Source organism: Dromiciops gliroides, chromosome 2, assembly GCF_019393635.1.
Source record: "Dromiciops gliroides isolate mDroGli1 chromosome 2, mDroGli1.pri, whole genome shotgun sequence".
In the NCBI taxonomy this organism is placed as follows: Eukaryota; Metazoa; Chordata; class Mammalia; order Microbiotheria; family Microbiotheriidae; genus Dromiciops; species Dromiciops gliroides.
In genome coordinates, this window is record NC_057862.1 from 7,608,732 (window position 1) to 7,680,820 (window position 72,089).

At 39.1% G+C, this 72,089-nt stretch overlaps 1 protein-coding gene across 3 annotated transcripts; it reads left to right on the forward strand.

The window, feature by feature from the left end:
- Positions 1–25,492: 25,492 nt before the first annotated feature.
- On the forward strand, positions 25,493–48,185 carry MKI67 (marker of proliferation Ki-67). Of its 3 annotated transcripts, none has more exons than XM_043989538.1 (15): positions 25,493–25,608; positions 26,792–26,906; positions 29,129–29,210; positions 29,289–29,404; positions 30,459–30,528; positions 31,161–31,206; positions 31,888–32,907; positions 33,850–34,034; positions 38,680–38,950; positions 39,643–39,764; positions 39,950–40,121; positions 40,694–40,846; positions 41,649–43,693; positions 44,439–44,499; positions 44,890–48,185. In XM_043989538.1, exons 2-15 carry the CDS (start codon positions 26,806–26,808, stop codon positions 47,331–47,333), a joined length of 6,888 nt encoding a protein of 2,295 aa, XP_043845473.1. In that variant the 5' UTR covers positions 25,493–25,608; positions 26,792–26,805; the 3' UTR covers positions 47,334–48,185. The 3 variants fall into 3 exon arrangements, with proteins under 3 accessions (XP_043845473.1, XP_043845475.1, XP_043845474.1); XM_043989540.1 differs by having other exon boundaries at positions 31,888–32,697; XM_043989539.1 differs by having other exon boundaries at positions 25,530–25,600.
- Positions 48,186–72,089: the final 23,904 nt, after the last annotated feature.

The following is a 72,089-nucleotide window of genomic DNA, read 5'->3' on the forward strand; positions in this document are numbered from 1 at the left end:
AGCACAGTGCCTGACACTCAGATTGGATAAATGCTTCACTGAGAATTGGGAGGAAGAAAACCCAACACTTTCTGTGCAGTGTCTCTTCAGTCATCAGGGTCTTCCTAAACTGAGTAGAATTTTTCCCAGACCAATTTCCCAAGATAATCGGCTCCCTTGCCCGCCACTCCCTCCTGCTACATGCCAACCCCTTCCCATGTGCTCACTCTGCCAACTTGACAGTTAATAAAAAATTGGCACCTGGGGGCCGGGGAGGACTTGTAAGGAAATGCTCATCAATACTTTCAGGGTGGACGAAGCCAAGGCCATGTCCTGTTGGTCAGAATGTGGGGAGACCTTGGGCTGCAGCCTCTGTCAAATGCATCCCTCGCTAAATCCCTGGCCAGGAGCTCCTCCCATTGAGTCCTTGCCCCCTCAGCTCCAGAGTTCAATCATCCGCCCGCTGTGGGCAGGGCTCCCAAAGTCAGGCTCTCACCCTGGAGAATAGGAGGGAGAGGAAGTCTGGGGAGCAGAGATGGGAATGGAGGCGGGGTTACAGAAGCCCTGGCCTTGTAACCCCCCAGAGGAAGCGAGGATGCTGATCCTGCAGAAGTCCCCACCAAGGCTCCTCAGGGGCTCATCCTGGTGACCAGAATCTGCCAGGTGGGTGAGAGGACCCCCATACTTTAGACCTTCAGCTCACTGCTTCCTGGTGAGAGACTGAGGTATACATGAATCATGGGATGTCAGACTCAAGTGGCCTCAGAGCCCATCCAAGCAGACCTCCCTCCCTTGCCACCTAATGACTTCCTCCTGTCTGACCAATCCTTCTCGGGCCCTTTGAGGGATCTTCGCCCAGGTCATGTCCAATAATCATGGTTGTACCACCAGGCACTGTCTGGGGCCTTTTCTCCTCTCCCTCTGTGACGTCTCCCTCGGGGATCGAATCAGCTCCACCCAATGAAGCTACTACAGGTGATTCCCAACCCTAACCTCTCTGGCCCCTTGAATCTCAAATTCAGCCCATCAAAAACGATTCATTATCTTTAGCCCAAACCCTCCCTTCTTCTGAACTTTCCCATCACTGCTGAGACCTCCCAGTCATTCACAGTCTCACCTAAGGCATTTTTCTCAGTGCCTCACTCACTAGCGCTACCTGCCCCACAGCCAATCTGTCGTCCAGTCTTCTCATTTTCACCTCCATAACACGTCTTGTACACGCCTCCTTCTCTCCCCTGACACCGCCCCCCTGGAGGAGGCTTCTGCCCCCTCATTCCTGGATTATTGCAATAGCTTCGGGGCGAGGGCGGGGGGGGGGGGCCTGGGGCATCTACCTACCTCATCTCCCCCCACTCAGTCTATTCTCTACTCAGTTGCCAAAATGATCTCCGTAAAGGGCAAGTCCAATCACATGTCGATCTCTCCCCAACAGAGAGAAGGGGAGGGAGACAGAGAGGGTGGGGGAAGGAGGGAGAGAGAGGGAGAAAGAGGGAGGAAGGGAGGGAGACAGAGAGAGGTGGGGAAGGAGGGAGAGAGAGGGAGAATATTTTAGGGCCCCAGAAAGAGAAAAGTACTCTGTCTACATCTTCCTCATGGAGACCATGAGAGTAGGAGAGACCCAACAAGGCCAGACCCAGTAGACCAGAATGGGTGGGTGTGCTATGGAAAGAGAAGCCTCCACAATGTTCCTAGGGGAGGGCAGCCCAGCAAAGGAAGGAGATGGGAGCTATCTGTATCTTCGGCTGGGCATTCTCGATGGGGAGCTGACGTCGGGCCCCCACTGCCCAGGCCATGGACAGTCACAGGCCTCTAAAGAAAATGTTGGCTTACCCGGAGAAAGCCTCTGAGGAGAGCTTTCCCTCACAAATACAGTGCTTCAACCAGTATTACTTTTTCTAGGAACTACAGTGGATGTTTTCACTGACCATTCACATTCTAATGAACTACAGAAGTTAATTTCAAAATCACTCTTTTAGTTTCTCAATGTTTCAGCACTAGTGAGATCTCCTTTAACCTCCAAATATTTCTGAAAATCCACACAGGCTCATGCCTGCAAACATCCCTTACAATCCAAGTCATCTGTGGACTGACTTCTCTGGTATTCTATTCTAGCTTTCCTTCATCACTGAAAACAGCTAGTGCATAGAGTGTTGGCCTTAGACTCAGGAAGACCTGAGTGTGAATCCTGCCTCAAAAGCTTGATAGCTGTGGGATCCTGTCAGCCTCAGCTTTCTCATCTGTAAAATGAACCAGAAAAGGACTTTCAGAAGCACTCCAGCATCTTTGCCAAGAAAAACCCACATGGGCTACAAAGAGTTGGAAATGACGGAACAGCCACAAAGTTGTTGATAAAGAGTATTAAAGAGAGTGCAGAGTAGATCTCTGGGGATCTGAGCCGATTGCTAAGCCTCAAGCGATTTATTCCTGTGGCAATCACTAGACCTCTCTCCTACTCAGTTTCTAATCAGTCACAGGAGGGGATTCAGCCAGATGGCCCAACGCTAAATCTGCAATTCTGTGGTCCATCAGATTGTAAAACCCTTCAGTCAATCGAGAATCATTGATCAAGCACCTCCTATGTGTTGGGCACCACGCTAGTCACTAGCCTGTAATATAATGAAGGAGACAACATGCAAGCAAACTATACAATGAAAGCTACAGACTGGAAAAATAGGAAAGAATTAGCAGAAGGAGGCCCTGGAATGAAGGGGGGCTGGGGAAGGTTTCCTGTAGGTGGAATTTAAAGAAAGCCCAGGAGGTCAGTGGTCAAAGTGAAGGAGAGAGAGCCTTCCAGGCGTGGGGGATCAGCCAGAGTGCCCGGAGCTGAGAAATGGAGGGTCTTGCTATGGACCACCCAGGCCAGTGTGCCTGAATCCAAAATAGTGTACTGTGGAGTCAGGTGCAAGAAGCCTGGGCTGGTAATGAATCGACTGTTTGTATTTGATCCTGGAGGTCCTAGGAGGCCACTGGAGTTTATCGAGTTGGGGGATGAGGAGTGAGGGAAGATCTGAGGCAGATATCCCAGATATTGCAATCATCCAGGGATGAGGGGATGAGGATCTGCACCGAGGAGGGGGCAGCAGCAGAGGAAAGGGGGGGGGTATTGGAAATTTGGTGCCGAGGCGACGTCGAAAGGCCTTGGCACCATATTGGCTAGGGGGTGGGGGAGGAGTCTGGGCTAACTCCGAGATCATGAGCCTGAGGGACTGAGAGGATGATGGTGCCCTCTACAGTGATGGCAAGGTAGGGGGAGTGAGGATTAGGAGGGAAGATAATGAGTTCTGGTTTGAACACATTGAGTCTGAGGTCTGGGAGTGATAAAAACCATAGCATGTATTTAGCATCGGTGTGTGGCTAGGTAGCCGGCACTGTGTGAAGCACTTTACAGTTATTATCTAACTGAATCCTCACAACACACCTGCTAGGTAGGGCATTGGCCCCATTTGAGAGATAAGAAAACTGAGGCAAACAGGTTAAGGAGCTTGCCTAGGGTCACACAGCTACTAAGTCTTTTTCCTTTCTTTATCTACTCGGCAACTTGTTTTTGCTGCTGCTGGTGGTCTTTGTCCTTCGTTCTCCAAGAAGACCATGACACCAAAACCCGATGTGATGTCATCACTTGAATTGAATTGAACTGAGGGAGGACTGTGCAAGGTCACCAACTTTACTGTCTCCCCCAGAGTCATCTGGGTCCAACGGCAAGATATACATCAGGATAACTGCAGATAGCTCTGAAAGTTTAAGACAATTAGGGTCAAGTGATTTGCCCAGGGTCTCACAGCTAGCAAGTATCTGAGGTGAGATTTGAACTCAGGTCCTCCCAACTTTGGGGCCAGTGCTCTATCCACTGTGCCACCTAGCTGCTAGCACTTAAAATCCGGTTCACTGTAAGTCATGACTACCAATGTCATGGTCCTCTTTGAGAACGAAGGACAAACAACAATTCTAGCCCTGTGTAGGTGTATAATAAATGTTTGTGGACTAACTGATCCCTGGGACCTAGCACAGGTTTTTGGCACTTGGCAAGGACTTAATGATTTTTTTTCCTCCCTCCCTCCCTTTCCCCTCCCTTCCATCTTTCCTTCTCTTTCCTCCCTCCTCCTCTCCCCTCCTTCCCCCTCCTCTTCCCTGTCTTTTCCTGTCCTTCCTTCATTAGAAAGACATCAGGTGTAGACCCAGGGAAGGACTATGCCTGGCTAAATTGAGACAGACTCACCACCAAGTTGGCTGCAGAACCAAGGGGGTTTTTTGGTCCTGGAAGCTCTCCAAGAACCCTAGGGACAGCGGAATGTGTGGCTAAGCCATAGGAAACCACGGACCCCTCAGGAATCGGAAGAAGGGCAGCGATGATAGCCCGAGCCTCTGTGCTGGTGCCCCAAGCCTCCCGAGGCTGAGGGAGGAGATCGGGGGCAGAGCTGACGGAGCGGGGGGGGGGGGGTCGGGGCTGTGATGGGGAGAGCCTGGCAGAGCTGACGGAGCGGGCAGGGGGAGGCGGGGAGTGGAGATCCTGGACAGAGCTGACGGAGCGGGCGTGGGGGGGGGGCCGTGGGGGGAGAGCCTGAGCAGAGCTGACGGGGAGGGAGGGGCTTAGCCTCCAGTTCCAGAGTCCCGCCTTTACGGTTCAGCGGAACCCCTTCCTGCTTTGCTTGGCAGTTGCTCACTTCTTAACCTCTCTCCTCTCCCAGGCACCCAAACAACAGACCTCCTCCTCCGGCCCATATTTGTCCGAGTTTCCTGCCTCCCACAGGGTTCCCTCCTAAATCCTCCTCCCTTCCCCCAGCGCATTAGCAACCGCTTTCCCCCCTCGGGCCAGTGTCCCCAAGATGGGCTCTTTTTCCCCCTGAGGTTTACCCTCCTGGTCTTCCTTCCCTCTTTGGAAGGACTTATTCCGGATATTGAAGGAAAAGAGCTGTGCTCATTCACCCCTGCCCTTCTCTCTCTCTCTCTCTCTCTCTCTCTCTCTCTCTCTCTCTCTCTCTCTCTCTCTCTCTCTCACACACACACACACACACATCTCCCTATGCTGGGTCTTAAAAATGGATGGATACCAAAAATGTCAACTGGTCAAGGCAATAAGCATTTATTAAGCACCTACTGCATACCAGGCCTTGTTCTGAGCTCTGGGGATGTCGAGTCAGAAGGCACTCCCTGCCCTCTAGGAGCTCCCAGTCTAACTGAGGAGACAACACGTAAACAACTATGTGCAAAGAGGAGCTAATGCAGGATAAATTGAACAGTAATTGTAGGAGGGAGGCCCGTTCCCTGCTCTCAAGGAACTAGGAATCTTAGTAGAAATAGTTAGACACGAACCTAAATAAGGTGATGTTAGAGGACAGGAGATAGATCAGGATACAGCCAAAGAGACAGAGAGTGGTCGGACAGGTAGGAGGCATGCCGGGTGAGGGCAGGATCCCAAAGGTCAGACTGGGGGAGAGTTGCCCGGAGAAGGAGTTGACCCACAGTGTCTGAACAGCCAGGGAGCTTGAGGATGGTCAGACGACCCCCATGGTTAGAAGCTGCTTCCTGGAGGGTCAGCAACCAGATCAGGAGGGTCTGGGAATCGAGAGGCCCACACAGCAGCAGCCAGAGTGAACAAGGAAGGGAGAGACACAGGACATCAGGTAAAGTTCTGAGGATGTCAGGGTCAGGCCCAGGGTCTCAGAGGCGAGGGCGGTGATCCGGTGTGTCTGGGGGAAAGGAGGGAAGAACGAGGCTCTTTAAGAGAGGCTGGACAGGAGAGAAAAGGTGGCTTCCTGGGCCAAGTTCCTGAAGAAGGTGGGAGGAGAAGGGTCACTTCCTCTTCTGACACTAGAAGGAAGCACAGAGTATGGCAGCTGGAGTAGAGATCAGGCTTGAGAAAGCAGGCCTTGAACAGAGGTAGGCATGAAGGCACGGGATAATGTGAAATGAAAAATTTGGCCCAGGCAGATATGCTGAATGGAGAGAGTCACTGACGTGTAAGAGAGATGGCCTAGTGAGTCTCCAGGGGCCTGACTGTAGAGGGCCTTGAGTGACCAGCTGAAGAGATGAGGCTCCTTCTGTGGGCAGTGGGGAGCCTTGGAAGATGTTAGAGCAGAGGAATGACAAGATCAGGACAAGGGCCATGCAGCTCTGTCTCTTTGGGGTGAAACTGGGGCCAGTGCTTTGACTTTCTTTGTTGACTGAGTGACTGAGGGCTGGATCTGGAGGGGGCCAATTATAAAGCTACTGCCCATCAGTCTTAGCTCTGGACTCACCCTTTGCATGGGTCAGAAGGGTATCAGCACGTGGAGGATACTGCAGCAAGAGCACGGAAACTGGAAATTTGGAATGTGGCTACATAGATGTATATATATATATATGTGAAAATTACTTCGATGGGCTTTTTCTTTTTTGTTTGTTTTTGTTTTTGGTGAGGCAATTGGGGTTAAGTGACTTGCCCAGGGTCACACAGCTAGTAAGTGTTAAGTGTCTGAGGCAGGATTTGAACTCAGGTCTTCCTGAATCCAAGGCTGGTGCTCTATCCACTGCGCCATCTAGCTGCCCCATACTGCCATGTTTTTAAAAAGCACTAACAAGGCTTTCTTTTAAACCTGAAGAAACAAAAAAGCTTAAAAAATGTGATTAACCCTCATTGCCCCGCCAAAGGAAAAAAAAATATCGTGAATCTACTTGCTCCAGTACCAGGAGTAAGAGGTGGCCGTAAGACCTACAGGAAAGGACAGATATGAGAAAGCTATTGATTGGCCAGGGACTGGAGCAGAGGAGAGGGGAGGAATCAAAGGAGACGGGGAATATCAGTCAGCAATGTCTAGGGTGGACGCAGGTTAAAAGGAGGACCTGGATTGGAGGTGTCAGGCCACAGGCTGAGCTGAGCTCCTGACCAAGAAAGGGCGCCCAGGTGGAGCTGCCCGGCAGGCCTTGGGGGCAAAGGTCAGGGCTGCAGGCAAGAGCAATTGGGGAGGCATCTGCACGGAGCAGGGGAGTGTGGGAGATCTGGGCCCTGGCACGTGCTGAGGCTGGGGGCAGGGAGCATGCCTGGAGAGAAGAGAACCAAGTCACAGCGGGGGGGCAATGTTCACATCTCCTGTTCCATCCTCACATGCACACCAGGTATTTGTGAGAGCCCCTTAAAAGCACAGCCGGTCTAATGCTGGGCCAAGTGCAGCCTTTCGTGGTTCCCCATCTGGCCAGCAGAGGGCCACCTCAGCATTGATTTGTTTGTTCCTCCTCAGAACTTTGAAAAGAAACAATGTTGCTTTTTAAAAGAGGGATCAGTCTTGTGGCCCAGCACCTGAGCAGGGAGTCTACCCTGGGCTGGAGGGGATGGTCGCTGCCCCTGGGCTGGCACAGGGACCTCTGGGGCTTGACTCAGACCCTTCCCGGCCCCAGAATGAAAACCTCCCGGAAGCCTCTGGTTGCCAGGCTGGAGGTCATGGCCAGTGACTGACAGTCCTCAGAAAATCTCAGCCTACAAGTGATCCCTGCCCACCCTCAGCACGGACCCCGCCCCCCCTCCCGGCAGCTTTCTGTTCCACAAGCCACCATTCGTTATCAGCCCTCACCCTCTCAGGGAATCATGAGTCACAATGGGCCACTGAGCCAGAGCTCCTGTCCTTGCCAAACTAGAGCCTTGAAGGGCTGTCCCAGGAGGCCCGTTTGGACTGACAGTGAGATGTCAAACAAGAGAGAGGGCCAAAGTCCAGGCAGTGAAACCCAAAGGTGACTGAATTCAGAGGTCGGAACCCTTGGGGGGGGGACAGGGAGGGGAGAAACTGACTGTTGTCCTCTCAAATTGGGGAGAACAGAGATGGAAAGGAAAGTAAGTCAAGATTCAGGCCTGTTAAGGAAGGTTGCCAACAAGAACGATCACTGCAAGCCTGCTGAGCCACCTCCGTTTCCCAGTCCTGTCACCCAAGGCCAAGGCCCTGCAACCATCTTGGACTCGAGTCTTTCATCAGCTACCAGTGGCGTGTGGCTCGGTTGGGAAGTCTTTGCTGCTGGAATGCATTGTCTGCACCTCCCCTGCTGAGCCTCACTGTCCACCTGAGCACTGACAGCGCCTCCCTGGGGGCCTCGAGGGTGGGCTCCCTGCTCCCTCCAGGCTCCCCCTGATGTTTTCTTTTGTGCAGACTTCTCATGGTGGCAGGTCCTGTGGCCCCTGCCCATCCTCTAGGGTCCTCCATAACCTGGTCTCCCTTCCCTAGACAGACCTTTCTGACAACTCCTCCCCTTCACATAAACTGATGCAAAATAAAGCAAAGAGGGGCAGCTAGGTGGCGCAGTGGATAGAGCACAGGCCCTGGATTCAGGAGTACCTGAGTTCAAATCTGGCCTCAGACACTTGACACTTACTAGCTGTGTGACCCTGGGCAAGTCACTTAACCCTCATTGCCCCACCAAAAAAAAAAAAAGCACAGAGAGCCAGGAAAAACTACAACAATGAAGGCCACAAGAGCTACAAAAATGCAATTGAACGTCCCCCATCCCTAACCATGCCTTGTGTGCTTCATGGGATATCCAATGTTCCTCAAACAAAAACCTCACTGCCTTCCCCTCTTCTTGTGCAATGAGGGTTAAGTGACTTGCCCAGGGTCACACAGCCAGTTAGTGTCAAGTGTCTGAGGCCAGATTTGAATGCAGGTCCTCCTGACTCCAGGGCCGGGTCTCTGTCCACTGCACCACCCAGCGGCCCGTCTTCCCCTCTTTTGAGCCTCCTTCTCCTTGCTGAGCACAGCGGCCTGTCCTTCCAGGGCCCAGGAACCCGAGCTCAGCCCTGGCCCCCAGGTAGCCCTTCCGCCTTTGCCGCATCTCCTCAGTCCTGCAGTCACCAGGCTGGCAACAGCCAGCCCTCCTTCTGTTGGCCGCCACAGTCATTATCCTAAGGCAGAGTTTTGACCATGCCCTACACAAAGCCTTCTCCCCATATTCTGGCTTCCAGCCATACCAGCTGTTCCTCACACTCAACATCCAATGGGTCATCTCTGTTCCTTTGGACACTGGCTACTCTCCCCCCACCTCTCAGCTTCCCCATCTTCCTAAAATACTTAGTTCCACATCTCCCTTCGGCATGAAGATTTTCCAGCCCTTCCAGCTGTTGGTGCCTTCTCCTGGGAGGTTCCCTTTCATCTGCTCTGGCTTTTCCTTATTTGTACCTAGCTATTTGCAGTTCCCTCCCCGATTAGAATGAGGACTCCTTGAGGGCAGGGACTGTTTTTGTCTTTCCTTCTATCCCTAGGACTTGGATGGTGCCTGGCACTTAGTAAGTAAGCACTTAATAAATGCCTGTTGACTAACTATGTGCAGTTCTGACAGGATGAAAACACAAAATATGGCAATAGTAAAACTAACAGTAGAAATACTAGCTAGAATGCATATAGCACTTGGGATTTATACTGTGCTTTGCATATGGTATTAACTCCTTGGATCTTCACAACAACCCTGGGACAAAGATGCTATTATTGGTTATTATTAGTTATAACATTGATATAATGTAATATGAACTATTATAAGTACTATAAGTACTTGCCCTTTTATAATTGGGGAAACTGAGGTCCAGGGTGAGACAGTGCCTTGGAGATAAGTAGGAGAGCCAAGATTCAAAGATAGGTCCTTGTGGTGTCAAACCCAGTGTTCATTCCAGCTGCCACCCCCCCACATACTCCCCGCAGGCTGCCTTCGGTGACTCCTGGGGAGCTCAGCAGGAGAAGCCTAGGAAATCTGCCCTCCTCCCAGAAAGCCATATTAGTAAAAGGAGATGCAGCCTCTGAGAGTCCAGAGGAGCTCTGTCTCTTGATAATTGTCTGCCTCGTAAACTCTGCATTTATCATCCAGCCCTCTATAACATAAGGAGAAAATTCCTGAGCACTTCTGGGTAACATCTGATCGCAGAATCTAGACTTTTCTCAAGAGAAGAGGAATTTCCTAGGCAGGACTCACCCTAGGCATTGTCCCTCTCAGCGGTGCCAAATTCAGGGCTCCCAAGATCTTCATTTGAGATGAAGGGAGTTTGGGGGCAGAACCAGTCTCTTGGAGGGGAAAGAGGTTCCCTCGGGCCTCCAGGCTGGAGGAGTGCCTTGTGTTACCAGGATCGTGTAGGTCCTGTGCAGCCCAGGTCTACTTTTCTTCTGGAAAAGTCCAGTAAGCCTGAAGGTCTATATCCCAGCATCTTACCTTCCTAACCCTATCTACTTTGACCAAACAAAACACAAGGTGGCGCTATGGGCCCTTGTTTAAGGGGAAAAGAGCGTTGAGGGTTGCCATTCCGCCAATACCCGTCTGGCTTTTTTCCTAAGTGACCAAACCACAAGGCAATAATTCACGGGCCCTTATGAGTCCTTTAATCTGTTTTTGCAGTTTCTAGGGTGGGATAGAGACTGCTCTACAACCATGACACAGTCACCTTGTGTACTTGTAAGTGTTCCTGAATATTTAAGAGGACTGGATGGGAGTGCTATTCAAGTCACATGGATGTTCTATTCTAAATTCTCCCAGACTAACGTAATATGGTTGTTGGGGGAAGCTCCCAAAACTGAGCTCATTTCATCCCAGAGCTTGGGGTATCAGGCTGCAGATTGCATGAATAAAGGAATACTTCTTCTAAAGTCATTTAGATTAAAAAAGCAACTTGTGGGGCAGCTAGGTGGTGCAGTGGATAGAGCACCAGCCCTGGAGTCAGGAGGACCTGCGTTCAAATCTGGCCTCAGACACTTGACACTTACTAGCTGTGTGACCCTGGGCAAGTTACTTAACCCCAATTGCCTCACCAAAAACAAAGCAAAACAAAAAAAAAACACCCAGAAGTTTGTACCATTATTTGTGCTTAATTCACCTGCTGGTTTTTTCCATCACTTTTTTGCTCTTTTTATGTCTTGTCTCTCCAACTAGACTTTTAGTTTCGTGGGGGGGAGGACCCTGTACCTCTTGGTGACCCCCATAGCAAGTAGTGCTATTCTGTACAATTAATAGGGACTAAAAGAATACATTTTCCCCTGTGTTCAGTCCCTCCAGTGTCCTCCCTGGCCCTTACAAAACCTACAGTGGGAAATCTCAGACAGTCCAGGGTCAACTTGCTCCTCTCCAATCCACCAAAGAACAGTTAAAAAATTGGAGGATGCTGTGGAGCACAACAAACCCTTCATTAATTCTTCTTCCCTTTGCAGCAGGTGCCCCCTGCAGTGCCTTTCTAATTCCATCTCCAGCCCTGGCTTCCTCTGAGATCCCAGCTGCGGTAAATGGGAGAGGCTCTCCTACTGATTCATTGGCGTGCTAGGAAGGAGCATGGGGTCTCCTTCTCAGGAAGAGAAATTGCCAAGGAGAAGGATGAGCATAATTCCTACCATGTTCACCCAACAAGTTCTCCCCCAGTTCACCGAATTCTAATGGGAATTTCTCCAGCACTCTGTCTGGAGAGAGCCAAAGACACTGCCCAGACCTCTTATTGGTTTTGTAAATTACTATTAAACTATTTATGGAGTCATTCTGTTTATGAAGCATCTAGGATGTGGGAGGCATTTGGGGCCAAGGGCTGAGATTACTGATTTACTTTGAAGGACCTGTGATTTTAGGGGGCATGGGGGTGGGGCATTTTTACTGACCTCAGCAATTCCTGGCCATGTTTTCTCATCAGCCCATTACAAAGAAGCTCTCAATGTACCAGAGGTCTCCCCTTGTTCTGTTGTTTTCTTTGGGATGCTGATATATCACAACATCTTTCTGCTCTTCTCTTTCATTCTGACTATATGCTGACCCTTTGGGGGAGGGTCACATACCCTCAATAATACTTTTTATCTCACTTATGGCATAAAAGCAAGGTGTGGCAATGTTTCTACCACATGTCTTTTTTTCCCAATAGCTCTTTGGGACATTTGCCATTTAAGTTATTAAATTCATGGGTACATGGTATCATTGTTGGTGAACGTTAGGGAGGGCAAAGGTCTAACTAACTTCCCTCCTATAAGAAGCCAGAGGCAAACTCCAATTGGCATCAGCATGACCAATTGTCCTGTATGGATCGGACCATAGAGCCACTTCATTTAATACAGAAGGAAGATAAGTGTGGAAGGGCATCAACAGGGCTCGTAGAAGCCATCCCAGGCAGGTAGAGACAGGTAGAGAAACACACAGCCTTCCAAACCCACACAACCCTGGACCAGTTCTGCTCTTCTGCCTCTACACATCACATACATACATCCTGAGGGGCAGATTCTGGAGTGCACTGAATTGTGGGACCAGATCCTGATTGGTACAGGAGCTCGCTCAGCATGGAACACACCTCTAATGTCTGTGGTCACGAAGCTAAGACATGACTTACACAGGGTTTGTGCCCAAGCCTCCCAACATCAAATTCATGTGTGTGTGTGTGTGTGTGTGTGTGTGTGTGTGTATGTGTGTGTGATAGAGAAAGATAAAGAGATGGAGACAGACAGAAAGACAGAGAGAAAGACAGAGACAGAGACAGAGTCAGAGTCAGAGTCAGACAGAGAGACACAGAGAGAGGGTTAACAAAAGGAAGTTTACTTAGATATAGCAGAGGAAGCACATTCAGAGCGGAAAAGGGAGGCGGTTGACTGCGGCTTCTCTGGGCTACCATTGGTCATTAAGCCAGAGGGATGAGCCAGTGCTTTATTCTCCAAGGCTTTCTGTGCCTGGGTCACCAAGAAGCTGAAAGCCCAAACTTTTCATCCCCTGAGCCAATCGAGTTTCCAGTGTAGTTTTAATCATGTTAAGAAATAATTAATCTTGTCCGTGTTGGAATAGGACCTTGGGCAATTGTTCCACCATCACCCTGTCCCACCCCCTCCGTGGCAGGGAGCCAAGGATCTTTGAAAGGTTCTTCCACCACTTATATGGCTTTAGAATTGTTACTGGGACCCCTGCCCTAGGGAGGGCAAGGAGCCTGCATAGGAGGCAGTGGAGGAACGTTATCTGACCCCCAACCCAAAGAAAAGACAAGAAGCAACATCAGAAGTTCTTGAAGGCTTAGGGACCAAATAGAGAAGAAAATCAAGGCCAGGAACCCGAGGCTCCTGTTCACCCCTTAAGAAAGACCAGTTTTGTGGCAGCAAAGAATTGAAAATCGAGGGGATGCCCATCCATCGAGGAATGGCTGAGCAGATTGTGGTCTATGAATATGATGGAAAACTATTGTGCTGTAAGAAATGATGAGGTGGCAGCTAGGTGGCACAGTGGATAAAGCACTGGCACTGGATTCAGGAGGACCTGAGTTCAAATCTGGCCTCAGAGACTTGACACTTAATAGCTGTGTGACCCTGGGCAAGTCACTTAACACTCATTGCCCAGCAAAAAAAAAAAAAAAAGAAAGAAAGAAAGAAAGAAAAAAAAAAGAAATGATGAGCTGTCAGATTTCAGAAAAATCTGGAAAGACATAAATGGACTGATACTGAGTGAAGTGAGCAGAACCAGGAGAACACTGTACACAGTAACAGTAATGGTGTGATGATCAGGTGTGATAGACTTAGCTCTTCTCTGTAATATAATGATCTAAGGCAATTCCAAAGGACTCATAATAGAAAATGCTCTCCATATCCAGGAAAAGAATTGTGGAATCTGAATGCAGATGGAAGCATACTATTTTCACTTTTTTGATTTTTTCTTTCTTGTGGTTTTCCCTTTTCTTCTGATTCTTCTTTTACAACAAGTCTAATGTGGAAATGTTTAACATGATTGTACTGTATAACCTATATCAGATCACTTGCTGTCTCAAGGGAAGGGAGGGAGAAGAATTTGGAACTTAAAAAATTACAAAAATGAATGTTGAAAACTATCTTTAAATATAATTGGAAAAAATAAAATACCATTAGATAAGTAAAGAAAGAATAGAAAAGAAAGAAAAAGGCGGGGAGAAAGACCAAGACACAGAGTCCAGTGATCTGGTTCATTTTAGTGGGTGATAAAAAGTCTGCAGTTCTCCTGATGTGAAGGGATGATGGTAGCTGAGAAGGGGGCCAGCAACACAAGAGCTGTGCAGCAGAAGATCACCTTTGCTGCAGTCTCTGATTCTCATCACAGGTCACGGTCATCTGTAGTAAAGTAGCTAAGAGGCCATTACCTTCTTGCATGCTGCCCATCCCAGAGCGAAGTGAAGGTAGATACCAAGACTCCAGCTAGACCCATTCAGGGTTCCTTTCTCTCCCTGGGGGTCTCAGACTTAAGGAACAGCAAATCTTTGCTGTTTGTCCCATCTCCCTTCTTCCGTAGGAGGCTGGGCGCACAATCTTGATTCAATAAGAATAAACTGCAGGGATTATTCTGGACTGTATTAGCATCAATGTGGAGGTATGGAGGGGGCCCTCATGCCCCTGACTACAGTAAGTAAGAGGCTGTGCTGGGCCTGCCTTTGACACTCCTACTGAAGTCGGCTTCCCTGCCCTCTTTGCTGGGGTCAAGGGCTACTCACCTGGAGGATTGCAGGGCTGAACTCTGCTCATCCCCCTAGTCCCAGGCCTGAGCACTACAGCCATATAGCTAGGGATCAGCATTTGTCATGCAAAGTCTGTACTTCTCACATTAGCCTCAATAGCAATCCTTGTACAGAATTCAGCAACATGGCAAAGACCAATATTTAAAGATTCAAGAAATCAACAAGGGAAAATATTTGGAAACAACATCTCCAAAGGAACTGATCGGACTTGTAAGGAAACACTTTTAGAATTAAAGTCTATAACAAAAGTGAGAAAAAGGAGTTGCCAATTTTTCTCTAATGGATCTCATCCCCAGCACTTTGCACAGTGCCTAGCAAATAGTAGGTGCTTAATAAATGCTTCCTAAATTGACTGATTGACTCAAAGTTTGGGTATCCAATAATGAAAGTCCTGGAAGGAGAATCTCTCCATGTGATCCCCATAGATGCAAAGGGCACAATTTTATTCCAAGCAAGGCCTGGATTTACTGAACTTACTCTACCCAATTGAGGCTGGCCCACATCTCCCCCCCCCCACAGAGGGGTCTTTCTCTAATGTCATCAACCCCAGCCCACATTCCAGTGTGCTCTTCCTAATGTTTGCCACTAGTAATTAGCACCCACATTTTATTTAATAGGTTAACATTAGCTTTACCAAAGAATACTTGCTAAAAAGAGGTATCAAGAAAAGAAGTTACAAGGCATTTCCCCCAACACCTGGGGGCACCTTCCCCTTCCACCACATTGGTCCCCAGAGAGAGTGCTCTCAAATTTAAAACAGCCTGGAGGGGTAGCTAGGTGGCGCAGTGGATAAAGCACCAGTCCTGGATTCAGGAGGACCTGAGTTCAAATCCAGCTTCAGACACTTGACACTTACTAGCTGTGTGACCCTGGGCAAGTCACTTCATCCCCATTGCCCTGCAAAAAAACCAAACCAAACCAAACAAACAAACAAAAAACAGCCTGGAGATTGGAGGCATCAATCAAAGCATCTGGAAGGTGCCAAGTACTGCTCCCCTTGGGCCTGTGATTTAGTCACTCTCTTTAGAGATTAGGTCATTTTCTTTTCCTGAAGTTACTTTTCATCTACTCTGTCTATCTCTTTTATGTCTATACTCGATTTTACGTGTTGTCTTTCCCATTAGAATGTGAACTTTTTGAGGGTAATGTGGGGGGCACAGAGGAAGTACCTGTTGATTGACTCAGTGCTGCCACTTTTCCCTTTCTCTATTGACCTCAGAACTCCCTCTCTTCCATCCATTGCTCTCTGGGATGCCCACTCTGTTTTTGACAAAGTCCTCTTCACCCCATGTGTCTCCATTACCCGTGCTTTTGTCACCTTTGGGATTTGGAATGTCAATATTTCTCTCTCTAATAATAGCCTATCCTTCCATATCTCTCTCTGCCTCCCTCCTTTTAAACCTATTATTTCTCCTCCAAGACTATCACCTCTATTCTGGCTGAACTTTCTTCCACTGTATTCTTTTTTAATAAACATTTTTATTTATAGTTTTGAGTTCCAGATTCTATCCTTCCTTCCCTCCCTCCCCTCCCCCCTCCCTGAGGTGATGAGCAAACAGATGTGGTTATACATGTGCAATTATGTAAAACATGACCATATTAGTCATTTTGTACAAGAAAACAAATAAAAGAAAAAAACGAAAATGAAAAATAGCATGATTTAGTCTGTTTGATTGATATCAGTTCTTTCTTTGGAGGTGGATAGTCTGCTTCATCATTAGTCCTTTGGGACTTTCTTGGATCATTGTATTGCTGAGAATAGTCAAGTCATTCACAATTCTTCATTAAACAATCTTGCTGTCTCTGTCTATAACGTTCTCTTGGTTCTGCTCACTTCACGATATATCAGTTCATACAGGTCTTTCCAGGTCTTTCTGAAATTTCTGCTTGTCATTTCTTATATCTGAATAATAATATTCCATCACCATCATATACCACAGCTTGTTTAACCATTCTCCAATGGATGGGCAGTCCTTTGATTTCCAATTCTTAGGCACCACAAAAAGAACTGCTATAAATATTTTTGTACAAATAGGTCTTTTTCTCTTTTTTGGGATGTCTCTGGGATATAAACCTAGCAGTGGTATTGCTGCATCAATGGGTATGCACAGTTCTATAGCTCTTTGGGCATAGTTCCAAATTGCTCTCCAGAATAGTTGGATCTTTTCACAACTCCACCAACAGTGGATTAGTATCCCAGTTTCCCAACATCCAATATTTTTTTGGTTATACTTACCAATCTGATAGGTGTAAGGTGGTACCTCAACATTGTTTTAATTTGCATTTCTCTGAACAATAGTAGTAGAGCATTTTTTCCTATTACTACAAATAGCTTTGATTTCTTTGTCTGAAAACTGCCTGTTCATATCCTTATCAATTGGGGAATGACTTGTATTTTTATAAATTTGACTCAGTTCTCTATATATTTGAGAAATGAAGGCTTTATAAGAAATATTTGTTACAAAAATTCTTTCCCACTTTTCTGCTTTCCTTATAATCTTGGTTGCATTGGTTTTGTTTGTGCAAAAGCTTTTTAATTCATATAATCAAAGCTAGCTTCCTTGGTGCTAAATTCTTTACCTGTCCATAAATCTGACAGATAAATGATTCCATGCTTTCTTAATTTGCTTATGGTATCACCTTTTATGTATAAATCACATACCCATTTTGACCTTTTTTTGGGGGGGTGAGGCAATTGGGGTTAAGTGACTTGCCCAGGGTCACACAGTGTCAAGCATTTGAGGCCGGATTTGAACTCAGGTCCTGAATCCAGGGCTGGTGCTTTATCCACTGCACCACCTAGCTGCCCCTTTGACCTTATTTTAGTATATAGTATGAGATGTTGATCTATATTTAGTTTCTGCCATGCTGTTTTCCAGTTTTCCCAGCAGTTTTTGTCAAATAATGAGTTTTTGTTCCAAAAGCTTGGATCTTTGAATTGATCATATACTAGATTACTATGCTCATTTGCTATTGTAATTTGTACTTATTCTATTCCACTGATCCACTTCTCTATTTCTTAGTACCAGATTTTTAAAATTATTACCACTTTATAATACAGTTTGAGACCACCTTCTTTCACATTTTTTCCATTAATTAATTCCCTTGATGTCCTTGGACTTTTGTTCTTCCAGATGAATTTTGCTATCACTTTTTTTCTAGCTCTATAAAATATTTTTGATGGTTTGACTGGTATTCTTCCATTGTCTTGACCTCATGGCTGACCAGTTCAGTTATACACTGTTGTCTTCCCTTGAATTCCTCATCTCTTCATTCTATCACCACTCTACCCTGCCAAATTCCCACTGCCAGCTACTTTCCATGGTCTGAATCCTGATGGAGAAAGTCCCGCAATTGTGCCGATTGACTCTACCACAGAGCTGCTACCTCATGGTCCTCAACAGGACAATGCTATTTGTGCTTTTGATCCCAGCACTCCATCCTTCTCTATGAGCCACCTCCTTTGACCATGGCCTCATTCTCTCATTTTAGCCTCATCCGCTAACTCCTGTTCTGCTTCCTAAGACCTGCTGAGGTCTCCCCTGCGTCCTTCTTCAGTAGCCTTCACTTATCTTTGCCACCTCCTCAAGCGATCAGCCTCTATCGCATCTCCCTTTTATAACCAAACTCCTGGATCCTCACACCTCCCACTTGCTTCACCCCCTAGTTCCAATTCAGTCCCAAACAGTCACCAGCTACATGTGACCCTAAGAAAATCACTTAATTTCCATCTGCCTCAATTTCCTCAAATGTGATTATCCCACTAGTGCCTCAAATTCAAAACTTGGGAGTCATCCCTGCAGCTGCCACATCTGGACAGTCTTTCCTCCACAACATCTGCCTCCTCTGTCCTTTTCTCCATTCTCATGACTGCTGCCTGAAATCTGGTCCTCATCACTCCTCACCTGGATCATATCCAGCTACTTGCTTCCTCTCTTTCTAGTCTCTACCCTCATCGATCCATCGTCCACACAAGCATGACATTCCTAGAGCACCAGTTTGGCCTCGCCAATATACCCCAAAGGCTGCTCTCACCCATTTTGGTCACCAGAAGGCACCTCACAGCTAGCCATCTGTTCTCTCCTCGGCACATTGACCAAAGTGTAGTCTGGTCCACTGCCAGTCAGAACAAGACCCTTCTTCTGGCTCTTCTCCCCCCATTTGGAGAGATGGGAGGAACTCTGGCACCCCACCTTTGCAGCCGTGAGGGCTGCGGTAAGGGGTAGCAGTATTACAAAGAAAGCACACCACCTCGCTCTCAGAAGTCACCCTGTCTTACAGACTCCTGCCTCATTACTGCTAACCCCATCCTGTCTGTAAAGGGCTTTGCAAACTTGAAACTCTATTTAGAGGGGTGGCTGGGTGGCGGAGTGGATAGAGCACCGGCCCTGGAGTCAGGAGGACCTGAGTGCAAATCCGGCCTCAGACACTTGACACTTACTAGCCGTGTGACCCTGGGCAAGTCACTTAACCCTCATTGCCCTGAAAACAAAACAAAAAACCAAAAGAAAACTATATTTAGAGATTCTTAACCTGGGAGATGCTATGGACTTGTGTGTTTTCTCTTTTGATGATTGTGGCTCAATATACTTGGTTTCCTTTGTAGTATAATGCTTTTTTATCTTATGTATTTAATAGCATTATTCTCATATGAGACAGAATATGAAGAAGTGAAGAAAATCTTTTCTGAATGGAAATGCTAGCCGCTATTCCTCTCTAATAAGGCATGAAGGGGCTGCCATCTGAAACAGTGAAGGGAGCCTCACACACATAAAATAGGGATGGTCCAAGTACTGAGCTAATAGGGATTCTTATCAAGTGGTTTTCCAGGTGGTGAGAGCCAAGGGCAAGGACACCAAGGGGGAAGGTGGGGGTGAATGGGGGAGAACTCCTGGATAAAGTTCCAGCAGTAGGCCTGTCCAAGTTGTGTCTAGAGAAGAATGAGAAAACCAGTGAATCCAGATCTGGTGAGAGGGGAGAAATCTGCCTTTCTTTTTCTTTTCTTTTCTTTTTTTTTTGCAGGGCAATGAGGGTTAAGTGACTTGCCCAAGGTCACACAACTTGTAAGTGCCAAGTGTAAGAGGCCAGATTTGAACTCAGGTCCTCTTGAATCCAGTACCAGTGCATTATCCATTGTACCACCTAGCTGCCCCCAAATCTGCCTTTCTTTAAGCTTTGGGAAGCACTTCCCAGATATCCTCTCAAGTGATCATTCCTTAATTCTGGGAAGCAGGCAATCCTAGTACTATTGTCCCCATTTGATGGAGAAAAAAGGCCCAGAGAGTTTATGTGACTTGCCCAAAGCTCTACACCCAGTAAGGGTCTTGAGGCAGGATTTGAACCCTGCTTACCCTGGCTCTTGGTCAGTGCTCTGTCTATTAGGTCAAGACAGGTCTGCCTCCTGGCCCCACAATTCTCAGAAATGACCTCACCTCACATTCAGAGAGAGAGGATGGCAGAAAAGCAGCAGTCACTTTGCACAGAGGAAGCCCCCTTGGGACAGAGGAGTAGCCTCAAGGACACCCAACCAGACCCTCCCTCCACCCCAGGCCAAGGTACCCACGCTGTGGCCTACACACAGCCTGACCCCCTCTGTCTGTCATCAGGGTTGCTCCAGACATATCTTCAATCTGATTTTGTGACGTCATTGGAGCTGGGATCTCAGCTCAACTTCACCTGTGTAAGGAAGAAGACAGCCCTGCTGCCCTGACCGAGCTAAAGGCTTTGGGGTTTGGGGTCCTGCTGTGAATACTGGCATGACTGCTTATTAACTCGACGCCAGTGCTATCTGCCTCCTCCCCTTGAGGAGTTCTTCTGGAAGGATCTCAGTCGCCCCTCATTCTGCCCGCTCAGTCATGATGGACCACACCGGCACCTTCTTTCCCCATCCACTGGCTCCCTTCTTTTTAGGGCCCTTTTCTATATTAGCTCTTCTCATTCAAATATAAGCTCCTGGAGGGGAGGAACTAGCTTTCTTCTTTGCCACTTAGTCAACACTTCCAAAATGCTTATTGACCAAATGATTGACTAACTCAAGGTATAGAATGAAATATCCATATTTTTGGACCTGGCTAAGGTGAATATTGGTTTTCCTTGGCTATATATTTGTTACAAGGTCTGTGTTTTTCTTCTCTCCAATGAGGACAGGAGGGAGAGAGGAAAGATGCTTGTTCATGGACAGAAAATGAAATTTACAAATAACTCCATGAATGTGGGTGAATTCCTTCATCTCTCTGCATTTGTTTCTTCATTTGAAAGTGTGTGTGGGGGGTGTTGGACTTGAGGACTTCAGATTCCTCCCACCTCTAAATCTTAGGACCTTGTTATTGGTCTCAAATCTTGAGCCACCTTGGGATGGTTCCGAGGCACACATGTCCCTAGGGACAGTCCTATTGCTAATATGCTTGATTGGTGCTTCAGTTAATGTATAGAGTGGGCCAAAAGTCATGAAGGGGTCTAATATTTGAATAACTTTTAAAAAATTATTTTCAAATAATTTACTCCATCTCCAAGATTTTATTTTTCACACATAATGTAAATTTGTTTCCTGTATATAATACTGCATATGATGTAATGGTATTATAAGTTAGAAACAGAAAATAAAGGAATTATTCTTGACTTTTGGCCCGCCCTGTATTTGCCATGTAATTGGTGGTTGCTCTTCTCCAGTGCCTCACAGTATCTTCATTTGCTGATAGTTGGAAGGTTGCTAGATTAAAGTTGTTTGAACTGTAATCATTCATGCCTCGAGTTACATTCCTAAATGTGAAAAGTTGAGGGAAATCTCCAGCTCTACTTCCAGTAAGGCTTTTACATTTCTGAATACCAGAAAGCAATCCCCACTTATAGTTAATACCTATCTTGGAGGCGACAGTTAGGTGACAAGCTCATTTGGGGATCCAAATTTATACATCAATGTTAGATGACTACTGGCAGAGTCACAAGCATCTCCCCAAATCAATCTGCGTGGTTTTCCTCTCTCTTCTTTAAAAGAGCTGGATGCTGGAGCAAGTGTGTGCAATTCCCTCCCCTGAGAGTTAATAATCAAAGACACCCATCTGCCTTTGGGCAGGGGTCGAGTTGAGATGGTCCCTGGAGGCATCCTGGAGCCTTAGCATTCTGAAAGTGTTCCTTGTGAAAGGTTGTCTTTACATTTGACAGTCAGAAGGAGCTTTTGTGTTACATCCCTAATTATTTATACATGCCAGTGATCTTTCAAACTCAGGAGTGAGCATTGAGGAACCTCATTTCCTTCCTTTCCCTCACTTTCATTTGCTTTTTGACAACAAAAATGATCTCTGCTTTTGCTGTTACAATTCCTTTTGTAAAGGACCATGAGACAGCGTGTGTGAGCAAAGTCTACGTTAGTGTCTGCTTTTTTAACTGCCTTATAACATTGACTCCTAGTGAGCTTGTGATCCACTAAAACCACCAGATCTTTTTCAGACATGCTGCTGTTTGGCCTGATCGATCTCCTGTCCTTCAGTTGGGAAACTGGTTCTTAAACCTGACCAAGTCAATATCATATCTAAGATTCAAAACCAGACTCTTAAGTCCAAAGCTTTTCGCACTAATACAATACCAGGCAAACTGCTAGAGACTCAGTTCCTAAAAATGCATTTGGATTCTAACTAATCCACACCATGATGTCATTAGCCCATGGCTAGTTACCACTTGACTTTCAATGTCAGTGACAATTAGGGATATGCAGAGTGGTGGAGGAGTCTGCCTTGCAACATGTGCTCCCCAATCTCACTCCCTCTTCTCCCTCCACCATGACTATCCTTGTTCACCTAGACCTGTGTTTGTACCTTCACAAAGACCATGCATGTGTCAAGAGAAGAAACAGCAGCAACATGTGTGGGCTCAGGTAAGTGAAGCCAGTCTATAGTCACTGTGTCAGACTGAGCATGGGGCACTCAAGTCCAATCCACTTGGACAGTCATCATCCTAAGCTATTGTTGTGCTGCTACGCCAAAGAAAAAAATCTGAGGGCCACAAAGATGTAAAAAAAAGGGGGTGCAACTCTGTTAAGTTGAATTTGTGTTTGTTTATGGAGCTATGACTTTTGGTTATTTTATCCACTCGGGTCTTGCTATAAGGCTTCATCATGGTGTGGAGATGATTCTTGATCCACACAAGCTCTAGTAGATTCTACACCAAAGAGTCCCAGTTTTATTCCCATGTTACAAATGAGAGAACTAAGACAGATTTGGGGCTGAGTGGCCAGCTCAGGGTCACACAGCTACTAGATTATTTGAAGTCAGATTTGAACTGAGGTCTTCTTGGCCACCATCTAAGCAAGCAGTTTTTAAAGGAAGAAATCGAAGCTCTGTGAGCAGTCATGTGAAAAAATGCTCTAGATAAAAGTGCCTACAAGTCAGGGCCAGAAGTTTCATGTTTGTCTTAGTGGAGGTATCGCCAGTGGTCATCCAGCGCTCTGACTTGACAGTATGCCCTGGCCAACTCTGGCTCCTCCACTGCCTATCTCTCTCCCACCAAAGGCGGCTGCTCTAGCTCGACTCAGTCCCTGGGAGCCCACCTCCCAATGCCAGCTCCTGCCTGACTCCAGGGGAGCCACGGACTGTTGGCCCTCGGAATCCTTTCTCTGCCCCGTCCCTCCATTGTGACACCCTCTCACCCTGTCCCAGCTCCCCCTAGATTGTCTCCCAGTTAAGGAATTCTTCCCTCCTCTGGCAGTGAGGGCTGGGCCCAAGGGCTGACCCCCGTAAGGGTTGACCTGGCAAGAGCTCACCCCTCAAGGGCTCATGAGTGAGGGGCTAGGGTCTGAGGGCCCATTCCTCTCTGGATGAGTGGTCCCTTGCTCTCCATGTACCTCAGGCTAAGCAGCACCTATTAACCCATTCCTCATCCTAAGGCTGAGAAGGGACTCAGCCGGCCAGACGTGCCTCAGTATCTCCTCTGAGAGAGGCACTTAGAGTGGTCATAAGTAATGCCCCTCCAGTCATGCCTATTTCCCATCTGGAAGGTGGGGGCTCAGCAATCCTGTGTAAAGCACCCCCCCTCCCCGCTTTTCTGTACCTCAGCTTCTCTCCCTGGATTACCCAGGCTCCAGAGCGACCTGCTCTGTAGAAGCACCTTTGGTCTAGCCTCAGTATCTCCACTAGAGGCAAGGGGTGGTGTCACATGTAGTTAGGCCAGCTCCTCCCACAGCTGTGCCTCAGTTTCTTCTCCAGAGGTGGGGGAAGGCACAGCATTCAAATGTAAGCCTCTCCATGGATAGGCCAAAGGGCTCAGAAAGGCCCCTGTAGGTGGTCCTCCAACTTGATGTTTTTCCTTGGAAGAGGGATGGGGGCTTAGAGATTCAGTGTAAGGTCCTCTAGCCTGCCTCAGTTTCTCCTCTGGAGTCAAAGGGGTCAGCCATAAACAGACAAGCCTCACCCCTAGAGGGGAAAGGAGAGGAGGGGAGTTGGATCAGTCTGGTGTAAAGCCCTGCAACCACAGCTAGGTTTATGCTCTTTATCAGTAGATGGGCTCAGAGCAGACACCCACCACTCACCAGCCACTCTCTATCTCAGTTCACTCCCTGGGTGGGAGGGGCTCAGAAGTTCGTGGACTACGTCCTTTCCCCCCCACCCCGGCTTACTTCAGTTTGGGGTGGGGGGTAGCTCCGATAGGCCAACTGTTAGGTCCTAGATTTACCCCCGTGGGTGGGAGAGCTCAGAGCAAGTGATATATGCAAAGTCTTTCTAGGCAGGCCTGTTTTCCCCCTAGATAGGAGAGCTCAGAGGTTCACTTGTAAGACTCTCCAATCTGCCACAGTATAGAGGGTACCCTGAGAGCCATGTATAAGGCTCTCTAGGCTCAGTTTCCCCTCTGGGGAGGAACAGGGCTCAGCATGACTCCCAGAAAGGAGGGCTGGGGAGCAGAGTCTCAGTTTACCCCTTTGGACAGAGGATGGGCTCAGGGCAGTCACAGACTGTGTAGCTCCTCCAGCTGAGCCTCAGTTTCCCCTCTGGGGAGGAAGAGGGCTCAGCATGACTCCCAGAAAGGAGGGCCGGGGAGCTGAGCCTCAGTTTACCCCTTTGGACAGAGGATGGGCTCAGGGCAGTCACAGACTGTGTAGCTCCTCCAGCTGAGCCTCAGTTTCCCCTCTGGGGAGGAAGAGGGCTCAGCATGACTCCCAGAAAGGAGGGCCGAGGGGCTGAGCCTCAGTGTACCCCTTTGGACAGAGGATGGGCTCTGGGCAGTCACAGACTGTGTAACTCCTCCAGCTGAGCCTCAGTTTCCCCTCTGGGGAGGAAGAGGGCTCAGCATGACTCCCAGAAAGGAGGGCCAGGGAGCTGAGCCTCAGTTTACCCCTTTGGACAGAGGATGGGCTCTGGGCAGTCACAGACTGTGTACAGACGGCGGGTAGCCCCTCCAGCCCATCGGACCCAGCGCTGAGTCCCCATTTTCTCCTGGGATGGGGGGTGGGGGGTGGGGGGTGGGGCGCGGGGTAGGGGGAGGGGATGGGGCCCAGGCCCCTCTGACATCAGCCTCTGTGACGTGGACCCAGGCCTCTGTGGCGTGGGCGGCCGCTGGGCCTATAAAGGTGAGTCCCCGCCGACCCTCGGCACCTTTTGCCCACGGGCAGGTGAGTCGGGCAGAAGGACTAGGGGAACCTGGAAGGAGGGTGGAGGGGGGCTCGCCCGGGAGGAGGGCGGGGCCCGCGGCTTCTGTCAATCTCCGAGTCTGGCTCCTCCTACTGGTTCCTGCGTCTCTCCTTCAACGGCTACGAGGTCCCACCCCCGCCTCCGTCCATTGGCTCCTAGCGGGAGAAGCCTCGCCCTCCCACCAATCACAGTCTTTGGCGCCAGAATTTGAAACGATGTTTTGACTTGAATTCCGGCGACAGGTCTGGGATTACTTTTCGTCGGCTCTGAGTTTGGGGGTCGGGGGCGCCCTGACGCAATCCTGACCCTCACGCTCTGATCCCGATCCTCTGGCACCGAGGGGGTCCCGGCTGCGGGACAACGCTGGGGAGCTGGGGGGCTTGGCGGGAGCCCCCCGGGAGGGGTCGCGGAGGGATCCGGCGCAGGACGCGAGCGTGGGCGGAGGGGTACGCGGGGCCGAGGTAGGGCAGCGGCGGGGTGGCAGCTCAGGCACAGGGGAGGAGGAAGGGGACGGAGGAGTCACGACAGACTGACTGGGTTCTCCGGGCGACCGACGGACCGCCGCCCCGACCACCAGGAGGAGGTGAGCAGGTAAGCGAGGCTCTAGGCCGGGCTGCTCCCTGATGGCTGCCGGCCGGGGCCACCGCAGGCTGGTCCGGGATCCCTTTGCCCGGGCAGTCAGTGTCCCTCCCCGTGTCCGTGGGGCCGGCCGGGACCCCGCGCCTGGCCAGCAGGGTCCGACAGTCGTCCGACCCATCCACGCGCCTGTCCCTCGCATTGTGACGGAGTCAGAGCCCCCCATTCTGGCGTGCCGGAGCCCCCTCCTGTGACGTCACGGCCCCTCCTGGGGCCTGGATCCCCCCGCCCGCGGTTATTTCAGCCGAACCTGCCCCAGGCGCATTTTGGTCTTTGGCGTTAAAGAGAAGTAGGGGCGCTAAAATGAGGAGGGGGGGTCAGCAGGTGGGGGGGCCGAGAAGGTGGTCGGTTTTGAATTGTGGGGAGTTTGTGTGTGTTGTGCGCTGGCCAGGAGTCGGTTTGACTCTTACTGGGGGCTGTCCTGGCCCCCCTCCCTCCCTGCCCCCCTCTGAGGGGGGGGTGTCACTCCCTGGCTCCCCTCCCCGGGGGGGAGGCAGTCCACCCAGGCTGTGTAGCGCTTAATTAGAAAGCAGCAAGGAAGGGCCGGGGTCCGAATCCCGGCCTGGGGGACGGCGCCCCCCCTCCCAGTCCCTCCTTGAAACTGACGAGGGTTCTGACCCAACTGCCTTCCCCCCCCCCCGGAGAGCGGGCTCGGGGATGGGGTGCGGGGGAGGGAGCGGGGTTCGGCAGCCTGGTCGCTTGTCAGTTGTCTTGGGGACCCGGGGCTGACCGCCTCAGCTCTGGGTCAGCCTGCTCTTTGTGAGTCAGTGGTCTCTGAGTGGAGGCTTTGTGGGGGGCATCTGTCTGTCTGGTGGTCCAGTCGTGTCAGACAGTTAACGAGCCGCGTCTGCCAATTTCCTTCTCCAGCTCATTTGACAGACGAGGAAACTGAGGCAAACGGACTAGTAGAGTATGCGTCTGAGTCTGGATTTGAACTCGGGATGGGTGTCTGACTCAGGCCCCATTGTGACGTCTGACTTGGCGGGGTGGGGCTCACTGGGGTTGGGGGAGCTTTGTGACGTTACATCTCCGTAAAAAGGCAATGTTTTTTCTCTGAATCATTTTTTTAATAAGGAAGAACAGAATTATTTGTAAATTGTTTCTTGTGAAGTGATGGGTAAAATTAATTTTTTTTCAGATCTTTTTATTGCGATGGAGAAAACGGATGTTTTCGGTTATATTACTATTATTAAAAAGACAGGGAATGATGGTTTTCGGTATCCAATAAACCGAACTACTTGTGTGTTTGGAAGGTGAGAACTAAAACAATTTCCTTATTTTTTACTTGGATGAATGAAGGGATATCATAGCAAAACTGAAATGTCGATGCCCTGGCTAACACCTGGCTTTGGTCCTTTGTTGAAACTAAAAAAAAAAATCTTGTCATCAGCTGTGGTAAAAGATTTTGACATTAAAAATCTTGACCAAAAACCAAAAAATAAGCTTAAACTAGCCCCCTTTGTTGGAAAGGTGCCAAACATACTGGATGTTGACACAGAAACATTACATTTTCCAAACCTTGGTGTTAAGCCATAAAGGGGATTATAAGAGTGTTTGTGTGTGTGTTAGAATCCTTTCTTAAATCTTGGATAGATAAATGGCCTGAGCACCCTCGCCCTTTACTCAAGTTCAAGGCCCAGAGAGAACCAATGTCTGAACTGGCTGGTTGTCTTGGAAATTCCTTGGCCATTGGGGAGAGGGTGATGCATCCCTCTTGAGTGGAATCCTAATGGGATGAAATTCCATGCAATTTCACTTACAGTGACAGACAGTTAAGGGTACTTCAGTCTGCATGCAGCCCTTGGTTCTGGCCTTGGAAAAGCCAGCCTAGGAACCCACACAAATTGGGGGGGTGGGGGTTGGTGTTTTCTAGTTGGCTGCATAATTAAATCATCAGATGCCATCACTCTCTTGCTAAGGCATCATTCATTCACACGTTACCACCAAATGAAGATAATCTCCTGATCCAATGGAGAAATTTTGTTACTCAGAAAAGTCTTTTCTTTCCCTATTTGTTTGGGTTTTGGGTTTGGTTTTGGTTTTGGGTTTTTTTTTGGTGAGGCAATTGGGGTTAAGTGACTTGCCCCAGGGTCACACAATTAGTAAAGTGTCATGTGTCTGAGGCCTCCCTGTCATTTTTACATGATCAACAGGTGTGGTGGTGGTGCTGGTGGCAATAAGTGAAGCTGAGTTTTTGTGGGTGCTTTTTTTCCCCCCCATTTTTTACTTCTTACAAAACCATATTGGACCATTGACAACATTGATGATATTACCCTGCTAATGAACTAGGTACCATGCAAAATGCTTTATAGATGTGTCATTTATGCCCATTTTACACTTGAGGAAATTCTTAGGCAGACAAGAAGAGTACATATGTGGTTTAAGTTTTTGAGTGTCTATTAAAACTTGAATCTATAAAAAAGGGTTTTCCTCACTCCAGGCCCAACACTATCACGTATCCGCCTCACTAACACTAATTCCTAAATCATCACATTTATGAGATAATTTTTTAAAGTACTTAGGAAAAGAATTGAAACAATTTCTATTTCTCTGTCACTGGTAGTTATTAAAATAGCTTGCATAGCAGTCACAAATTACTAGGGTCTTAAAAGTAAATCTTTTTTTAAAAAAATACATCTTAGTTTACTTAGGCAGTATAGCTTGAAAAAGAGAACAACACACCATCAACGGGATTTGGGGGGGAGAGGGGGGGAGCAAGGATCAAAGGAACATTAGGGAGGTGAGAGACTCCACCCCTAACTTCGAGCCTTGATTTGTTCTTGAGGTCTCACTTAACCTTCAACATGGGCCTCCAGAAAAAGCTTCCTCCTTTGGGATCTTTTGGAAGTTCTATTTTATAATGCTACTGATTGAATCCAAGCAGCAAGAAGGGAAAAGTGTGCTCCCCAATTAAGGGCCTCTGTTGGCTTAACTTTCTTTCCTAGGTAGGTTTAGGGGGTAACGCTCCTTTACTTGTGTTTACTGCACAGTGTGCCAATATTAAATGTCTCTGATCTTGATGAAGTTTAGATAATCAGTCATTTGTTAGCCAAAATTTTTTTTACAGCTTTGTTAAAAAAAAAAAGTTGTCCCACTTAAGGAACTAGCCCATTTTGAAGGAGATTACAGGGAGTTTTAAGGAGATAGAATTCTCATTTCCTGCTTGAAAGTGAAGGTTGTTTCTCTTCCAACTTACCTGCATCTGCTTGGAAAGCTTGCTTAGTGATGCCCAGTATCCCCCAGCACAGAGCCTGGCCACACAGTAGGCATATAGGCATTTAATAAAGAAATGTTTGTTGTTTAAATACTTCAAAGAAAAGAATGACTAGCTTTTCATTTTAAATATATATTTTTATTATAGAAAGGTGATAGCAATAGTAATATCAAAAATTTTGTGCCATGAAATTAGTTTTTTTTCTGAAATTCTTATAAGAAAAAAATATAAAACATTTTTTAAAATAATTTTTTAATTAAGGGATACGGAATGTGACATCCGGATCCAACTTCCAGTTGCAAATAAACAACAATGCAAGATTGAATTTAATCAGCCAAAAGAGGCAAGTATGGTTTGAAATTAGTTTTGTTTAGTTTCATATATGTGCCAGTTTTATTTACTAAAATTATCTAATTTTTAGGCTGTGTTGTTTAATTTAAATTCTTCACATCCAACTTGGTTAAATGGAGCTGAATGTTGCCATCCTGTGAAATTGAAGCATGGAGACTTAATTAACATCTTTGACCGTTCTTTCAGGTAGGTAAAATTGGCAGAATCATAGCATCTGTCTTGAGTTATGTTATTTCATAATTACCTGTTTCAGACATTTTTATTAAATTAAGAAATGGAGAATTATCACCAAGTCATCCTTGCATGCCCATTCCCAGCAACCTTATATGAGGGGCAGGGGTTGCTAGAGAAGACACGACACACACCTAAGTGGACAAAGAGGGCACATCTCAAACCCCACCAGTCTCTCTTCTTAGCTAGAGTGGCCTATGTCACTGTATAACATGTCATTCACAAGATTTTCTAAGCAGCAATTATTTCTCAAGGAATTGTGATTTGTGTTAATGACCTGACCTACAAAGAGCTCTTTTTCATTCTTACAGTGTGGTCAAAAACCCCACATTTTCTAGTTGAGGACCTCCCTGACTTCCTTTAAATTGCACCCCTACCTCCTAAGCTCCCTGCAGCACATGTGGTTGTGCACACACACGCCATCTAGTGACTCTTCTTTCTCTGCTGCTCCTTCATCAAGACAGACTTCTAATTTGTTAAACTATTCTTCCCTTCAACACCTACTGGTGCCTGGAACATGCTCCCCTTCTCCTCTTCACTTCCTCAGTTAACATCCCACTTTTGGCAAAAACCTGGTCAATTCCTTTCTTCCTTAAAGCAGGGTCATGATCATGAATGCCTTTATTAAATGGATAATCAAATACATGCCTTAGAATTCTTAGAAGGAAAGAAAAAGCCAAATCTAGTTCATTATCCTTTTAGCATGTAAAACATATGAAAAAATAAGTGACAATTTTTAAACTAATTTATATGCATGTGCAATGTATTGTGTATTATGGACATCACTAGATAATTAGCTTGGTTGCTTTTTTTTTTTTCCCCCTGGGGGCAATGAGAGTTAAGTGACTTGCCCATGGTCATACAGCTAGTATAAGTGTCAAGTGTCTGAGGCTGAATATGAACTCAGGTCCTCCTGAATCCAAGGCCAACTTAGCCACCTAGCTGCCCCTCCTGGACTTTTAATAATAATAATTTAGAATCGTTATTAAATCATCTTCCCCCTCTTCAGGTTTGAATATGCAAAAGGCTTCCCGAATGAAGAAACATCAATAAAGCCTCCAGAACCAAAAAGCAAAGAGGTAGTAGAGTATGAAAGTATCATGTTGTTTTATTTTGACATTCTTTTGAGGTCTTCCAATACTTCTGGGCTTTCATGTCTAGTTTTGCTTTGGTCAATGATGATGGACAGTTAAATTCTAATGCTAATGCTTAAAATTAATTCATGATTTTAATACTGTGACCATTTAAAAAAAGATTCAGTTATTTTCTTGGCCATCATTTTAAAGTCTGGAGTTGTTTCTTATAAGGAACCCAATTTGATTATATTTGATGCCAAAATAAGCTTAGTAAAAACATGTAGAATATGATGCATGTTTTAAGCAGTTACTAGACAGAATGTATGTACCTTGAGATTCAAAGAATTTTGTAAATTTTGTAATTTTTATGTACTCTTAAGAGTAGCATTTCCTATAAGAAATGGAAGAAAAAAGAGGGAGGGCTAACATGTAAAGGTAATTTATAAAAACTATAAAAGTGAATTTTATTGAATATATAACAGTTTAATTTATTCACCAAAAATAATGGTTGGTTTAGATCATGGGAAATAACTTGATAGAGGTTACTGGGGGCAATGGCATCTTTATAACAGTATTATTCTCCTTAGCCACAAAGTATGTGTAAACATTAATTACCACCTGTTAACAATTCATAGGCAATAATACCACCTCGATCCCGAAGTCTCTCAACTCTGCACCCTGGTCAGTTTTGTTTTCTTGTTCGTGTTTGGTGGGAGGCAGGGAAAGAAATGCAGGGGGGAGGGGGGAAGGCAGAACATTGTTCAACAATAGTACTAAAACTAAATGAAGAAAAGAAATAGATTAAATTCTAGTAGTACTTAATATGTTGGCATTGGCCCAGCTGTGAAGATATTGGGGTGGAGAGAAGGGAGGGAAAAGGGTTAAGGGCTTAGCTAATCTGGGGGGGGGGCATTTTTATACAAGTATATGAACTGAATTTTTGTTGCTTGGTTGGTTTTTTAGTGAAGCTGCTTCATCGGGTGGGGGGGGAAGGGGGGAGTAACCTAGTTGTGAAACTTTTGCTAGTTTAAAGAGCAGTTTTACTAAGAATATACATTTTACAAACATAATTATATATAAATCTTGTATGTGTGCATTGTGGCTAATAAACATAAACAAAATTATTTCTTAACTTAGGCTTATTATATATGTGTTATAATAATATATAAACCCATTTCAAGGGGAAACAGGAGTAAAATTTATTATTTAGGTTAGAAAGGAGGTTTTTGTTGTTTGTTAAAACAAAATTTGAGGAAAGTTGGCAAGTTTCCCATTTTACTTTAAAGAATACAATTACTAGTAATTAATATTCCAAGAAAATATTTTCAAGCCTTTTCATGTTTGTTTGTTTTTTTAATACAGAACGTCAAAAGAATGAGGAGGAAATCTCTTTAAGAGAAGTTTCTCTTATAAAAACTATAGAAGAAATAATAAATGAAAATAAATCTAAACAACGTGTTGATGCTTCAGATAATGTAAAAGAACCTCTCACAGAGAAAGCTCCAACTTTAACAACTAAAGAACTAAAAGAGAATGGAACCAATGTCACCCCAGAGAAAAACACTTCCCTGAAACTAGCAGATGACTCCAGTGGAGATGTGAGTCCTTGTTTAACCCTGGACCATCATGGGAAGAGTGGAAAACCCACACTTTCTCCTTTTAGGAAACTGTATGGCCTTATGAAAGAAGAATTAAACCTTACTAAACACCAGCAAACAGGCGATGTTCATCATGGCAGAAAGTCCGGGTCTAAAAACCGGGCCAGTGTGGATGGTAGAGAGTGGGAAACGGAACTCCTCCACTTGCCCCGATCTAAGCACACGGGGAAGATGAAGACCAAAGCAAACTCTGCTTCATATGATGGGATGGCAGAGGCCGAGCACGGCGTCACAGAAGAAACGTGGTCTGGGGACGTGGACAAGAAGCCATGTAGTGAAGAGGAAGTAATACTGGATGCTGAAGACCAAGATTTAAAGCAGCTCACCTCTACCCAGAAACGAAGAAAAAGTGAGGAGTTGCCCCTCGAGAATGCTGGGAAGAAAAAGGGTAAAATGGGAAGTGGAAAAGACAAAAGGAGGTCGGCCCCTGTGAGGTCCACATCAGAGGCCCAGAGTCCGTATCCTTTACTTCGATCCCAAACCAAGAACCTTGAGATGTGTTCCCTAGGAAGAGGTAAACTGCCCAAATTGGGAAGAGAGGTTGCTGAGCTCCGTGAGAACAAGGCCACAGCTGCTGAGAAGCCTGTTCTCAAAGAGAGTGACCACAATGGTGGCGGCGATTCTGTAGATTTGGCTAAGGGAAATAAGAGTAGTAACCAACCTCCTCCCAAGAAAACTTCAAATTCAGAAAAAATGAAAACTCAAGATGAAATCGGTTTCGAAGGTTTGTCAGAAATGAACACTTCCACAGTGTCTTCTTTTTCCTTTATACCTAATAACTCTTCTACAGGTTTCAAAAAGAGAAACTCTTATATTGTTGAAAATTGTACAATACTACAAAAGTATTTAAATGGTTTTACTTCAGATCGGTACCAAAAAAAGCCATCCTTTTTTCTTCCTAAGTTAGCCCAAGAGGAAGCTAAAAATGACGATACTTTTTTGCCTACCCATAACCAGTCGTTAGGTGATGAAGCAACTAAGTTAGTTTGTTGTTGTGAATCACCCGATATCAGTCAGTTTGATATAAGTGATTTTGAAGACTCCACTTCAAGTTTAGATTACCAAACTTCTAAAAAGCTAGGTAAATCTAATTTCTGAAGAGTTTTTACATGTGCTTTCTTCCATTTGTGTAGTTCTAAAGGTAAAATTTATTTCTAGGACGTAGCTGGGTTTTTATTTTGTACTCAAAGGGAATTTTTTGATGCTTGACGGCCTACTTACCGTTGCCTGTCTCTCAGTAAATTAGATAATGGGAAGTTAAATTTTTAGGGCCCACAAAGATGCCATCATGAAGAGGACATTTCAAAGGCAACACTTAATTTTTTGCTCTCAAAGCTGCCCTCTCAGCACTTTTAACAATGCTTTTTGGGGGATTCAGAGTTAGATTATAGGGAATCCTCTTCAGAAAAAGAGGCAGATTTCAAATCCGGCCTCAGACACTTGACACTTACTAGCTGTGTGACCCTGGGCAAGTCACTTAACCCTCATTGCCTTGGGAGGTTGCGGGGGGGGGGGGGGGGCAGGCCTTTGAGCTCCTTTGCATCTCAGTTGTTTTTTTTTTTAAGCTGTAAGTATGTGCGTGTGCAGATCTATCTATCATACATCCTTTTGTTTGTTATGAAACATCTCGTGTGTGCATGTACATTAAATATATGTTTCTTTTAAGATAATGTGAGTGAAAATGACGAATCATCAGCGAAGAGGAGGCGAGTTTCTTTTGGAGTTCTTCTCCGACCTGAATTATTTGATGAGAACTTACCTCCTAATTCACCTCTTAAAAGAGGAGAAACCCCCGGGATGAGAAGACCATCACTTGGTTGTCTTCGGGCTGTCCTGAAAAAAACAATTAAGGTACAAATATTTTAGATGAGAATTTAATTCATCCCTATTTTGATGATATATAATGGCCTAATTGCATTTTTTTTTTAGAATTTTATTTTCCAAATTACATGTAAAAGCAAATTTTGACATCAATTTGTTAAAAACACTTTGTGTTCCAACTTCTCTTTCTCCCTCCCTTCCCACCCCAAGAACTCAAACAATTCAATATAAATTTCAGATATCAGTTCTTTGTAGATGGACTGCAATTTTCATAAGTTCTTCAGGGTTGTATTGGTTCATTGCCATGCTTAAAATAACCAAGTGATTCTCAGCAGATCATCTTACACTAATGCTGTTATTTTGTATACAGTACATTTCTCTCTGTTTCAGTTCATGTGGATTCTTTCCAGGTTTTTCTGATAGCATCCTGTTCATTTTTAATTTAATTTTTTTTGTGTGGGGGGGGCAATGGGGGTTAAGTGACTTGCCCAGGGTCATACAGCTAGTAAGTGTCAAGTGTCTGAGGCCGGATTTGAACTCAGGTACTCCTGAATCCAGGGCTGGTGCTTTATCTACTGCACCACCTAGCCGCCCCCCATCATAATTTTTATATAATACCTTGAACTTGAAAGAGAATTTTCTTCACAATCGCCCAGCAGAGTAGGTACCATATGTTTTGACATTGCAGTCAATCATCATAACTATTTCCCTCCATCCCATTCCCTTCCAATGATATTTACTCTATTGTCTAGCTTATTTTTCCCTATTCCTCCTCAAAAGTGTTTTGCTGGGGGCAGCTAGGTGGCGCAGTAGATAAAGCACCAGCCCTGGATTCAGGAGGACCTGAGTTCAAATCCGGCCTCAGACACTTGACACTTACTAGCTGTGTGACCCTGAGCAAGTCACTTAACCCTCATTGCCCACCAAAAAAAAAATATTTTGCTACTGACTGTCCCCTCCCCCGCTCTACCCTCCCTTCATTCACCCTTCCTTCCTTATCCTCTTCCCTTCCTACTTTCCTGTAGGGTTAAATAGATTACTCTTCCCAATTGGGTGTGAATGTTATTCCCTCCTTGAGCCCATTCTGATGAGGTTAAGGCCTTTGAGCTAATTCTATTTTCTGAATTTTTCTTCCTCCCTCCTCAACTCTCCCTATGAAATCAAGCAATTCAATATATGTCATACATGTGGTGTTATGCAGAACATCTTCACCTTCCTCAAAAGTGTTTTGCTTATTACAGCTCCCTTCCCCAAACTTCACTTCCTTCCTTCCCCTCTTCTCCCGCCCCCCCATCTCCTTCTCCTCCCATTTTTCCTCAGGGCAAAAATATATTGCTATACCTGCTTGAGTATGTATGTTATTCCCTCTCCTTCCCCCTCTTCCCCTCCCCTCCATAGGCTTTTTTCTTGTTTCCTTCATGTGAGCCACCTCTCCCCTTCCCCCAGTCTACTCCTCCTATCCCTCACCACTATTTTAAAGATGTCATCATGGGTTAGCTAGGTGGCACAGTGGACAAAGCACCAGCCCTGGGCCCAGGAGGCCCAGAGCCCAAATCCGGCCCCAGACACCAGACAACCCACCCTGTTTGTTCCACAAAGAGCAAGGATACACAAAATGCTTTACAAATACCATCGCTTCATATTCAGTTCAGACCTGTGTCCTCTGTGTATTCCTTACTGCAAAAGTTCTTATGAGTTGGAAGTATTATTTTTCTCATATATGAATGTAAACAGTTTAACCTTTTAATGTCCCTTATGATTTCTTTTCCCTGTTTACCTTTTTATGATTCTCCAGGGTCTTGTATTTGAAAGTCAAATTTTCTATTCAGTTCAGGTCTTTTCATCCACAAATGCCTGAAAGTCCTCTTTTTCATTGAAGTCCCATTTTTTCCTCTAAAATATTATACTCAGGGCAGCTAGGTGGCACAGTGGATAGAGTACCAGCCCTGGAGTTGGGAGGACCTGGGTTCAAATCTGGCCTCACACTTGACACTTACTGGCGATGTGACCCTGGGCAAGTCACTTAACCCCAATTGCCTCACCAAAAGAAAAAAAAAAAGATTATACTGAGTTTTGCTGGGTATGTGATTTTTGGCTATAGTCCCAGTTCCTTTGCCCTCTGGAATATCATATTCCATGCCTTCTGGTCCTTTTGATGCAGATGCTGCTGGATCTTGCTTTATCCTTATTGGAGCTCCACAGTATTTGAATTCCTTTTTTCTAGCTGCTTGCAAAATTTTCTCCTTGACCTGGGAGTTCTGGAATTTGGCTATAATATTCCTGGAGGTTCTCCTTTTGGGATCTCTTTCAGGAGGTGATCGGTGGATTCTTTCAATTTCTATTTTAGCTTCCGCTTCTAGAATATCAGGGCAATTTTCCCTCACAATCTCTTGGAGGATGGTGTCTAAGCTCTTGTTTTGGTCATGGTTTTCAGGTAGTCCAATGATTTTCAAATTATCTCTCCTGGATTTATTTTCCAGGTCAGCTGTTTTTCCGAGGAGATATTTCACTCTGCCCTCTATTTTTTCATTCAGTTGGATTTGCTTTACTGTGTCTTGGTTTCTCATAAAGTCACTGGCTTCCATTTGTTTAATCCTAATTCTTAGGCAATTATTTTCATCAGTTTTTTTTATCTCCTTTTCCATTCTTTTCTCCCTCTCTCTACATCTTCCTTCTATCTCTCCTACTTTCTCTTCAAAGTCCCTTTTGAGAGCTTCCATGGCCTGAGACCAGTTCATATTTTTCTTGGAAGCTTTGGATGTGTAGGGGCCCTGTGGTTGATTTCCTCTTCTGAGTGTGCCCATTGATCTTCCTTGTTGCTGAAGAAACTTTCTATAGTTCTGAACTTTCTTTGCTTGCTCATCTTTTACTTGACTTTAAACTCTCCGGGGGGGGGGGGGGGGGGGGCGGCCTGCTTCTCGGCTAAGCAACTGTTCCCAGCTTCAGGGGTCCCAGGTGTTTTGGTTTGAGGGAGGACAGGTTTTGCTCTCACCTGGCCTGTTCTCTGGTCTGAAGATAACCTCAAGCCTACTTAGTAAACAACCAACCAGCAAAGCGTTCTGTGATATGGTTCTCTTAGCTTCGACAATCCTGCAAGAGCCCTCCCCAACCTGGGCCTCCTGTTGCTCAGGATTTCTTCCTGGTTCCCTGCTGGGGTGGGACAGCTGAATTCCTCCCTAGGTCCCGCTGATACCCCTGCACTTTCCGACTGTACGCTCAGTTCCAGAAGATGCTGGTGCTGTAGCTGATTCAGAGGCTCTGGGGTAAATTCCTCCCATATGGGGTGCCTGGGGTCTCTGTTGGCATGATAACGGGGTTGGTCTTTCGCCCAGAATAGCCCCCTGTAATCTATCTATAGCTGGAAAATAATCTCAGCCCATATTTTTGTGGGTTTTTCTGCTCCAGGGGTTCTTTTATTGCTGTTTTTGGGGTAATTGTATCAGGACCTCTGTGTGTTTAATGTCTTTCCTCTGCCATCTTCCACGTCCTTCCCTAATTGCATTTTTAAAACAAGTAAAAGGACTTTATTATCCTATCCTCAAATAATTTCCAGCTGGGTACCCCAACAGTAAGGGGTGTGAACAGCACTGAATTTTTCTCTATGTCTGCAGTGAAATTCTGATTGTGTTAGGTTATTTTGTAGTGTTTTTAAAAGGCTCTGAGGGGCAGCTAGGTGGCGCAGTGGATAGAGCACCGGCCTTTGGAGTCAGGAGTAGCTGAGTTCAAATCCGGTCTCAGACACTTGACACTTACTAGCTGTGTGACCCTGGGCAAGTTACTTAACCCTCATTGCCCCACCACAAAAAAAAAAAAAGGCTCTGAGACACAAAATTTCACTTACTATAAATTTTATGACTGGCCTTGAGTTTCTCTAGGTCCATTTTGGTTATTGCAGTTATAAAAAAGAAAGCTGAGACATAATTTCCCTTAATATTTGCCATCCTGCCATAGTATGATGCAATCCTAAGCCTGCCAGCCCTCTTCTGAGGGAGGCTAAATGTGTACTTTAGGAGAGCTCTTCAGACTTTAAACGTGTGTAGGTTGTCTAAAGGCCACTTGCATTGAGCCATCTGAACTCTGAGATTCTACTTTGTGCAGTGGCTATTAATACTTATGGTGGGGGTATATAGTTCCTGCTGACTAGGGTCATTGTAAAAAGAGAAATCTCTTTGCTAACCTGAGGGTGCTGCTAAGGTAAACAAATGAACCCATTACTAGCAATACTATAATTTTGTCCTTTTCTTTACTCCTGTAGTTATGACTTGCCACTGGGAAGGTGGTAGACAGTCTGAATCACTGAGCTAGTAATTTTGGGACCAATGATGGAAAACTAACTGTTCATGCTCGTGGTCCAGTATAACTAAGGCCAGCTGCCTAGCAAGTACCTCTGCAGGTTTTGTCTGAAGACCCTTATCTACCTCCAAATGCCTCAAGAGTAATCCCTTCCACCTTTGGTCATTGTTAGGAAGGCACGACCTAAACTAATTAGGTCCATCAGTCATTCGAGAGGTGTGGGACCTCCATTGTGTCTCACTGTCACCGACTGGCAATTCGCTGAAGCTCCTTGAGCCTTGGGGTGCCACTGCAGAGAATGCACTCTGTGTTGGTCAGACTCAAATGGGTGTGTTCAGTTATTTCTTGTAATTGATGTCAATTGTAAAAATGTCCATTTCAGCCGGAGCATTCTAAGCCACCAGAAAAGGACTCTTCCTCTGAAGGGATCCTGGATGTACAAGACCTGTCACTGGAGTTGCCTAAGAAAATTTCTGCAGCCTCCGGTGATGACCCTGAGAATGCAGAGGCTATTCCTACTGAAATCCAGCCCCAGAAGATGAACAGGCCATCATCATCAAGAAGATCTTCCTGTGGGAGGGGCCAAGTTGATGATGCCCTGCAGATGATCTGTTCCAGGAGGAGAAGTGGTGCATCTGAAGCTAATCTCATGGGTATTTGAGCAGAGAGTAATTTTAAAATAGCTTTTTAGCCCAAGCAATGTGAACAGGCAGTCTCCTAGCTTCAGAGAGCTTAGTCTACCCACAATCACAGAGATGAGAGATTGGAGGAACAGTCAGGGAAGGCCATTGAATGGCTGGATCAGAGAAGGTAGTGCAGAAGTACACAACAGGGCTTGGAGTGAGGTATAAATTTTAAAAAGCTGGAAAGGTTGAAGGTGAAAGTGAAAGAAGCTGCTTAGAGTTTAACAGGATGGAGTGAGACATGGTTAGACTGCTGGGTTTAGGAAAAATCACTTTGGCAACTACTATAGGAAAGAAATTAAAAGGAGGGAAGAGAGTAGATACCTATTACAGTCAGTCTGCAGTGAGAATGGAGGGCTTGAATTTACTCAAATATACATAGCTGGTGGTATTTGTGAGTCATGAGAAAAGAGGAGTTGCATGTGATAGATGTGGAGAGAGAAATAAATGACAAGATTTGGCAAGTGACTAGATGTGCCCATCAAGAAAACAGAAGAGAGAATGACCTTGAAGTTAGTTGGGTGACTAGAAAGAGGGAGGATGGAGGGTATGGTATCCTCAACCAGTATCAAGGAGGTTTTGCATTTGTCTTTGTTGATTGATTTTCATCTTCTGTTTGGATAAACTTCTTTTTATTAATTGTTTATTGCTTTTCTTAACAGTTGTACGCTCTTGGGCAGATGTGGTAAGATTAGGTACTAGAAAGCCACGAGCAGACGTTGTTGTAAAACATGGTCTTGAGAGAAGAATAATAAAAAAAAAGCAGAAGAGATTAACCCCCAAGGTACATTACAGAAATTTGGAGGGTGTTTTACATGTGTGTACATAAATATGTGTATATATATGCCAATGTTATATGTGTGTATATTGTGTGGTGGATATATTATACTTATGTACTTATGAATATCATGTGAGCAACATTAAGAAATGCTGAATTTATTTTTGGAAATGTTTCTTTTTACTTTACAGAAGCCAGCAAACCAAGCTCAGAATCACTTTAGCACAGGCCACGCAAACTCTCCCTGTACCATAGTGATTGGAAGAGCTCATACTGAAAAAGTGACCATGCCTATACGGCCCTGTAGGATGCTGAACAACTTTGTTTTAAACCCTAACATGGATATGAATGAGGATTTAACAGGTGAAAAATGAGGCCATTGGGATGTGTCATGGAGGGCAGGCATGAGCATCTGCCCCATTTTAAAAGAGCCAATCAAATGCTTCCCAGCCATTGGTTGTCATTGGATCTGGGTGCTGCCCTGATGTTGCCTTTGCTCTGGTCCCCCTTACCCCTCTAGGGGCAGGTTGTAGCTTCTTGTATGTGTGATTGGGAAGAAGGGGTATTGTGACTCAGTAGAACAAAAGAGGAGCAGACAGCCAGGGTCAGAAAAAGAACTGAAAACCAGGGGAGGGAACAGGAGAGAGTCGAGTTGGGTGCCCTGGACTTTGAGAAGAAATCTTTATGAATAGTGAGTAGGAAAAAAAAGGAGGTCCCTTGTTGCTTTGTTTGAAATAGGAATTGGGAATCAAGAGTTTGTACCCTAGGTTGGGTACCCTGGACTTTGAGATCTCTTTGTGGTCTGTTGTATTGTTTTCTCTTTTGGGAGATGATGGAATGACTGTTTACATCTTAAAAAACAAAAACAAAAACATGTATTGCTGCTTTGTTTTGTGTACATATACATTAATGTCACTCATTTTCTTCCTTAATAGGACTGACAGAAATATTTAAAACCCCAATAATGAAGAAGCGGGCACCTGGAAGTGTGTCTCCAGGGACTGATACAAGTCCACAACTTTTGTCTGGAGAAACATCTGCCACATCTTCAGAAAATGAAGATGTCATGCATCCTTCAGATGGATTTGGTTGGTTTGCCTTCTTTTTTTTTTCCTGAAATGTTTACTTGTAATTGCCAAGCTAACATCTGTAGCCCCTTCCATGCCAGCGGATAGTTTGTTTTCAAGAATTGCCATAGCTAACCTACCTAAAGAGCTGGGCCCTAACTGAATCAAAGTTACATTATCCATATAGGAGAATTTTTATTTTATAATGTATTAGTAGAACTATTATGTTAGGTGTTCATGTGATGCTACAATTTGAACTTTATAAGCCATATTCAACAACTATAGAAAGAATCTTTGACTCTTCACTCTCACCCTCCAGTGTTCTATCCTGAACAATTGCCAAGTCTTGTCAGCATGGTCAACACCTTACTTTTAGGCCCTAATTGCCTCTAGTCTTGACTGTTAAAATAGCTTTCTATCTCTTCACAATATTCCCCTTCACACAGTTTTCAAAGTAATTTCCCTAAGATTCAGGTCTAACCCCTTAGCAGTCATATGCCCAAGAATCTAATTTAGTTGACTCCCTGGATCCTCTAGGATTTGCAAACTCCTTATCTTTCCCTTTCCTGATTTACTTCACGTTGCTGTCCTTCATGGACTCTGCATTCTAGCCAAACTAGCCATAAGTGTGAATTGTGTATGTCTGTATAGTTTATTTACATATCATGGGTGAAGCACAGGTTTGCATCTTCTTACTAAGTATGTTAATATCATTGGCAATTAGGGGTAAGGGGTAGACCTTGAATTCCAGACATCTTTCCAGATTGGTGAGGGGAACATATTTTTTGTTTCATAATTATCTATATTCTGTCATTTATTACAGCAGAGAAGGTGGAACTTTCAGAAAAACATATATCTGACTTGATCATTCCATGCCGTCGTTCCCCAAGAAACAGACAGTCATCAGGAGATGATGAGATCATTAAAACTGAAAATGAGATCTCTGAAGCTAGAAGTGATGAAATAATGAAGATTTCACTTCTAGATGTCGATGTAGACCATAAAAAATTGACACTAAATTCAAAAAAGGTTCGGACTTCCACACCAAAAGAAAGTGTAACACCACTAAATCAAGAAGAAAAATTACAAAATAGAAATCCAGGAATTGTTATACCAGGGAACCAATGTGCTACTACCTATGGTGTAGAGCAAGAGCAAAGTGTAACCCCGGGAGGGAAACATCCAGTAACACCAGAGGCAATTTGTAACATCAAGAGTGCTATTGAAACACCAGGCAAAGGGCAACCAAAAGAACATTCAACAGATAATCACATCGACCTAAGAAATAAAAACCCCAAAATGTTAGAAGGTCAATCAGGAGTCACAACTTCAGTAAAAGGAAAATCAAATAAAGATGAACCTATCCCTGACCAGCCAGCCAGCAGGGATCCAAAAACATGTCATGGAGGCAATAATAAAATGACAAGTGATGTGTCTCCAGGTGTGATGGTTGCTCAGGGAACTGTAACAAGCATCAAAGATGAGCCAGACAGCATGAAGAAGTTAAGAGCCCCAAAGGAAAAGAGAGAGTCAGTTGAAGACCTAAGTGGAATCAGAGAGCTTATGAAAACCCCAACACCAGTAACAGAACTAGAAGAAGCAAGAGTGATAGATTCTGCTGGGGATGCTGCAGAAGTTCAAACAAATCTTAGGCCATCCCCAAAGCAAATAATAAATTCTGTCAGAGCTGCTGAAAAACAAACAAAAAAGACAATAAAGCTGCCAGCTAAGGAAGAAGATCTGGCCAACATTGAACAGCTTATGAAGACTCCAAAACGAAAAGGTGAGCCTGTCGAGCATCTGAGAGTAGTCAAAAGACTAACAAGAACATCTAAGGACAAGGTAGAATCAGGGGAGAACTCAGCGACAGGCACTGAAAAATTAATGAGGACTCCTCAGGAAAAAGAGCCTGTAGAAAGTCCAAAAATCACTGTAAATGTCAATGTTAAACAGGTTCCAAAACAGAAAGGTCAGTTCTCTGAAGATCCAGATCTCAAGGAGCATATTATGACTTCTACAAAACAACAACTGGTAGAATCAGTCAAAGATAAGAAAGGCAAGGCCATTGTTACGAAGGCATATGAATCATCACAAGAGTTGACCAGGAACAGGAGACTGACAGGAATTATTAAAGAAAAGGAAGAAACAACGAAAGGTGTCAAAAAGTCTACTAAAACATCAAAGCACAAATGTGATCCAGAAGATGATGATCTGACAGGTTTTAGACTTATCAGAGTTCCTAAACAAAAGGTAAAATCAGCAGAAAACCTTACAGGCCTTAAGAAACTTAGGTCACCTAAGGAAAAGGTAAAACCTATTGAAAATTTGACAGGTCTGAGAAGACTTTTGAAATCTCCCAAAGTCAAGAGAGAGCCATTAGAAGATCCAACGGGCATAAAAGGATTGATGATAACCCCAAAAGAGAAGGGGAGAGAGCCAGTAGAACATCCAACCGGCATCAGAAGATTCATAAGAATACAAAAAAGGGGAGAGTTAGATGTTACTCTATTTAGGGAGAGTCCAAATAAAATGGAAGAAAATATATCAAGTAGAAACACGGTTATGTGGAGTAACCCACAAGAAATCTCTGATAGAAATTCAGAATTTTCTGAAAAATTACAACAAATAGAGATAGGGATACTCAGACCAGGAATAAAAGATTTAAGTATTCCACAACAAGGAAATGAAGTAACAGAAAAAATACTGGAGTCCCCAGAGAGAATCCAAACTCTAAAGTTACTGAAACCACCAACAAAGAATGAATTAGGAAATGCCTTTGGATTAAAGGTTTTCGAACCAGAGCCAATATCTGAAGAAATAGGTTCCGTTGCATTTAAAGAGCTGTATGAGTCTCCAAAGGAAAACAAGGTAATTGAACAGTTTTTTTCAGTTTAATAATTTGTACATAGATATATAGGCGTGTGTACATACATGTGTAATACACAGAACAGTTCAATAAAAATAACAGTGGAAAGCAAGGTAAAAAGATTGAACATTTCTTTCAGTTTAAGTATAATTTCTACAATATGTGGGTGTGTTATATGTATGTACATACACATATAGGCTTTTTAGTGAGGCATTTGGGGTTAAGTGACTTGCCCAGGGTCACACAGCTATTAAGTGTTAAGTGTCTGAGGCCAGATTTGAAGTCAGGTACTCCTGACTTCAAATCCGGCCTCAGACACTTAACACTTACTAGCTGTGTGACCCTGGGCAAGTCACTTAACCCCAATTGCCTCACTAAAAAAATAAATAAATAAAAATAACCTAATGTCCTATGGAGTATACAACTGCTGCATGATGACAATAGGTAGATGATGAGTTAGTTCGAAAAAAAAATTCAAGGTCAAACTTCAAGACTAAATGTTAATTATCAAATATTTGAAGAATTTTCATGCAGAAGAGGAACTATATTTTAATTTTGCTCCAGAAGAAATTAGTTAGGGCTGTGATAGGGAGGAAATTACAATGGTGGGGAATTGGTTACCATTTTATAGGTGCCTTTGAATAGCAGTGAACATTATCCAAGTGTGAGCAAAGTATTAGTTGAGCATCTTTGACATGCTTTAAAATAAATCAAAATTCTTTTGAAAACATTTTCTTATCCTTTCAGGAGCAGCAATCAGGTATTGACCAATACCAACAGCAAATTTGTTCGGGGGAAGACAATGGTGGTAAGTAAAAGTGGTAAAATTGATGGAACCTTTTGAAATTAATGTAAGTTTATATAAAGATCTGGCCCAGACCTCTCCAACTATTATATTTTTTGGAGGTGGGGAATGAATTAGTGCTATGTGTAGTAGGTAGAACTTCAAAACTCAGTCAGAAGCCCATTTTGATAAAATGGAAATAGATATATGGTATTGAAACACAAAAATTAGACTGAAAATAGAATTAGTAAATAGAAGAGTGAGCAATAAATTTTCTCTTAGAAGAAAAAAGGAATCTCTTGGTTCTATGATCAGACCTCAATGAGTAAATGAGGACTGAACATTTGGTGACCATCTTTTGATAGCTTTGTGTAATTACATTCTTTTCATGCTGATCTGTATTCTTTATTTCAGAAAATAAATCTAATATTTCTAAAATCGATGGGTTGTCCCCAGTGACATTGGAAGTAAACATGGACCAAGAAATTCCACCCATGTCTACCCAGAGAAGTAAAATTAGTCAGGCTCTCCGAGAAAATGATAATTTGCCAAGTGAGACAGAAAAAATATTTCCAAAGGAAATAGAAAATAGGAGTGAGAATCAAAGAACAATGTCCTTAAAGTCTAAAAATAAAAATAAATCTGGAAAGATCCTCTTAAACGATGAAAAGATTGTGAAAACCTCCTGGGAGGAAAGTGTAAAGGAGATGGTTGAGCGTCATGCCAGATTCTATAACGCAGAAAAAAGGCGACAGGACCCCAAAACCTCAGAGATGAATGATAATCAGGAATTTGTGAATAGTCAGCCCAGCACATCTGGGGAAATGGCTGACGATACAAAGTGCATGGCACCTCTGAGACCTAGAAGAACTGAAGCCGATGATAGATTGCAACGGTCTAGTTCAGAGGAATCAATTATAGAAAAGCCTGAAAGTAAGGCAACCAAGAATGTAAAGGGGAGATTTAAAAACGTTAATATGACATTATTGACATTAAGATCTAGAAATAAAAGCAAGGAATTGCCTAGTGTATCAGATGTGTCACATATGGAAAGTGGAACAAAACTTGGTAATAGATTGCCAAGGAAACTGAATGAACGAAAATCCCCTCTAAGACTCAGCCAGAGGAATAAGACCATTGAAATGGATATATTACCCAGACAGCATAATGAAAAGAGAGAGAGAATTCTTAGAACCAAAATTAAAGCTGATGCAAAATTACAAGAATCTAGTAGTATGGTTAATGAAATAGTTTCTGAGGGAAATAAAAAAGAAAGAAAGTCAAAAAAGAGAATTGCGAATAAAGGAATGATGGGTTTGAGATCAAGAAATAAAAATAAGGAAATGTTTCCTGGCGAATCAGATAAGTCCACAGATGATGAAAAGGAATGTGTTAAGAGCCTGCCAGAGAAGCTGAAAGAACACAAAGTATATGATCATTTTTCAAGTGAAACAGATGAATCACCCACAGAAAATGAGGAAAAATTTATGAAGAGCTACCGGGGAAAGAGAGCTGTAAATGAAGATGGCATAGCACTAAGAACAAGAAGTAAAATGAAGGCAAAACAAGAATGTCATTCGACAGATAAAGCATGCATAGAGAATGATGAAAAGAGACCACCTAGGAGTTTACAGGGAAGATGGAAAACTCTTGCTATTCATGAAAAGATGTCATCTCTAAGACATAAAAATAGAATTAAGCCTGCTAAAGAAGAATCACACAAAGAAGATGCTGTTCCAAGTAAAGGGGTAACAGCTTTACGCTGTAGAAGCAAACATAAAATGGATAAGGAATATCATCAATCTTTGCCGCCTCCATCTAAAGAAACAGAGAGAGTGTACAAGAGCTTCCCAGAGAGGCTTATGTCATTAAGATTACGAAGTAAAAACAAAATTGGCACAGAAATGGGTACATATGTAGACAACAGTGAAAAGAAGCCTCTGAGAGAGAGCACAGCAAGTCCATCTAAAGTAACTTTACGCTTTAGAAGCAGAAATAGAGGCATTAGGTTGATTCATTCCTCGAGAGTTGCACCAGAGAAATTTTACCAAAAGGATGAAAAGCCAGTGAAAGTGCAGAAGAATTTAAGTGATACAACAGGAAGTGGAAATAGGACTTTAAGGTTCAGAAGTTCAAGTAAAATGGACATGATCCTGAAAGGATCTAATCCTTTATTAGCACCCAGAACGTCTGAAGGAATTTTGCCTTCATCTAGAAGCAGAAACAGAATGAATAAAGAGCCACAAGGAGTTCATCGTGTACCTAGTGCAACGAAAATCCTTTACATTGAAGGTGATGAAAAGTTTTCAAGCCTAGAAAATAAACACAGTAGTAGAGCACAAGATAAAATGGAAGGTAGAGTCATGACCAGATCCCGCCTCAGAAGCAGAAATGATCGAGAAGAACTGATAGGATCTAATCCAGAGGGCTTAAGCAGAGGAGGTGAATTGTTTCTAATAGGGACTAGTTTTAGAAATAAAAATATGGATCCACAAAGCTCCACTAATCTTAGCAGAGAGGACCTCTCCGTTTCTCCTCCGAAGATTACTATTGTAACAAAGAAAAGAGGAAAATCAAGGAGCAAACTATTAAAGCCAACAGATGTTGAGAATGATAGCAAACTGCTGGATGAAACTTATAATATAAATTTTACTTCTGTTAAAGAAACACGGTCAGAGCCGATTCTGTTAAAAACCAGTACACAAGATAAGGTTGTACCAGTCAATGAGTTTTGGTCCAAAAGATTAAGGAAAGACCAGGAGCAGCACGACTCTGAGGAAAGAGTTAATGTTGGTTCTCGAAGAAAACATACCCTAAAGGAGACCAAAGCATCCACCATAAGTTCAAAGCAGGTGTGATATAATATTTTATAAGAACTACTTTTAAGGAGCAGAATCCCAGTATTGTCTAATCTGAAAATGTAGTATGGGTGTACCAATCTCTTTACATTATTCTGTGCTAGTAATATATGGTTGACTTTTCCAGTACAGATTTTTAAATGAGATTTATATAGTATAAGGCAGTGTACAGGTCACCAAGTTTGCTTTATTTTGAAATAAAAGTTAAAACCACTTTAGGTGGAAACCTTCCTAAAATGTATTACACACTTCTCTGTTTTCTAAAGCTGAGCATTCAAAATGCAAATTTAACACTTTCTTGATGAATGAATGTCATCATGAACAAAAGTCATCAGTTACTATGTTGTAATATAATGTTTGCAGACCCTCAGTTGCCCCAGACTCTTATTGTCAGCTACATTTTCTTTACTGTCATTTGCTTTCCTTCTCCCCTTTTTCTCCCCCAATTCTAACCTGTTAGAATTCTATGTAAAGGAATAATAGACTATCTGGTCTTTATTTCTTTAGGGTCCTTTGTTGAAGGTTGTAAGAAATTAATTGTAATTTGGGGCTTCCATGACTACATCTTTGCTTCATTATGGTCAGACTGAAAAGATGTAATCTTTTCAGTTATATATATCATATATTACCCCAGCTAGGAATAATGGAATAGGACTCCAGATGGTGGTGAGATTGTGGAAGCGAGGCCAGCTCTTTGAGCTAGCTGAGATGGAAGCAAGTTTGGGTTTTGGGTCAGTCTTTGCTAGAGCAGTGAGCTTATTCATTTTCTCTTCCCCTATTCCCTTTCTCGTCCCTGGCTTTATTAATCACCTGTGTTGTAATTTTTGTTCCCTTTAATAAAACCTGGTTTGTTTGTGAAAAAGAGGCTGTTAATCTCCTTATTTGTCAGGGAGAAATAATCTTTTCTTAGGCTTTTCAAGATTACATCTTTTCAGTCTGACCATAATGATGCAAAGATGTGGTCATGGAAACCCCAAAGTACAATTAATTCCTTGGAGGATGCTAGATCAGTGAAAGTTTTTGCCACATAAATGTTCATCAAAACCTATTTGCATTTTATAAAGCACCAAATGCTGAAAGCATTAAAGTTCCCCAGATATTCAAAAGGAGCTTCCTTACTTTATTATTTAAATATCCCAAGAATTTGTTGTAAGAATAGTTAGGAGTTTTTGTACTATACCAAATATATTCTGTGTGGGTATTTCTTCTACTGATCATTATATTATACTCACATCATAATTTAATTGATAGCCTTTGGCATTCACTTGCCTATAGAGGGAGGGAGAAAGTCATGCAGCTAATCTGGACTATTCTTTGGCTGGTCCACAGGATGATTCACAGCCTTTGAAATGGGTAAGACCTGGCCTGGGTAAGATGACTTCCTGGAGCCTCTGTGGTCACTGCAGTAGATGTAAACCAAAATCTGAAATTGGCCCAATGACAGTCATATAGGGAAGTTATCAGAATTAAAACTTAGGATGAATGTTACATTGTTTTGAATTTCATGATGAAATGTAGAACTTGAGACTCCTAATATGAATTTTAACATACTGTACATATTAATAGGTTTCTATATTTTATACATTTGAGTCAGTTTAGTATTCTTAAGTTAAAAGCCAGTTTCTTTAGCATTTCCTTCAACCTGTTTAAAAAATTATGTGAAGTTAAATGTCCACACATTGATAGTTTGCCAGTGCAGCTTATAATCATGTTAAAATGTTTAGGTTAACTTCTGAATTGTCTTGTAGACAATTAAGCTGAGCATGAACGTTTTCCTATACGAAAAAGATGGCAGTAGGTTATAGGATCTAATAGAAAGTTGGGTTTTCAGGTACTGGTTTTTAGATAATATGATACTACCCAAATGATTGAAAATGACTTTGTAATTTGAAATACTATACAGGATCAAATATTCATATACATCTATCTTGTGGATTTTTTGTTCTAAATAGAATTAACAGCACTCAAAACCCAAAAAGGAAATTATTAAGGCCATAGAAGAAAAAGAAAATGAAGATGAGCATTTTGTAAATAATATGATAATACAATATAATTTTAAGGAAGTTATATGACCTATAAAGAAGATAAATTGTTATAAAAGTGAAACCACCCAAAAAAAGAAAATTACTAAAGCCCTAAAATTAAAAAAAAAAAAGAAGATGCACATTTATTAAATAAGACAACATGATTTTAAGGGAGTTACATGCCCTATGAAGAGGATAAATAATGGTTATAGAAGTAAAACACAAAGAGTCAAGAAAGAAGATTCTTAAAGCCCGAGAAGAAAAAAGATGAAGATGTGAGTTTCCTAAATAATACAATATAATTTTAAGGAAGTTATATGCCCTATGAAGAAGATAAGTAATTGTTATGGAAGTGAAACCACACAAACAAAGAAAATTAATAAAGCCCTAAAATTAAAAATATGAAGATGCACTTTTAATAAATAGGACAACATGATTTGAAGGCAGTTATATGCCCTATGAAGAGGATAAATAAATGAAGTGAAAGCACAGAGTCAAAAAAGATTCTTAAAGACTGAGAAGAAAAAAAAAATGAAGATGGGAGTTTCATAAATAATACAATATAATTTTAAGGAAGTTATATGCCCTATGAAGAAGATAAGTAATTGTTACAGAAGTGAAACCACACAAAGAAAATTAAAAAGCCCTAAAATTAAAAACATGAAGATGCACTTTTAATAAATAAGACAACATGATTTGAAGGCAGTTATATTCCCTATGAAGAGGATAAATAATGGTAATAGAAGTGAAAGCACACAGAGTCAAAAAAGAAGATTCTTAAAGACTGAGAAGAAAAAAATGAAGATGTGAGTTTTGTAAATAATACGATAAAATTTTTAAGGGTTATATGCCCTATGAAGAAGATAAGTAATTGTTATGGAAGTGAAACCACACAAACAAAGAAAATTAATAAAGCCCTAAAATTAAAAATATGAAGATGCACTTTTAATAAATAGGACAACATGATTTGAAGGCAGTTATATGCCCTATGAAGAGGATAAATAAATGAAGTGAAAGCACAGAGTCAAAAAAGATTCTTAAAGACTGAGAAGAAAAAAAAAATGAAGATGGGAGTTTCATAAATAATACAATATAATTTTAAGGAAGTTATATGCCCTATGAAGAAGATAAGTAATTGTTACAGAAGTGAAACCACACAAAGAAAATTAAAAAGCCCTAAAATTAAAAACATGAAGATGCACTTTTAATAAATAAGACAACATGATTTGAAGGCAGTTATATTCCCTACGAAGAGGATAAATAATGGTAATAGAAGTGAAAGCACACAGAGAGTCAAAAAAGAAGATTCTTAAAGACTGAGAAGAAAAAAAAAATGAAGATGTGAGTTTTGTAAATAATATGATAAAATTTTTAAGGGTTATATGCCCTATGAAGAAGATAAGTAATTGTTATGGAAGTGAAACCACACAAACAAAGAAAATTAATAAAGCCCTAAAATTAAAAATATGAAGATGCACTTTTAATAAATAGGACAACATGATTTGAAGGCAGTTATATGCCCTATGAAGAGGATAAATAAATGAAGTGAAAGCACAGAGTCAAAAAAGATTCTTAAAGACTGAGAAGAAAAAAAAAATGAAGATGGGAGTTTCATAAATAATACAATATAATTTTAAGGAAGTTATATGCCCTATGAAGAAGATAAGTAATTGTTACAGAAGTGAAACCACACAAAGAAAATTAAAAAGCCCTAAAATTAAAAACATGAAGATGCACTTTTAATAAATAGGACAACATGATTTGAAGGCAGTTATATGCCCTATGAAGAGGATAAATAAATGAAGTGAAAGCACAGAGTCAAAAAAGATTCTTAAAGACTGAGAAGAAAAAAAAAATGAAGATGGGAGTTTCATAAATAATACAATATAATTTTAAGGACGTTATATGCCCTATGAAGAAGATAAGTAATTGTTACAGAAGTGAAACCACACAAAGAAAATTAAAAAGCCCTAAAATTAAAAACATGAAGATGCACTTTTAATAAATAGGACAACATGATTTGAAGGCAGTTATATGCCCTATGAAGAGGATAAATAAATGAAGTGAAAGCACAGAGTCAAAAAAGATTCTTAAAGACTGAGAAGAAAAAAAAAATGAAGATGGGAGTTTCATAAATAATACAATATAATTTTAAGGAAGTTATATGCCCTATGAAGAAGATAAGTAATTGTTACAGAAGTGAAACCACACAAAGAAAATTAAAAAGCCCTAAAATTAAAAACATGAAGATGCACTTTTAATAAATAAGACAGCATGATTTTAAGGCAGTAAGTTATATTCCCTATGAAGAGGATAAATAATGGTTATAGAAGTGAAAGCACACAAAGAGTCAAAAAAAAGATTCTTAAAGACTGAGAAGAAAAAAAAATGAAGATGTGAGTTTTGTAAATAATATGATAAAATTTTAAGGAAGTTATATGCCCTATGAAGAGGATAAATAAATGAAGTGAAAGCACAGAGTCAAAAAAGATTCTTAAGGACTGAGAAGAAAAAAAAATGAAGATGGGAGTTTCCTAAATAATACAATATAATTTTAAAGAAGTTATATGCCCTATGAAGAAGATAAGTAATTGTTATAGAAGTGAAACCACCCAAAGAAAATTAATAAAGCCCTAAAATTAAAAATATGAAGATGCACTTTTAATAAATAAGACAACATGATTTGAAGGCAGTTATATTCCCTACGAAGAGGATAAATAATGGTAATAGAAGTGAAAGCACACAGTCAAAAAAGCAGATTCTTAAAGACTGAGAAGAAAAAAAAATGAAGATGTGAGTTTTGTAAATAATACGATAAAATTTTTAAGGGTTATATGCCCTATGAAGAAGATAAGTAATTGTTATAGAAGTGAAACCATTCAAAGAAAATTAATAAAGCCCTAAAATTAAAAATATGAAGATACACTTTTAATAAATAGGACAACATGATTTGAAGGCAGTTATATGCCCTATGAAGAGGATAAATAATGGTTATAGAAGTGAAAGCACACAGAGAGTCAAAAAAGAAGATTCTTAAAGACTGAGAAGAAAAAAAAATGAAGATGTGAGTTTCATAAATAATATGATAAAATTTTAAGGAAGTTATATGCCCTATGAAGAGGAAAAATAAATGAAGTGAAAGCACAGAGTCAAAAAAGATTCTTAAAGACTGAGAAGAAAAAAAATGAAGATGTGAGTTTCATAAATAATAGGATATAATTTTAAGAAAGTTATATGCCCTATGAAAAGGATAAGTAATTGTAATAGAAATGAAACCACACAAACAAAATAAAGCCCTAAAATTAAAAATATGAAGATGCACTTTTAAAAAATAAGACAACATGATTTGAAGGCAGTTATATGCCCTATGAAAAGGATAAATAATGGTTATAGAAGTGAAAGCACACAGAGTCGAAAAGGAAGATTCTTAAAGACAGAAGTAAAAAAAATGAAAATGTGAGTTTCATAAATAATATGATATAATTTTAAGGAAGTTATATGCCCCCTGAAGAAAAGAAATTGTTATAGAAGTGAAACCACCCAAAAGAAGAAAATTATCAAAGGCCTAAAATTAAAAAAGAAATACGAACGTGCACGTTTATTAAATAAGACAACATGATTATAAGGAAGTTACATACCCTATGAAAAGGATAAATAATGGTTATAGAAGTGAAAGCACACAGAGTCAAGAAGGAAGATTCTTACAGACTGAGAAGAAAAAAAATGAAGATGCATGTTTATTAAATAGGAAAACATTATTTTAAGGCAGTTATATGACCAATGAAGAAGATAAATAATGCTTATAGAAGTGAAAGCATACAAAGAGTCAAGAAAGAAGATTCATAAATCCATAAAAGAAAAAAATGAAGATGTAAGTTTATTATTTAATAATAATAATTTTAAAGCAGATCTACACTATGAGGAAGACAAATAATTGTTTAAAAAAAAAGTGAAAGTACCCAGCCATGAAAGAAAATTATTAAAAGCCTAAAAGAAAAGAAGAAAATGAAGATGCACATTTAGTAAAAAATGTAAAAATACAATATAATTTTAAGGCAGCTACATATGCTTTCAAGAAAATAAATCTTATAAAAATGAAAGCACACAGTAAAAAGTATTTAACTCCTAGAAAGAGAAGAAAACACATGTTTAGTAAATAATACATTACAGTTTTAAAGCAGTTATATACCCTATTAAGGATTGATTGTTTCAAAGAGTTAAAAAAGCACTCAGGGAAGAAGGAAAATTATTAAGGCCTTAGAAGAAGAAGAAAAAATATATGCGTAGTAAGTAATACAATGATAATACATTATCGTTTTAAGTCAATTAATCTGTTTTACCAATAATACGGCATAATTTCGAAGCAGGTATATATTGAAGTGAAAGCAGAATTTTAGAGTCAAAAATCACTAGAAAAAAAAGTCCATGTACAGTAAATAATATAATATAATTTTGATGTATTTATATGTGGTATTAAGAAGATAAAATAATTATTAAAGTAAAAGAACACATTCAAAAAGGAAAACATTTAAAGCCCTATAAAAAAGGAAATGCACATTTAATGAATAACAATGCAATATAATTTTAAGGCACTTATATCTACAATGGAGAAGATAAAAAATGGTTATAGAAATGAAAGCACCAAGTCAACAAAAGTATTAAAGTCCTAGAAATAGAAAAGATAACACGTATTCAGTAAATAATAAAAGATAGTTTTAAGAAAATTGAGGTGTTTAAGCAGTCCTACAAAATAATTTTGAAGCAGTTCTATATAGATGGGAAAGCACCCAAAACTTAAGGTCAAAAAAAAAATAATAAATCACTAGAAAAAGAAGAAGTCCATGTGAAATACATAATAAAATATAATTTGAAGGTATTTATATACCCTATTTAGAATATAACATAAGATGGAAAGGAAAAGTACTCAGTCCCGAAAGACAATTCCTGAAGGCACTAGAAAAAAGAGGCAGACTCATGTTCTTTAAATCATACAGTAATAATAAAATTGAAGAAAATTTTAAAAAGTTATAAAGCCAATGAAGAAGATAAATGACAGTTAAAGAAATGAAAGCAACCAGTCCATAAAAGTATTAAAGTCCTAGAAATAAAAAAGATAACACGCATTCAGTAAGTAATAAAAAATAGGTTTAAAGACCTTATATTTTCTCTTTAGGTAAAGTTTAAAGAAGTAAACAGGCGCTCATAGAGTAAAGAAATAAAATTACTCAAGCCATAGAGGAAGTAAGAATGAAAATATGTGATTAGTAAATGATAAAACGATGATAACACAAGATAGTTTTAAGGCAACTAAGGTATTGTAGCAGTACTACAAAATAATTTTGAAGCAGTTCCATATAGATGTGAAAGCGCCCAAACTTTAAGGTCAAGAAAAATAATAAATCACTAGAAAAAGAATAAGACCATGTGAAGTAAATAATAAAATATAAGTATATGGTATTTATATACTCTGTTTAGAATATAGGATAAGGTTGAAAGGAAAAATACTCAATCCCCAAAGACATTTCGTGAAGGCACTAGAAAAAAGTTGCAGACACATGTTCTTTAAATAATACAGTAATTAAAAAATGTAATAAAATTTTTAAAAAGTTTTAAACCCAATGAAGAAGATAAATCACAGTTAAAGAAAGGAACGGAGCTAGTCCACAAAAGTAGTAAAGTCCTAAAAAATAGAAAAGATAACACATGTTCTGTAAATAATACAAAATAGTTTTAACCACTTATATTTTCCCTTAAGGTAAAGTTTAAAGATGTAAAAAAGCGCTCATAAAGTAAAGAAATAAAATTACTCAAGGCATAAAGTAAGGAAGAATGAAAATGTGTGATTAGTAAAAGATAAAATGATGATAACTTAAGATAGTTTTAAGGCAATTAAGGTTTTTAAGCAGTCCTACAAAATAATTTTGAAGCACTTCCATATAGATGTGAAAGCGCCCAAACTTTAAGGTCAAGAAAAATAATAAATCACTAGAAAAAGAAGAAGTCCATGTCTAGTAAATAATGAAATACAATTTTAAGGTATTTATATACTCTGTTTAGAATATAGAATAAGGTTGAAAGGAAAAGTACTCAGTCCGGAAAGACAATTCTTGAAGGCACTAGAAAAAAGAGGCAGACTCATGTTCTTTAAATAATACAGTAATAAAAAATGTAATAAAAATTTAAAAGTTTTAAACCCAATGAAGAAGATAAATCACAGTTAAAGAAATGAAAGCAGCCAGTCAACAAAAGCATTAAAGTCCTAGAAATAGAAAAGATAACATGTGTTCAGTAAGTAATAAAAAATAGTTTTAAAGCCCTTATATTTTCTCTTTAGGTAAAGTTTAAAGAAGTAAAAAGGCGCTCATAGAGTAAAGAAATAAAATTACTTAAGGCGTAGAGGAAGGAAGAATGAAAATGTGTGATTAGTAAAAGATAAAATGATGATAACTTAAGATAGTTTTAAGGCAATTAAGGTGTTTAAGCAGTCCTACAAAATAATTTTGAAGCACTTCCATATAGATGTGAAAGCGCCCAAACTTTAAGGTCAAGAAAAATAATAAATCACTAGAAAAAGAAGAAGTCTATGTGAAGTAAATAATAAAATGTAATTTTAAGGTATTTAAATACTCTGTTTAGAATATAGGATAAGGTTGAAAGGAAAAGTACTCGGTCCCCAAAGACAATTCTTGAAGGCCCTAGAAAAAAGAGGCAGACTCATGTTCTTTAAATAATACAGTAATAAAAAAATGTAATAAAATTTTTAAAAAGTTTTAAACCCAATGAAGAAGATAAATCACAGTTAAAGAAAGGAACGGAGCTAGTCCACAAAAGTAGTAAAGTCCTAAAAAATAGAAAAGATAACACATGTTCTGTAAATAATACAAAATAGTTTTAACCACTTATATTTTCCCTTAAGGTAAAGTTTAAAGAAGTAAAAAGGCGCTCATAGAGTAAAGAAATAAAATTACTCAAGGCATAGAGGAAGGAAGAATAAAAATGTGTGATTAGTAAAAGATAAAATGATGATAACTTAAGATAGTTTTAAGGCAATTAAGGTGTTTAAGCAGTCCTACAAAATAATTTTGAAGCACTTCCATATAGATGTGAAAGCGCGCAAACGTTAAGGTCAAGAAAAATAATAAATCACTAGAAAAAGAAGTCCATGTCTAGTAAATAATGAAATATAATTTTAAGGTATTTATATACTCTGTTTAGAATATAGGATAAGGTTGAAAGGAAAAGTACTCAGTCCCCAAAGACAATTCCTGAAGGCACTAGAAAAAAGATGCAGACGCATGTTCTTTAAATCATACAGTAATAAACAAATGTAATAAAAATTTTAAAAAGTTTTAAACCCAATGAAGAAGATAAATCACAGTTAAAGAAATGAAAGCAGCCAGTCAACAAAAGCATTAAAGTCCTAGAAATAGAAAAGAAACATGTGTTCAGTAAGTAATAAAAAATAGTTTTAAAGCCCTTATATTTTCTCTTTAGGTAAAGTTTAAAGAAGTAAAAAGGCGCTCATAGAGTAAAGAAATAAAATTACTTAAGGCGTAGAGGAAGGAAGAATGAAAATGTGTGATTAGTAAAAGATAAAATGATGATAACTTAAGATAGTTTTAAGGCAATTAAGGTGTTTAAGCAGTCCTACAAAATAATTTTGAAGCACTTCCATATAGATATGAAAGCGCCCAAACTTTAAGGTCAAGAAAAATAATAAATCACTAGAAAAAGAAGAAGTCTATGTGAAGTAAATAATAAAATGTAATTTTAAGGTATTTATATACTCTGTTTAGAATATAGGATAAGGTTGAAAGGAAAAGTACTCGGTCCCCAAAGACAATTCTTGAAGGCCCTAGAAAAAAGAGGCAGACTCATGTTCTTTAAATAATACAGTAATAAAAAAATGTAATAAAATTTTTAAAAAGTTTTAAACCCAATGAAGAAGATAAATCACAGTTAAAGAAAGGAACGGAGCGAGTCCACAAAAGCATTAAAGTCCTATACATAGAAAAGATAACACATGTTCTGTAAATAATACAAAATAGTTGTAACCACTTATATTTTCCCTTAAGGTAAAGTTTAAAGAAGTAAAAAGGCGCTCATAGAGTAAAGAAATAAAATTACTCAAGGCATAGAGGAAGGAAGAATAAAAATGTGTGATTAGTAAAAGATAAAATGATGATAACTTAAGATAGTTTTAAGGCAATTAAGGTGTTTAAGCAGTCCTACAAAATAATTTTTAAGCACTTCCATATAGATGTGAAAGCGCCCAAACTTTAAGGTCAAGAAAAATAATAAATCACTAGAAAAAGAAGAAGTCCATGTCTAGTAAATAATGAAATATAATTTTAAGGTATTTATATACTCTGTTTAGAATATAGGATAAGGTTGAAAGGAAAAGTACTCAGTCCCCAAAGACAATTCTTGAAGGCACTAGAAAAAAGATGCAGACTCATGTTCTTTAAATAATACAGTAATAAAAAAATGTAATAAAAATTTAAAAGTTTTAAACCCAATGAAGAAGAGAAATCACAGTTAAAGAAATGAAAGCAGCCAGTCAACAAAAGCATTAAAGTCCTAGAAATAGAAAAGATAACATGTTTTCAGTAAGTAATAAAAAATAGTTTTAAAGCCCTTATATTTTCTCTTTAGGTAAAGTTTAAAGAAGTAAAAAGGCGCTCATAGAGCAAAGAAATAAAATTACTCAAGGCGTAGAGGGAGGAAGAATGAAAATGTGTGATTAGTAAAAGATAAAATGATGATAACTTAAGATAGTTTTAAGGCAATTAAGGTGTTGATTCATTCCTACAAAATAATTTTGAAGCAGTTCCATATAGATGTGAAAACGCCCAAACTTTAAGGTCAAGACAAATAATAAATCACTAGGAAAAGAAGAAGTCTATGTGAAGTAAATAATAAAATATAATTTTAAGGTATTTATATACTCTATTTAGAATACAGGATAAGGTTGAAAGGAAAAGTACTCAGTCCAGAAAGACAATTCTTGAAGGCACTAGAAAAAAGAGGCAGACTCATGTTCTTTAAATAATACAGTAATAAAAAAATGTAATAAAAATTTAAAAGTTTTAAACCCAATGAAGAAGATAAATCACAGTTAAAGAAATGAAAGCAGCCAGTCAACAAAAGCATTAAAGTCCTAGAAATAGAAAAGATAACATGTGTTCAGTAAGTAATAAAAAATAGTTTTAAAGCCCTTATATTTTCTCTTTAGGTAAAGTTTAAAGAAGTAAAAAGGCGCTCATAGAGTAAAGAAATAAAATTACTCAAGGCGTAGAGGGAGGAAGAATGAAAATGTGTGATTATTAAAAGATAAAATGATGATAACTTAAGATAGTTTTAAGGCAATTAAGGTGTTTAAGCAGTCCTACAAAATAATTTTGAAGCACTTCCATATAGATGTGAAAGCGCGCAAACGTTAAGGTCAAGAAAAATAATAAATCACTAGAAAAAGAAGAAGTCTATGTGAAGTAAATAATAAAATATAATTTTAAGGTATTTATATACTCTGTTTAGAATACAGGATAAGGTTGAAAGGAAAAGTACTCAGTCCCCAAAGACAATTCTTGAAGGAACTAGAAAAAAGAGGCAGACTCATGTTCTTGAAATAATACAGTAATAAAAAAATGTAATAAAATTTTTAAAAAGTTTTAAACCCTATGAAGAAGATAAATCACAGTTAAAGAAAGGAACGGAGCTAGTCCACAAAAGTAGTAAAGTCCTAAAAAATAGAAAAAATAACACATGTTCTGTAAATAATACAAAATAGTTTTAAAGCCCTTATATTTTCTCTTTAGGTAAAGTTTAAAGAAGTAAAACCGCGCTCATAGAGTAAAGAAATAAAATTACTCAAGGCGTAGAGGAAGGAAGAATGAAAATGTGTGATTAGTAAAAGATAAAATGATGATAACTAAAGATAGTTTTAAGGCAATTAAGGTGTTTAAGCAGTCCTACAAAATAATTTTGAAGCAGTTCCATATAGATGTGAAAGCGCCCAAACTTTAAGGTCAAGACAAATAATAAATCACTAGGAAAAGAAGAAGTCTATGTGATGTAAATAATAAAATATAATTTTAAGGAATTTTATACTCTGTTTAGAATACAGGATAAGGTTGAAAGGAAAAGTACTCAGTCCCCAAAGACAATTCTTGAAGGCACTAGAAAAAAGAGGCAGACTCATGTTCTTTAAATAATACAGTAATAAAAAAATGTAATAAAAATTTAAAAGTTTTAAACCCAATGAAGAAGATAAATCACAGTGAAAGAAATGAAAGCAGCCAGTCCACAAAAGCATTAAAGTCCTAGAAATAGAAAAGATAACATGTGTTCAGTAAGTAATAAAAAATAGTTTTAAAGCCCTTATATTTTCTCTTTAGGTAAAGTTTAAAGAAGTAAAACCGCGCTCATAGAGTAAAGAAATAAAATTACTCAAGGCGTAGAGGAAGGAAGAATGAAAATGTGTGATTAGTAAAAGATAAAATGATGATAACTAAAGATAGTTTTAAGGCAATTAAGGTGTTTAAGCAGTCCTACAAAATAATTTTGAAGCAGTTCCATATAGATGTGAAAGCGCCCAAACTTTAAGGTCAAGACAAATAATAAATCACTAGGAAAAGAAGAAGTCTATGTGATGTAAATAATAAAATATAATTTTAAGGAATTTTATACTCTGTTTAGAATACAGGATAAGGTTGAAAGGAAAAGTACTCAGTCCCCAAAGACAATTCTTGAAGGCACTAGAAAAAAGAGGCAGACTCATGTTCTTTAAATAATACAGTAATAAACAAATGTAATAAAAATTTAAAAGTTTTAAACCCAATGAAGAAGATAAATCACAGTGAAAGAAATGAAAGCAGCCAGTCAACAAAAGCATTAAAGTCCTAGAAATAGAAAAGATAACATGTGTTCAGTAAGTAATAAAAAATAGTTTTAAAGCCCTTATATTTTCTCTTTAGGTAAAGTTTAAAGAAGTAAAAAGGTGCTCATAGAGTAAAGAAATAAAATTACTCAAGGCGTAGAGGAAGGAAGAATGAAAATGTGTGATTAGTAAAAGATAAAATGATGATAACTTAAGATAGTTTTAAGGCAATTAAGGTGTTTAAGCAGTCCTACAAAATAATTTTGAAGCACTTCCATATAGATGTGAAAGCGCCCAAACTTTAAGGTCAAGACAAATAATAAATCACTAGGAAAAGAAGAAGTCTATGTGATGTAAATAATAAAATATAATTTTAAGGAATTTTATACTCTGTTTAGAATACAGGATAAGGTTGAAAGGAAAAATACTCAGTCCCCAAAGACAATTCTTGAAGGCACTAGAAAAGAGAGGCAGACTCATGTTCTTGAAATAATACAGTAATAAAAAAATGTAATAAAATTTTTAAAAAGTTTTAAACCCAATGAAGAAGAGAAATCACAGTTAAAGAAAGGAATGGAGCTAGTCAACAAAAGTATTAAAGTCCTAAAAAATAGAAAAAATAACACATGTTCTGTAAATAATACAAAATAGTTTTAACCACTTATATTTTCCCTTAAGGTAAAGTTTAAAGACGTAAAAAAGCGCTCATAAAGTAAAGAAATAAAATTACTCAAGGCGTAGAGGAAGGAAGAATGAAAATGTGTGATTAGTAAAAGATAAAATGATGATAACTTAAGATAGTTTTAAGGCAATTAAGGTGTTTAAGCAGTCCTACAAAATAATTTTGAAGCACTTCCATATAGATGTGAAAGCGCGCAAACGTTAAGGTCAAGAAAAATAATAAATCACTAGAAAAAGAAGAAGTCCATATCTAGTAAATAATGAAATATAATTTTAAGGTATTTATATACTCTGTTTAGAATATAGGATAAGGTTGAAAGGAAAAGTACTCAGTCCGGAAAGACAATTCTTGAAGGCACTAGAAAAAAGAGGCAGACTCATGTTCTTTAAATAATACAGTAATAAACAAATGTAATAAAAATTTTAAAAAGTTTTAAACCCAATGAAGAAGATAAATCACAGTTAAAGAAATGAAAGCAGCCAGTCAACAAAAGCATTAAAGTCCTAGAAATAGAAAAGATAACATGTGTTCAGTAAGTAATAAAAAATAGTTTTAAAGCCCTTATATTTTCTCTTTAGGTAAAGTTTGAAGAAGTAAAAAGGCGCTCATAGAGTAAAGAAATAAAATTACTCAAGGCGTAGAGGAAGGAAGAATGAAAATGTGTGATTAGTAAAAGATAAAATGATGATAACTTAAGATAGTTTTAAGGCAATTAAGGTGTTTAAGCAGTCCTACAAAATAATTTTGAAGCACTTCCATATAGATGTGAAAGCGTGCAAACGTTAAGGTCAAGAAAAATAATAAATCACTAGAAAAAGAAGAAGTCTATGTGAAGTAAATAATAAAATATAATTTTAAGGTATTTACATACTCTGTTTAGAATACAGGATAAGGTTGAAAGGAAAAATACTCAGTCCCCAAAGACAATTCTTGAAGGCACTAGAAAAAAGAGGCAGACTCATGTTCTTTAAATAATACAGTAATAAAAAAATGTAATAAAATTTTTAAAAAGTTTTAAACCCAATGAAGAAGATAAATCACAGTTAAAGAAAGGAACGGAGCTAGTCCACAAAAGTAGTAAAGTCCTAAAAAATAGAAAAGATAACACATGTTCTGTAAATAATACAAAATAGTTTTAACCACTTATATTTTCCCTAAAGGTAAAGTTTAAAGAAGTAAAAAGGCGCTCATAGACTAAAGAAATAAAATTACTCAAGGCATAGAGGAAGGAAGAATAAAAATGTGTGATTACTAAAAGATAAAATGATGATAACTTAAGATAGTTTTAAGGCAATTAAGGTGTTTAAGCAGTCCTACAAAATAATTTTGAAGCACTTCCATATAGATGTGAAAGCGCCCAAACTTTAAGGTCAAGAAAAATAATAAATCACTAGAAAAAGAAGTCCAGGTGAAGTAAATAATAAAATATAATTTTAAGGTATTTATATACTCTGTTTAGAATATAGGATAAGGTTGAAAGGAAAAGTACTCAGTCCCCAAAGACAATTCTTGAAGGCACTAGAAAAAAGATGCAGACTCATGTTCTTTAAATAATACAGTAATAAAAAAATGTAATAAAAATTTTAAAGTTTTAAACCCAATGAAGAAGATAAATCACAGTTAAAGAAATGAAAGCAGCCAGTCAACAAAAGCATTAAAGTCCTAGAAATAGAAAAGCTAACACATGTTCTGTAAATAATACAAAATAGTTTTAACCACTTATATTTTCCCTTAAGGTAAAGTTTAAAGAAGTAAAAAGGCGCTCATAGAGCAAAGAAATAAAATTATTCAAGGCGTAGAGGGAGGAAGAATGAAAATGTGTGATTAGTAAAAGATAAAATGATGATAACTAAAGATAGTTTTAAGGCAATTAAGGTGTTTAAGCAGTCCTACAAAATAATTTTGAAGCAGTTCCATATAGATGTGAAAGCGCCCAAACTTTAAGGTCAAGACAAATAATAAATCACTAGGAAAAGAAGAAGTCTATGTGAAGTAAATAATAAAATATAATTTTAAGGTATTTATATACTCTGTTTAGAATATAGGATAAGGTTGAAAGGAAAAGTACTCAGTCCCCAAAGACAATTCGTGAAGGCACTAGAAAAAAGAGGCAGACTCATGTTCTTTAAATAATACAGTAATAAAAAAATGTAATAAAATTTTTAAAAAGTTTTAAACCCAATGAAGAAGATAAATCACAGTTAAAGAAATGGAAGCAGCCAGTCAACAAAAGCATTAAAGTCCTATACATAGAAAAGATAACACATGTTCTGTAAATAATACAAAATAGTTTTAACCACTTATATTTTCCCTTAAGGTAAAGTTTAAAGACATAAAAAAGCGCTCATAAAGTAAAGAAATAAAATTACTCAAGGCGTAGAGGAAGGAAGAATGAAAATGTGTGATTAGTAAAAGATAAAATGATGATAACTTAAGATAGTTTTAAGGCAATTAAGGTGTTTAAGCAGTCCTACAAAATAATTTTGAAGCACTTCCATATAGATGTGAAAGTGCGCAAACGTTAAGGTCAAGAAAAATAATAAATCACTAGAAAAAGAAGAAGTCCATATCTAGTAAATAATGAAATATAATTTTAAGGTATTTATATACTCTGTTTAGAATATAGGATAAGGTTGAAAGGAAAAGTACTCAGTCCGGAAAGACAATTCTTGAAGGCACTAGAAAAAAGAGGCAGACTCATGTTCTTTAAATAATACAGTAATAAACAAATGTAATAAAAATTTAAAAAAGTTTTAAACCCAATGAAGAAGATAAATCACAGTTAAAGAAATGAAAGCAGCCAGTCAACAAAAGCATTAAAGTCCTAGAAATAGAAAAGATAACATGTGTTCAGTAAGTAATAAAAAATAGTTTTAAAGCCCTTATATTTTCTCTTTAGGTAAAGTTTAAAGAAGTAAAAAGGCGCTCATAGAGTAAAGAAATAAAATTACTCAAGGTGTAGAGGAAGGAAGAATGAAAATGTGTGATTAGTAAAAGATAAAATGATGATAACTAAAGAAAGTTTTAAGGCAATTAAGGTGTTTAAGCAGTCCTACAAAATAATTTTGAAGCAGTTCCATATAGATGTGAAAGCGCCCAAACTTTAAGGTCAAGACAAATAATAAATCACTAGGAAAAGAAGAAGTCTATGTGATGTAAATAATAAAATATAATTTTAAGGAATTTTATACTCTGTTTAGAATACAGGATAAGGTTGAAAGGAAAAGTACTCAGTCCCCAAAGACAATTCTTGAAGGCACTAGAAAAAAGAGGCAGACTCATGTTCTTTAAATAATACAGTAATAAAAAAATGTAATAAAAATTTAAAAGTTTTAAACCCAATGAAGAAGATAAATCACAGTGAAATAAATGAAAGCAGCCAGTCAACAAAAGCATTAAAGTCCTAGAAATAGAAAAGATAACATGTGTTCAGTAACTAATAAAAAGTAGTTTTAAAGCCCTTATATTTTCTCTTTAGGTAAAGTTTAAAGAAGTAAAAAGGTGCTCATAGAGTAAAGAAATAAAATTACTCAAGGCGTAGAGGAAGGAAGAATGAAAATGTGTGATTAGTAAAAGATAAAATGATGATAACTGAAGATAGTTTTAAGGCAATTAAGGTGTTTAAGCAGTCCTACAAAATAATTTTGAAGCACTTCCATATAGATGTGAAAGCGCGCAAACGTTAAGGTCAAGAAAAATAATAAATCACTAGAAAAAGAAGAAGTCCATGTCTAGTAAATAATGAAATATAATTTTAAGGTATTTATATACTCTGTTTAGAATATAGGATAAGGTTGAAAGGAAAAGTACTCAGTCCAGAAAGACAATTCTTGAAGGCAATAGAAAAAAGATGCAGACTCATGTTCTTTAAATAATACAGTAATAAAAAAATGTAATAAAATTTTTAAAAAGTTTTAAACCCAATGAAGAAGATAAATCACAGTTAAAGAAATGGAAGCAGCCAGTCAACAAAAGCATTAAAGTCCTATACATAGAAAAGATAACACGTGTTCAGTAAATAATAAAAAATCATTTTAAAGCACTTATATTTTCTCTTAAGGTAAAGTTTAAAGAAGTAAAAAGGTGCTCATAGAGTAAAGAAATAAAATTACTCAAGGAGTAGAGGAAGTAAGAATGAAAATGTGTGATTAGTAAATGATAAAATGATGATAACACAATATAGTTTTAAGGCAATTAAGGTGTTGATTCAGTCCTACAAAATAATTTTGAAGGAGTTCCATAGATATGTGAAAACACCCAAACGTTAAGGTCAAGAAAAAATTATAAATCACTAGAAAAACAAGAAGTCCATGTGTACTAAATAATAAAATATAATTTTAAGGTGTATATATATACTCTATTTAGAATATAAAATAAGATTGAAAGGAAAAGTACTCATTCCGGAAATACAATTCCTGAAGGCACTAGAAAAAAGATGCAGACGCATTATCTTTAAATAATAGAGTAATAATAAAAATGTAATAAAAAATTTTAAAAGTTTTAAACCCAAAGAAGAAGATAAATCACAGTGAAAGAAATGAAAGCAGCCAGTCCACAAAAGTATTAAAGTCCTAGCAACAGAAAAGATAACACATATTCAGTAAATAATAAAAAATAGTTTTAAAGCACTTATATTTTCTCTTAAAGTAAAGTTAAAAGAAATAAAAAGGCGCTCATGGAGTAAAGAAATAAAATTACTCAAGGCGTAGAGGAAGGAAAAATGAAAGTGTGTGATTAGTAAACGATAAAATGATGATAACACAAGATAGATTTAAGGCAATTAAGTTGTTTTAGCAGTGCTACAAAATAATTTTGAAGCACTTCCATATAGATGTGAAAGCGCCCAAACTTTAAGGTCAAGACAAATAATAAATCACTAGAAAAAGAAGTCCATGTGAAGTAAATAATAAAATATAATTTTAAGGTATTTATATACTCTGTTTAGAATATAGGATAAGGTTGAAAGGAAAAGTACTCAGTCCCCAAAGACAATTCCTGAAGGCACTAGAAAAAAGATGCAGACTCATGTTCTTTAAATCATACAGTAATAAACAAATGTAATAAAAATTTTAAAAAGTTTTAAACCCAATGAAGAAGATAAATCACAGTTAAAGAAATGAAAGCAGCCAGTCAACAAAAGCATTAAAGTCCTAGAAATAGAAAAGATAACATGTGTTCAGTAAGTAATAAAAAATAGTTTTAAAGCCCTTATATTTTCTCTTTAGGTAAAGTTTGAAGAAGTAAAAAGGCGCTCATAGAGTAAAGAAATAAAATTACTCAAGGCGTAGAGGAAGGAAGAATAAAAATGTGTGATTACTAAAAGATAAAATGATGATAACTTAAGAGAGTTTTAAGGCAATTAAGGTGTTTAAGCAGTCCTACAAAATAATTTTGAAGCACTTCCATATAGATGTGAAAGCGCCCAAACTTTAAGGTCAAGAAAAATAATAAATCACTAGAAAAAGAAGAAGTCCATGTCTAGTAAATAATGAAATATAATTTTAAGGTATTTATATACTCTGTTTAGAATATAGGATAAGGTTGAAAGGAAAAGTACTCAGTCCCCAAAGACAATTCTTGAAGGCACTAGAAAAGAGAGGCAGACTCATGTTCTTGAAATAATACAGTAATAAAAAAATGTAATAAAAATTTTAAAAAGTTTTAAACCCAATGAAGAAGATAAATCACAGTTAAAGAAAGGAACGGAGCTAGTCCACAAAAGTAGTAAAGTCCTAAAAAATAGAAAAGCTAACACATGTTCTGTAAATAATACAAAATAGTTTTAACCACTTATATTTTCCCTTAAGGTAAAGTTTAAAGACCTAAAAAGGCGCTCATAGAGTAAAGAAATAAAATTACTCAAGGCGTAGAGGAAGGAAGAATGAAAATGTGTGATTAGTAAAAGATAAAATGATGATAACTTAAGATAGTTTTAAGGCAATTAAGGTGTTTAAGCAGTCCTACAAAATAATTTTGAAGCACTTCCATATAGATGTGAAAGTGCGCAAACGTTAAGGTCAAGAAAAATAATAAATCACTAGAAAAAGAAGAAGTCCATGTCTAGTAAATAATGAAATATAATTTTAAGGTATTTATATACTCTGTTTAGAATATAGGATAAGGTTGAAAGGAGAATTACTCAGTCCCCAAAGACAATTCTTGAAGGCACTAGAAAAAAGATGCAGACTCATGTTCTTTAAATAATACAGTAATAAAAAAATGTAATAAAAATTTAAAAGTTTTAAACCCAATGAAGAAGATAAATCACAGTTAAAGAAATGAAAGCAGCCAGTCAACAAAAGCATTAAAGTACTAGAAATAGAAAAGATAACATGTGTTCAGTAAGTAATAAAAAATAGTTTTAAAGCCCTTATATTTTCTCTTTAGGTAAAGTTTAAAGAAGTAAAAAGGCGCTCATAGAGCAAAGAAATAAAATTATTCAAGGCGTAGAGGGAGGAAGAATGAAAATGTGTGATTAGTAAAAGATAAAATGATAACTTAAGATAGTTTTAAGGCAATTAAGGTGTTGATTCATTCCTACAAAATAATTTTGAAGCAGTTCCATATAGATGTGAAAGCGCCCAAACTTTGAGGTCAAGACAAATAATAAATCACTAGGAAAAGAAGAAGTCTATGTGAAGTAAATAATAAAATATAATTTTAAGGTATTTATATACTCTGTTTAGAATATAGGATAAGGTTGAAAGGAAAAGTACTCAGTCCCCAAAGACAATTCGTGAAGGCACTAGAAAAAAGAGGCAGACTCATGTTCTTTAAATAATACAGTAATAAAAAAATGTAATAAAATTTTTAAAAAGTTTTAAACCCAATGAAGAAGATAAATCACAGTTAAAGAAATGGAAGCAGCCAGTCAACAAAAGCATTAAAGTCCTATACATAGAAAAGATAACACATGTTCTGTAAATAATACAAAATAGTTTTAACCACTTATATTTTCCCTTAAGGTAAAGTTTAAAGACATAAAATAGCGCTCATAAAGTAAAGAAATAAAATTACTCAAGGCGTAGAGGAAGGAAGAATGAAAATGTGTGATTAGTAAAAGATAAAATGATGATAACTGAAGATAGTTTTAAGGCAATTAAGGTGTTTAAGCAGTCCTACAAAATAATTTTGAAGCACTTCCATATAGATGTGAAAGTGCGCAAACGTTAAGGTCAAGAAAAATAATAAATCACTAGAAAAAGAAGAAGTCCATGTCTAGTAAATAATGAAATATAATTTTAAGGTATTTATATACTCTGTTTAGAATATAGGATAAGGTTGAAAGGAGAATTACTCAGTCCCCAAAGACAATTCGTGAAGGTACTAGAACAAAGAGTCAGACTCATGTTCTTTAAATAATACAGTAATAAAAAAATGTAATAAAATTTTTTAAAAGTTTTAAACCCAATGAAGAAGATAAATCACAGTTAAAGAAATTGAAGCAGCCAGTCAACAAAAGCATTAAAGTCCTATATATAGAAAAGATAACATATGTTCTGTAAGTAATACAAAATAGTTTTAACCACTGATATTTTCCCTTAAGGTAAAGTTTAAAGACGTAAAAAAGCGCTCATAAAGTAAAGAAATAAAATTACTCAAGGCGTAGAGGAAGGAAGAATGAAAATGTGTGATTAGTAAAAGATAAAATGATGATAACTAAAGATAGTTTTAAGGCAATTAAGGTGTTTAAGCAGTCCTACAAAATAATTTTGAAGCAGTTCCATATAGATGTGAAAGCGCCCAAACTATAAGGTCAAGACAAATAATAAATCACTAGGAAAAGAAGAAGTCTATGTGAAGTAAATAATAAAATATAATTTTAAGGTATTTATATACTCTATTTAGAATACAGGATAAGGTTGAAAGGAAAAGTACTCAGTCCCCAAAGACAATTCTTGAAGGCACTAGAAAAAAGAGGCAGACTCATGTTCTTTAAATAATACAGTAATAAAAAAATATAATAAAAATTTAAAAGTTTTAAACCCAATGAAGAAGATAAATCACAGTTAAAGAAATGAAAGCAGCCAGTCAACAAAAGCATTAAAGTCCTAGAAATAGAAAAGATAACATGTGTTCAGTAAGTAATAAAAAATAGTTTTAAAGCCCTTATATTTTCTCTTTAGGTAAAGTTTGAAGAAGTAAAAAGGCGCTCATAGAGTAAAGAAATAAAATTACTCAAGGAGTAGAGGAAGGAAGAATGAAAATGTGTGATTAGTAAAAGATAAAATGATAACTTAAGATAGTTTTAAGGCAATTAAGGTGTTGATTCATTCCTACAAAATAATTTTGAAGCAGTTCCATATAGATGTGAAAGCGCCCAAACTTTAAGGTCAAGACAAATAATAAATCACTAGAAAAAGAAGAAGTCTATGTGAAGTAAATAATAAAATATAATTTTAAGGTATTTATATACTCTGTTTAGAATACAGGATAAGGTTGAAAGGAAAAGTACTCAGTCCGGAAAGACAATTCTTGAAGGCACTAGAAAAAAGAGGCAGACTCATATTCTTTAAATAATACAGTAATAAAAAAATGTAATAAAAATTTAAAAGTTTTAAACCCAATGAAGAAGATAAATCACAGTTAAAGAAATGGAAGCAGCCAGTCAACAAAAGTATTAAAGTCCTAGAAATAGAAAAGATAACATGTGTTCAGTAAGTAATAAAAAATAGTTTTAAAGCCCTTATATTTTCTCTTTAGGTAAAGTTTAAAGAAGTAAAAAGGCGCTCATAGAGTAAAGAAATAAAATTACTCAAGGCGTAGAGGAAGGAAGAATGAAAATGTGTGATTAGTAAAAGATAAAATTATAACTTAAGATAGTTTTAAGGCAATTAAGGTGTTGATTCATTCCTACAAAATAATTTTGAAGCAGTTCCATATAGATGTGAAAGCGCCCAAACTTTAAGGTCAAGACAAATAATAAATCACCAGGAAAAGAAGAAGTCTATGTGAAGTAAATAATAAAATATAATTTTAAGGTATTTATATACTCTGTTTAGAATACAGGATAAGGTTGAAAGGAAAAGTACTCAGTCCCCAAAGACAATTCTTGAAGGCACTAGAAAAAAGAGGCAGACTCATATTCTTTAAATAATACAGTAATAAAAAAATGTAATAAAAATTTAAAAGTTTTAAACCCAATGAAGAAGATAAATCACAGTGAAAGAAATGAAAGCAGCCAGTCAACAAAAGCATTAAAGTCCTAGAAATAGAAAAGATAACATGTGTTCAGTAAGTAATAAAAAATAGTTTTAAAGCCCTTATATTTTCTCTTTAGGTAAAGTTTAAAGAAGTAAAAAGGCGCTCATAGAGTAAAGAAATAAAATTACTCAAGGCGTAGAGGAAGGAAGAATGAAAATGTGTGATTAGTAAAAGATAAAATGATGATAACTAAAGATAGTTTTAAGGCAATTAAGGTGTTTAAGCAGTCCTACAAAATAATTTTGAAGCACTTCCATATAGATGTGAAAGCGCCCAAACTTTAAGGTCAAGACAAATAATAAATCACTAGGAAAAGAAGAAGTCTATGTGAAGTAAATAATAAAATATAATTTTAAGGTATTTATATACTCTGTTTAGAATACAGGATAAGGTTGAAAGGAAAAGTACTCAGTCCCCAAAGACAATTCTTGAAGGCACTAGAAAAAAGAGGCAGACTCATGTTCTTTAAATAATACAGTAATAAACAAATGTAATAAAATTTTTAAAAAGTTTTAAACCCAATGAAGAAGATAAATCACAGTTAAAGAAATGGAAGCAGCCAGTCAACAAAAGCATTACAGTCCTATACATAGAAAAGCTAACACATGTTCTGTAAATAATACAAAATAGTTTTAACCACTTATATTTTCCCTTATGCTAAAGTTTAAAGACGTAAAAAGGCGCTCATAGAGTAAAGAAATAAAATTACTCAAGGCGTAGAGGAAGGAAGAATGAAAATATGTGATTAGTAAAAGATAAAATGATGATAACTTAAGATAGTTTTAAGGCAATTAAGGTGTTTAAGCAGTCCTACAAAATAATTTTGAAGCACTTCCATATAGATGTGAAAGCGCCCAAACTTAAAGGTCAAGAAAAATAATAAATCACTAGAAAAAGAAGTCCATGTGTAGTAAATAATAAAATATAATTTTATGGCATTTATATACTCTGTTTAGAATATAGGATAAGGTTGAAAGGAAAAGTACTCAGTCCAGAAAGACAATTCTTGAAGGCACTAGAAAAAAGAGGCAGACTCATATTCTTTAAATAATACAGTAATAAAAAAATGTAATAAAAATTTAAAAGTTTTAAACCCAATGAAGAAGATAAATCACAGTTAAAGAAATGGAAGCAGCCAGTCAACAAAAGTATTAAAGTCCTAGAAATAGAAAAGATAACATGTGTTCAGTAAGTAATAAAAAATAGTTTTAAAGCCCTTATATTTTCTCTTTAGGTAAAGTTTAAAGAAGTAAAAAGGCGCTCATAGAGTAAAGAAATAAAATTACTCAAGGCGTAGAGGAAGGAAGAATGAAAATGTGTGATTAGTAAAAGATAAAATTATAACTTAAGATAGTTTTAAGGCAATTAAGGTGTTGATTCATTCCTACAAAATAATTTTGAAGCAGTTCCATATAGATGTGAAAGCGCCCAAACTTTAAGGTCAAGACAAATAATAAATCACCAGGAAAAGAAGAAGTCTATGTGAAGTAAATAATAAAATATAATTTTAAGGTATTTATATAACTCTGTTTAGAATACAGGATAAGGTTGAAAGGAAAAGTACTCAGTCCCCAAAGACAATTCTTGAAGGCACTAGAAAAAAGAGGCAGACTCATATTCTTTAAATAATACAGTAATAAAAAAATGTAATAAAAATTTAAAAGTTTTAAACCCAATGAAGAAGATAAATCACAGTGAAAGAAATGAAAGCAGCCAGTCAACAAAAGCATTAAAGTCCTAGAAATAGAAAAGATAACATGTGTTCAGTAAGTAATAAAAAATAGTTTTAAAGCCCTTATATTTTCTCTTTAGGTAAAGTTTAAAGAAGTAAAAAGGCGCTCATAGAGTAAAGAAATAAAATTACTCAAGGCGTAGAGGAAGGAAGAATGAAAATGTGTGATTAGTAAAAGATAAAATGATGATAACTAAAGATAGTTTTAAGGCAATTAAGGTGTTTAAGCAGTCCT

Excerpts from the sequence above, each read along its gene's own strand:
- MKI67 (XM_043989538.1), top strand. The coding sequence starts at position 26,806 with ATGGAGAAAACGGATGTTTTCGGTTATATTACTATTATTAAAAAGACA. Across the intron at positions 26,907-29,128 it reads ACTACTTGTGTGTTTGGAAG|GGATACGGAATGTGACATCC; the intron begins GTGAGAACTAAA and ends TTTTTAATTAAG. Across the intron at positions 44,500-44,889 it reads TTCGGGGGAAGACAATGGTG|AAAATAAATCTAATATTTCT; the intron begins GTAAGTAAAAGT and ends TCTTTATTTCAG.